This window comes from Corvus hawaiiensis, chromosome 21 (assembly GCF_020740725.1).
Source record: "Corvus hawaiiensis isolate bCorHaw1 chromosome 21, bCorHaw1.pri.cur, whole genome shotgun sequence".
In the NCBI taxonomy this organism is placed as follows: Eukaryota; Metazoa; Chordata; class Aves; order Passeriformes; family Corvidae; genus Corvus; species Corvus hawaiiensis.
In genome coordinates, this window is record NC_063233.1 from 13,023,163 (window position 1) to 13,091,018 (window position 67,856).

The 67,856-nt window shown below is 50.4% G+C and overlaps 7 long non-coding RNA genes across 9 annotated transcripts; all 7 read left to right on the top strand.

Moving 5' to 3' along the window:
* Window positions 1-25,325: 25,325 nt before the first annotated feature.
* On the top strand, window positions 25,326-25,792 carry LOC125336868. The gene is made up of 2 exons (XR_007207869.1): window positions 25,326-25,362; window positions 25,751-25,792. It is a non-coding gene; the product is annotated as an uncharacterized LOC125336868 (long non-coding RNA).
* A 20,684-nt stretch (window positions 25,793-46,476) lies between these two features.
* LOC125336780 lies at window positions 46,477-55,100 on the top strand. 2 transcript variants are annotated; one of them, XR_007207846.1, is made up of 3 exons: window positions 46,477-46,669; window positions 54,691-54,854; window positions 54,999-55,100. It is a non-coding gene; the product is annotated as an uncharacterized LOC125336780 (long non-coding RNA). The 2 variants fall into 2 exon arrangements; XR_007207847.1 differs by lacking the exon at window positions 46,477-46,669 and adding an exon at window positions 48,279-48,320.
* Window positions 55,101-55,228: 128 nt separating this feature from the next.
* Window positions 55,229-55,819, top strand: LOC125336528. Its single transcript, XR_007207789.1, has 4 exons — window positions 55,229-55,284; window positions 55,379-55,502; window positions 55,628-55,707; window positions 55,785-55,819. It is a non-coding gene; the product is annotated as an uncharacterized LOC125336528 (long non-coding RNA).
* Window positions 55,820-56,000: 181 nt separating this feature from the next.
* Window positions 56,001-56,752, top strand: LOC125336530. The gene is made up of 4 exons (XR_007207792.1): window positions 56,001-56,069; window positions 56,436-56,498; window positions 56,576-56,617; window positions 56,712-56,752. It is a non-coding gene; the product is annotated as an uncharacterized LOC125336530 (long non-coding RNA).
* Window positions 56,753-56,859: 107 nt separating this feature from the next.
* LOC125336529 lies at window positions 56,860-58,454 on the top strand. Of its 2 annotated transcripts, none has more exons than XR_007207790.1 (6): window positions 56,860-57,037; window positions 57,111-57,799; window positions 57,872-57,913; window positions 58,008-58,063; window positions 58,247-58,326; window positions 58,408-58,454. It is a non-coding gene; the product is annotated as an uncharacterized LOC125336529 (long non-coding RNA). The 2 variants fall into 2 exon arrangements; XR_007207791.1 differs by having other exon boundaries at window positions 56,860-56,957.
* A 5,027-nt stretch (window positions 58,455-63,481) lies between these two features.
* LOC125336827 lies at window positions 63,482-63,804 on the top strand. Its single transcript, XR_007207858.1, has 3 exons — window positions 63,482-63,523; window positions 63,612-63,655; window positions 63,757-63,804. It is a non-coding gene; the product is annotated as an uncharacterized LOC125336827 (long non-coding RNA).
* Window positions 63,805-63,877: 73 nt separating this feature from the next.
* LOC125336826 lies at window positions 63,878-64,283 on the top strand. The gene is made up of 3 exons (XR_007207857.1): window positions 63,878-63,919; window positions 64,004-64,127; window positions 64,238-64,283. It is a non-coding gene; the product is annotated as an uncharacterized LOC125336826 (long non-coding RNA).
* Window positions 64,284-67,856: the final 3,573 nt, after the last annotated feature.

Consider the following 67,856-nt stretch of genomic DNA (forward strand, 5'->3'; position numbering starts at 1 on the left):
GGCAAGTTGCAAACGTCCCTGCACTCCAATCAACAGCACATCAGGACAAAAAGATTTCCCTCATCTTCCCCTTCCAAGAGAGACTCTTCTTTACACCACACTCCAAGAGCCAGACAAACCTCTTTGGCACAAACAAATCTTTTCCCTCTCGCAGATTCTGCCCACCAACTTGAAACCATCTGGCAAAAACAGAGCTCAAAACAGTGCCAGCTGAGGAAGATCTTGCTGCCTACAACTTCAACTGCACCCCTCAAACTAGCAGCACACACGCTGTTCTCAGCACTTTCTATTCCTCCCCATGCCACCTTAACATCTGCTCCAGCAACACTGGCACTATGTCCTTGCCTTCCCAAGGAAAGGCACTCCGAGTCTCTTGGCCTTGCCTTGCCTTCAGTACCTTGTCGAGTTCTTCTTAAGCTACCCTTGCTCTGCTTCCTTTGCCTACGTCTGCCTTGCCTCGCACTACCTACAACTTGCTGGCTTTGCTTTGCCCTGCCTACCACTCTTGGCCTTGCCTTCCATGCAGGCAAGGCGCTGCAAAGCAAGTGCAGGCAATTGTGGGCAAGTCAAGGGAGAGGTAAGCAAGACCAGAGCAGTGAGGGGAAGGCAAATGGAGTGGTAGGCAAGAGAAGGCCCAGACGTTAGAGGCAAGGCTGGCCGTAGGAAGGAAAGTCCACTGATGGGCAGGCCAGGCAGAAACAGGAAGTGCTTGGCAAGTCAAGGCCCTGGAGGAAAGCAGTAGGCAGGTCAAGGGCGGGGCATGGCCATGCAAAGGAATGCAAGGCTCCAGCGGGCTCCAGAGGGCTAGCAGGGCAAGACAAGGAAACTGTTGTGTTGCCAAGGCAAGGCCAGGCAAGGCAGGTGAGAAGTACATTCAAGGACTGCTGGTACACAAAAGTGGCCAGGACCAAGTGCTTTGTGTGGCCTTGATCCCGCGTGGGTCATGTCTCCTCTGCACCTAAAAGACTTGAGCTACCTGCTTTCCTTTGTATGCAAAAGAACTCTCATTCTGGTCCCCGAGCTCAAGGGCAAAATGTGAATTGCCCTTCCAAGATTCAAGACATGCAAGGATTGCTCCCAGACAAAGGCTGCCCATGGAGATGAGTGTGGCAACATGCGTCCTCCCCTGGTCTTCCTCTCCTGTGATCCTGAAACACCGGAGATGCTTGAGAGCTTTGAGATTCCTAGGAGGAGCAGAAGGGGCAGGGCAAGGCCATGAAATGTCATTGAAAAGGGGTCGGGGATTCCAGGTGGGGGAGGGGTGAGCAAGGTCATGCAAGGCAAGGGAGGGCTTCAAGGGCAGGGCAAGGCAAGTGGTGGCTTTGCGAGGCGAGGCGAGGCAAGGCAATGAGGGTCCTAGAAGGAAAAGGAAAGGTGAGGCCAGACCTAGACGAATGTGAAAGGAAGTCAGGTGGGGGATGGGTGAGCAAGCCAATGCAAGGCAGGGGAGAAAAGGCAGGTTGAGGGAAGGCTACAGAGGGGGCAGCAAGGAAACGCAAGGCATGGGGAAGCATGTGAGGAGTGGGTGCTGCCAGCCAGCCGGCCGGGATGGCAGGGGCGGGGCCACTGCAAGTAGCATGGTGGGGATGTGGAGGGGGGTGTTAGTGTGCGGGAGGTGTGTGTGTGTGTGTGCAGCGGAGTGCAGGGTAAGTGCAGGTGTGCGTGTGCGCATAGGGGGGTTTTGTGCCAGGTGCTGTGCCAGGGGGAGCCGTCCCACCTCCAAGAAGGTGTGGGAGTGAAAGGAGTAACATGGATGTGTCCTTACAAAGAGACCGTGTGAATCCGTCCTTAGACAAGGCTAGGAATTTACTGGTAGGGGAGTAACAGAAGAAAGTGTTAGTTCTAGAAACTGTTACTAATCGACAGAGACTGTTGCTCAGCCAAGGCCGTGTTAAATTCCTGAACCTAGAGCAAGGCAACAAAGACTTAATAGCATTAGGAATAGTTTCGTTTTCTTCCTTTTCCATAGCAAGAGGGGGGTGCATATTAGAGGGGAGCATAGAGTAGGCAGTTCCAGAAGTCTGTAATTCCCGAGTACCTCAGAGGGTGCTGTTGCCAGGAACTTAGCATAAAAAGGGGGCTGCGTCCCGCAATCAGTTGAGACACTCCATGGCAAAAGCCCCATGGCCTCTCCCTGTAGTTGAAGAATGTTCCAGGACTCCTCTGTCTCCTTTTTGGTGGATGAAGAAATTCAGAAAGCAACACTTCTGCCAGAACTCTCCAAGATGCCTCCTTTGCTCCCAGCGACTCCATCACTGCCCGGGAAGCTGTCTTTTCTACCAGAGGAGTTCGAGATACAGTTAAAAGCCGTGTGGCAGAGAAAAAAGACAATAATTGGTTTATAAGGGATGGCAAACAAGAGATACCAGAAGCTTTGGCCCTACCAATATTAAAAGAACTCCGTGAAGAGAGTCCTTGTACTTCCTGAGGATTGGCAGAAGCCTTCCTCATGCTGTATGTTGCTGGGGGTCTTTTTAGACTGGCAAAACGAGCTGTTGAAGGTTGCTTGATCTGTGCTAAAGCAAACAGCCAAGTTACAAAGTAACTTGCCAGGGGAGGGAGGCCTTGGGCTGCATGTCCCTTCCAAAGATGCCAGGTGGATTTTCCTGACATGCCCCAAGTGGGAAGGCTTCATATCTTCTGCTAATGGTATGTCAGCTAGCAAGGTGGCCAGAGGCATTTCCAACTGCTTCAGCAACGACAGGATCAGTTATTAAGGCATCTTTGGAACAAATCATTCCAAGATACAGCATTGTAGAAGCAATAGACTCAGATAGGGGAACTCATTTTACAGGAAAGATCCTTCAAGGGGTTTTGGCTTCTTTAGGAACACAATGGAACCTCCATAGGCCCTGGCACCCCCAGAGCTCGGCTCGGGTAGAAAACAATGAATAGAGAAAGAAACACCTTTTGAAGCTGCTAATAGAAACCAAGATTCCATGGCTAAGGCTTTGGACATCGGCTTTGGCGAGAATGAGAGCCCGACCCAGAAGAGAGATTCCGTTATCCCCCTTTCCGTCGTTGTTATGAATTACCCGGGTAAGTCTCAACCTAGTGGGGGAGTAGAGGTAAGTGATGTATATTTAAAACCATCTGTGGCCAGGATACTGCTTCTTGTGAAACCCCTTCAACAGGAAGCTCAGCTGGCACAAGCCCCACCTTTGGACTTTGCTGCTTGTAACCTCCAACCAGGAGATTGAGTCCTAGTTAAGGAGTAGAAAGAAGCGCCAGTGGCGGTGAAATGGCGTGGCCCATTCCAAGTGTCACTGACGACAGAAACAGCCATCAAGACAGCTGAACACAGGTGGACCCGTCACTCTCGGGTCAAGGTCTCTGAAGCCTCAGAGATTTGCACAGCTCAGCTGGAGGAGAAGGCCGGGAGGCCGTGACTGACACTCTGCAGGAGTGGGCCGGAGCAGTAGCCAGTGCTTCGACATCAGAGGAAGCCCTGCGTGCCGACCCACAGACCATCTGCTGAAATAGTCTCTATGGGCATCCCTCCTCTAGAATCTCCACTCACTGGGGCGCTAATACTTGCAGCCATTGTTTCACGTTAAGTAGTTTCTGTGTCGTCAATTGCCACAGGTGCTGCAGAAGACAACGGGAAAATTAGACTAGCTAATTAGATCACATTATTAAAACATTTTCCTTAATAATTCTACTTTTATATGGTCAGCTAAGTTTAGGCCAGGAGTGGGAGAATCAATTGGCAGCCTTAGGAGAAGAAGTAGCAAAAGTTTTGAACCTTAGCAATTGCTGGCTCTGTGGAGGGCCGGGAGGATCTGAAGAGTGGCCATGGTTGGCTAGCCCAGCTGAACCTAAATGGTGGGTCAATGGGAGGGCCACAATGGCATGGGATTTGGGGCCAAAGAAGGAAGTCCATGGCCACTTCATTCTTCTCCAACAGGCACTTATTGCCTAAACAGGACAGGGCGGGTCTATGTAGGAAAAGGCGTTTGTCAATTGACTTTCTCTCTGGCTTTAAGCAATTGGGTTTGGCCCTCCAATTGCCCTCCTTACAATTGTTCCAAATATCAAAACAATTGCAATCAAATAGCTGTTCAGCTCACTAATGGTAGCTGCGTAAGGTGTTCTTACGAAAAATATTTGGAAGTCTGTAAAGCAATGGGGAGGGACAAGGGGTTTTTTTGACCATCTATTTTTAAGCTGTCCCCACAAAAATTCCACAAGTAGAAGACATGTTGTTTGTGATTATCAGTGGGAATGGCAACACCGGATTGGAACTCAAAGCCTTTTAGTGAGTTCTGCTCCAAATCCAACCAAACAGCTTGCAGATGTAAATGTAGATGGGAACCCTGTGTGGGAGCTTGGAAATGCAAATACTGTGACCCTTATGGTGGGGCAGCTATTGTTGGAGGACCGTTAGGCCCGGGAATCCTGCTGTATTTTGACCCGCCAATTGATGACCAAGGGTAGGAAGGCCCCTTTGCTAATGGAACACGGGCTTTGAAAGGACATTATTGGATTTGTGGCCAACATGCTTAGCTCAGGTTACCTCCAAACTGGTCAGGGATATGGTATATCCCTGGGGTATATTAGATCATTGTTCTTTTTGCTACTACAAATTCAGGGAAATCGCTTAGGAATCAAAATCTGTGAGGATTTAATTAGAGAAAAGCAGTCAGCTGAGGCAGCCTTGGCTGCAGGGAGCACCCCAAAACGGGGAAAAGATGAATGGCCACCAGAACAAGTTACGCAACACGATGGACCAGCCCCTTGGAAACCTAAGGAATTAATCCCAGATGCCTGGGAACCCATTTATCATTTCAATGAGATAATTAGGTTACAAGCTGTCTCGGAAATAATTACCAACCAGCCAGCCACAGCTCTTGACCGTCTTGCTGAGCAACCCACTTCAATGAGGAAAGTGGAATTTTCAACATTGGATGGTATTAGATTATCTGTTAGCAGAAGAAGGAGGAGTTTGTGGGAAATTCAATGACTCGAGCTGCTGTTTGCAAGCAGAGGACAGCGGAAATGTGGTCAAACAAATAACAAAGGAAATAACCTCAGCTCATGGACCTGTCCAAGTGTTGAAAGGATGGTAATGGGACATGTTTTCATGGTTAACTGGCCAGCTATGGGCTAAATGAATACCATTTCTCCTCTTATATGCTATAGCAACTCTAATCTTTTGAGCATGCGTGACACCATGCTGGGTGCAGCTCTTTCAGCAGGTGGTCAAGGGGATGCCGCTAGCAGCCATGCCTACCTGATCCAGAAAGGACTACAAAAGGACAGAAAAGGATGTCACTGCAAATAATAGCAAAAGCCAAGAAGACTCAAGAAGAAAAAATTAAATCAATGGTAATTAAGGTTTGTAAAGACAAATACAGAGCAAATAAAAAGAGGAGGGATTAAAAGGAAGGAGGTGGATGAGTCTTTACAAACAGACCGTGTGAATTGGCCTGTAGACAAGGCTACGAACTTATGGGGAGTGAAGTAACAGAAGAAACTATTAGTTCTCTAGAACTGTTACTAATCATCAGAGACTGTTGATTAATCCAGGGCGTGTTAAATTCCTGAACCTAGAGCAAGGCAACAAAGACTTAATAGAATTCGAAATGGGTTTTTTTTCTTCCTTTTCGATGCCAAAAGGGGGGGTGCATATTAGAGGGGGACTTAGAGTAGGCAGTTCTGGAAATCTGTATCTCCCGAATACCTCAGCCAGTGGGGAAAAGGAAGAGGGTGCTGTGGCCAGGAACTTGACAGCAAAAGGGGGCTGCATCCCGCAACCGTTTGACAGACCCCAGGGGAAAAGCCCCATGGATTCTCCCTGTAGCCGAAGAATGTTGCAGGACTCCTCTGTCTCCTTTTCGGACATAAACCTCAGGCATCGTGCATTAATTTTCCCTAACGGCAGCGACCTGCCGCGTGCTCTCCGTGCTCCTCCCCAGCCCCCTGGCAGGTGTAAAATAGTTCCCGGCGGCTCCCACCGCGCGTTACAGACGGCTGCGCGGTCCCGGGGCTGCCCGCAGTGCTCCCCTGCCCCGCATGGGCTGCCCGCGGGCTGCGGAGCCACCTCGGCACCGGCGCGGCCAGGGCCGGGGCCCTTCTCGACAGCAGCCGAGGGGCTGCGGAGCGGGCGGCTGCGGGACGATCAGCCATTTTATGCCGCGCGGTGCTGCCGCCTCCATCTAGCTCTCCATCGCGCCGCCGGCCGCCCCCCGCCTGGCGCGCTCCCGCTCGGCCGCCCTCGCCCCCCCCCCAGCCTCGCCGGAAGCTCTCCGGCCCGGGCCGTGCCCCGGCTCCGCCTGCGGCTCGGCAGGGCCCGGCCGCACGCGTGCTGCGTGGCTCGGAGCACCCGCGTTGCGCCGCAGGCCACGGGGAAGGCGGAGCGGGGCGGGCCGGCGCCGTGGTGGGAGCGCGAGGAGAGGAGCGCCCGGGCGGGGCGGCGAGTGGCGCGGCGGTGAGCGCTTCTGCTTCCTGTCGCTCGGCGGCCGCCCACGGCAGGTGCCGTGTGACCCCGCGGAGCGGCGGGGCCGGCCGGGCGGTGCGCGGCGAGGCTTTCGGCCAGCGGCGGCCGCAGCGAGAGGCTGCTGGCACTGCCCGTGCCGGTGGAGAGAGCGGGGATCCGAGGCCGGCCTTCCTAGGGTAACGAGGGGCGACCGCCTTTGCCGCGCTGCCCTCCGTGCAGCACGTGGCCGATTCCGGCGAACCCGGGGTCCCCGCAGCGGCGCGGGCGGGAGGGAGTGGGGAGCGCGCTCGGTGCCGTGCTGGCCGCTCCCGCCCAGCGCTGCGCTCCGCCGAGGCGTTTTCCCGCCCGTCCTGGGAAGGACATAAGGGACCCCGAAGTTGGAGCTTAGCTGTCAGGGGGAGCAACTTGCCTCCATTGGCGACCTCTTTTTCCCTCTGATTCAGCTACCTTGTGGTAGGTGCGGTGGTGCTGAAGAAGGGTGGCGGTGTCTTGGCACAGTTGCTGGCATAGGTAGTGCGAGAGCTCCACGCAAGGAGCTTGGAGTGGCATGTGTGAGGGTAGGAGGGTACGGCACCCGTAGCTGAAGGGGAAAAAAGGTCAGGGCATGTCATCAGCCGCAGTCGTGCTAAGTTGTTCATCTTTGCAAACTGCTTGCCAAGTTGTTCCTTTCTTAGGTCATGGGGGGTTGTATCAACCAGAACTGCGTATGGTCAGTATTTGCAGAGAAGGTTCCTTGGACTGTTGTTGAAGTGAGTGTAGCAGTTTCTATGGCATTTTGCAAAAAAAGTGACAGGTCTCTCTGTGTTCCCCAATTCTTAACAAAAATGAAGTTAACAAAGCCCTGAAAAGAGGTTTTGCAAAACTTCAGGGATTTTTTCCTACTAGTACTGTAGAGACAACCATAGTCACCTTGTCTTTCCAAAAGTGAAGGTTACCTATTTTTGTCCAAGAGCATCAAGTGCTTTTGATCAACGTTTATGTGCGTGCATTAGCCTTGTTCTTCCTTGGAGACCTTTTACAATACTCAGATGATCTGTGTAGGCTGCAGAGTGCAGTGGTGAACTTCAAGGCTTCCAGCAGAAGGGAGATGCTGTCCACGTTTTGGATTCTCCTTAGTCTGAACCTTCAGTGTCCAAGAACGCAGCGTTTGGTGCTCGAGGCACCGACTCTGGCGGGCCCCGGGTCAGAGACAGTCCAGCTGCGTTACCTCCACGCGTCGCTGAAGCGACTTGGGGATCAGGAAAAGAGCTGCTTGCTGGGTTAGCTAGCTGGCTTCTTTGCAGAGGGAAAGACGGCAGGAGCCCATGATGTTGGCTCACGTTAGCTCAGAGACAAAGGAAGAGAGAGGCTGGTCAGGTCTGGCTTCTAACAGGTTTAATGCGATAGGATGATGATGAGGTGGGATTGATGGGAATCCGCTCCTCGGAGCCTTGTCCTCAGTTTTATAGGGAATTTGAAAACCCCCTGTAACTATTCCTGAAAAGACCTGCCTTGCTAAATTAGTGCCTTTTAAGTCTTGTGTCCCCAGGATAGAACCAGAAACTCACAAAGATAAGGGCAGTGGATCTACGGGACTTCCGCAGGCCTTCTGGACTGCAGACATCTCTGACCAAAGGCCACAGATGACATGTACCCTGATCCTGCCGAACGCCCGTCCGCCCTGGACTCAGCTTCGAGGTTTGATTGATACTGGTGCTGATGTAACTATCATCTCCTTCTCTGCGTGGCCTCCCTCATGGCCTTTACCCCCAGTGGGATCGGCCATCGTAGGATTAGGAGGAACCACACAGAGCTATTGAAGCGAACGGCCTGTGATGGTGAAGGACTCAGAGGGGCACACAGCTACAATTAGGCCTTATGTTACTACCACTTCCCTTAACCTTTGGGGACGGGATGTGTTGGCAGCCTGGGGCATACGGATTGGGACAAATTTTTAGCAGGGGTCACTGTGCGCAAGGGTGCACAGTATCCTACGCTGCCTTTGCAGTGGTTGATGAACACACCAGTCCGAGTCAGACTCTGCTTAGTTAGTTGAATTAAGGGCTGTTATCATGGCTTTTCAACGATTCTCACAGGAGCCTTTGAATTTGGTTCCTGAAGCCAACTAGCAAAAGCTCGTATACAATGAATCACCTTAGAGTACCACAAAATTCAAAGAATCCTGTTATTCTGAATCGCTTTCTCTCATTGCAATCTGCAGGCAAGAGACAACTGCCCTGGGCAAAAGTCTGGGTGTGGAATTGACTCACTAACCAGCGGGAAGGCCTGCGTGAGCTTATCGTTTGGGGTCGTGGGTATGCTTGCGTTTCTACTGAATCATGCCACAACCGGGCCAGGAGACACTTGAGAGACAGAGTCAGAGAAGTGGGTATTTGCTTTATTCGGCGCGCCGGCTGTGTGGGGATCGCTCCTCCAAACACACACACCCGGTGCTCTCTACAACACAGTATTATGGGCTAAATTATGAATATTCATCACATTTCCTTGGGACAGGTGTGGTTATACAACTTCTTTATCGGAAGTCATTAGCATATGGGCCACACATGCGCTGTGTGTCCTGGTGGTCGCGCTGAGGAAGACCTCTCCTCTTCCTCGGGGGTCTTCTCTGAGGAAGGCCAGTAGTCATCCTCTCATGAACTTTTCACCTTTCTCCCTGGGCATGCGTAGTCCTTTGAGGAATGATTCAGCGGTCTCGGAGATGATCCTTGTCCCCTCTATCTTGACAAGATGAGGGTGAATTTGGCTTCTTAGGCTTTGTAATTAACATCTTCTGTCTGAACTAACATTTGCTGTCTCCTAATAGTTAACTTGTGCTTACACGAGTTAGTTATTGACTGCCCCTTCTTCAATCCCCCCTTTTCTTTGGTTATTTGTAATTCTTTACAAATCTTGCATGTCTTTAAGAACCCTTCTCTATTTTATTTCTAAGTTTATGCTTTTGTCATTGAGCATAAGCATTGCGATTCTAAGTACATAAGATCATACAACAGTAACTACTAATACAAACAGTAAGTAAGAATGCAGTAACACAAATAGCTATTCCAAACAATTGTTTAAGCCAGGATAAGTTGGGTAAGCATGATGTAAGTTTGTTTCATACCTCTTTAAGCCTTCAAGAAGTCTCATCTAAGGTGATTTGATGCAATGTTCACTTTGGAGCAATAATCTTAACAGTTTTCTGGGTATGACTATGAGACCTTTTTATCTTAGCCCACCCATCTGTGCTCATTTTTTTTTCTTGTATCTAATTTAAATCATAATTAGAGTTAGGGCTTGGATCTGAACTCTACTGGCCACTGCCTTTGCTGTTTTGTCTGCCATAGCATTTCCCAGTTCAGGGATAGTGTTACCCTGGGAGTGTCCCTTACAATGCATTATAGCCACTTTGGAAGGTTTTACCACTGCTTCCAGTAACTGCATGATTGCAGTAGCATGCTTGATTTCTTTCTTCTGTATAGCCCTGTGAGCGTGTACCACCCCAAAAGCATACCTTGAATCAGTCCAAATGTTGATAGGTTTTCCTTTGGCTAACGCCAAGGCTCAAGTTAGGGCTGTTATTTCAGCCTTTTGAGCTGATGTCCCCACAGGTAACGGTTTTGCCTCAATGACAGCGTCTGTGGTTGTAACTGCATACCCAGCGAGCCGCTTACCATCCTTGACATAACTGCTTTCATCAGTGAACCAGTTGTCTGCATTTTCTAGCGGAGAGTCCTTTAGGTCCAGGCGGCCGGAGTCAACTGCCTCCATGGTTTCAATGCAGTCATGCTGTACAGGCTCCTCAGCAGCCTTGCCCTGGAGGTAGGCTGCTGGGTTTAAAACGTTGGTTACTTGGCTACTCACATCCTCCGATTCTGCTAGGACAGCTTGGTGTTTGAGAAAGCGAGATGGGCTTAACCAGTGATTTCCTTTCTGTGTGAGCACTGCTGACACTGTGTGAGAGACAAAAACAGTTCTCTGCTGGCCCAGTGTGAACTTGAGGGCTTCCTCTATGTTCAGAGTCCCAGCTGCCACTGCACGTAGGCAGGTGGGCTCTCCTTGGCTGACCACGTCCAGCTGCTTGGAGAAATAAGCCACTGGCCTTTTGTGTGGTCCCAGCTTCTGTGCCAAAAGTTCCAGCACCAGTCCTTGTCTCTCATGTGAGAACAACAGAAAAGGTTTAGTGACATCTGGTATGCCCAATGCTGGAGCTTGCATTAACTCACGTTTCGGAGTTATCAATGCATTATTAGTCTCTGGTGTCCAGCATAGGTAAGTTCCCCCAGTCTCTTTTAGAAAGAGTTGGTATCAAGGTTTCACAATGAGTCCATAGTTGTAAATCTAGAATCTACACCATCCTGTCATTCTCAGAAAAGTTATCAGTTCTTTGGTTGTGGTTGGCCTGGGCATTTGACAAATTGCCTCTTTCCTGTTGTCTCCCGAGGCTCTCTCCCCTCTTGCTAGTTTATACCTTCGATATGTAACATTCTGGAGGACTAGCTGAGCCTTTTCAGGGGAGACTCTATATCCACTTAGTCCCAGAAAATTTAGAAGACTTACAGTCTAGTTCTTGCAGTCTTCACGGGTCCTTGTTGCTATCAGCAGATCATCGACGTACTGTAGAAATGTACCTTCTCTAAGTGGCGGTGTCCAGGCTTCTAGTTCCTTGGCTAATTGATTTCCAAATCTCATGGCTCTTGAATCCTTGTGGCAATACAGTCCATGTAAGTTGGCTTTTTCTCCCTGTTCTGGGGTTTTTCCATTCAAAGGCAAAAATTTCCTGACTGCTTTCAGCTAATGGCAGACAAAAGAGAGCATCTTTTAAATGTTAAACTGAAAATCACACTCAGTCACTTTGTAATTTTGTGAGTAAAGTGTCCTCAGGTCCTGAACTAATCAATCACTTTCATTTGGCTTTCGTACTGGTAGAATTGGGGTACTGCAGGAAGATCTACACTCTCTCAACAACCTCTGATTAATCAATTCAGTAATTATTGGTTCTATTCTTACTCATGGTCCATGCCTTAGTGTATATTGTTTAATTGACCCTGGTTGTGCCCCTTCCAGTAGTTCAATAATCACTGGGGGAGGCCGTTTTGATCTCCCCGGAATTTCAACATCTTCTACTAATGGGATCACTTAATTTGTTCTTTTACTCTCTATGGGTATTTCTCTTTCTTTTATCTAATCTTAGTGGTTTAACTTACACTTTAAAGTCCTAGTCAGGTATCTTCAGGAGGCTTCTTTGGTTGTAGCTTCTTTCTACAGTTTTTGTTATAATAATATTCTTACTCTGCTGTATAATTCTATACATTATGAAGGATTAGTTTTTATGATACAAAACTAACACACAAAACATTTTCATACAAAATGTTCGCATGCAAACATATCTTTACATTAGGGCTATGCTCTGTTTTCCAGGAGCCAGATTATAGCACTCTTGTCATTTAATCTTGACACAAACTGTGGCTTTATTTTTGGTGGGATTAAAAATGAAATGAATTCTCTTTCAAATGTAGGGTTGTTTGTTTTTTGGGGGTTTTTTTTGGTGAATAAATTGCCTTCATCCCATTCTGCACCTACAACTGAGATTGCAGAATGTGCTATAAATAGGAGGGGTGAGGAAAAGTTAAAATATCCTCTTAAGACATATGGCATGAGATTGAACAGCACTTTAGTTTGAGAGCTCGTAGAAGGCTTTTCTATATCCCTCTTGGTTTAGGAAGGGGGATTCAATCATTTCTCATGTAGCATTTGCTTGCGATTTGTCAAGATTTTTTAATTCGCTAATTAGAAAATCCAAACAATTTAGCCAGATTATAATAATTTTGAAGCCTTCTGAGGCAGAACTGGGAAGGTTAGTCCATATTGGTAGGATTTCAAATATGTGTAAATTCTTATACCAACTCTCAGGATAATATTGGTTGAGACAAATGATACATCTAGAAGACCTTAACCACACCATTTTTCAGTAAAAAGACAAAACAAGTTAGACAAAAATTAGACTCAAGAATATGTAGAATGCTTTCACTACTATTTGATCTTTCACTAAGTCACTTGCAATGAAAACACAAACAAATTACAAACATTAACCAACTGACAATGCGAGCAATTATGGTGACACTTTAAATTTCATTGGTTTTCACACAGCTCCATCTCATGTGTTGGTAGATGCCTAGAAAAGAAAAGTGAAAATTTGGCCCACTAGACTGATTATTAAGAAGTAAAACTTTTTGGGGCTAACACAAAGTGATAGTGAAGCAATGATCATCACACATTTAGGTGTGATTTTGCTGCTTGCAGTTTCCTTGCTCTCAAACTGCTTTCTTTATCTTTGATGTCGAGACATTTGACATTCCTAGAAAAGAGAAAAGAAACAATAAAGCAGCTCTGCTTCGCCAGCAAGAGGAAAAGAAGCGATTAAAGATGTGAGTGCTGCGTGGAATCATTTGCATGAGGATACATCTTATCTGCTATGCAGGATAGTTCCCAATAAACCATGCTTCTCCTGACCTTTATTTTTGGATTTCTACCACATAGTACAAGAGTCAAGATTAAAAATCCCAAAATGCTTTGTGGGCAGGGAATGAAAAGTGGGGAGGCACTTTTTTGTTTTCTTCAGCCTGCCTCTTTCTTTTGTTCCCTTCAGAGATCTCACTTCATTTCTGCTGGTTTTTGGAGCACATGTGCTTAGCTCTTCCCAGATCCCCTGGGCTTGTTTTAGCTCTGGGTGTCATGGACACTCTAAATTGTGAGGTTTTTTCCCTCCATCTACCTCTGCTTCTTCAAGTGGTTTACCTTCCTTTACCTGTTGGAGTGATGGATTTTTCTCACCTTTTATTACTTAGTGCTTTTTCTGTATTTCCTTCATTCTCTAAAACCAACTTTTCACTTGCCCTGTGGCTGTTAGATGCCAGTTATGGGAGCATTAATTCTTTCTCTACTGCTTGTCTGAGCTTTCACAAGGAGCTGAGAGCTCTCTCGGGTTAAACTTGACTCGCTTCATCACCTTCCTTGCTGCTGCCTATGTTCTTGGACACTTAAGGGAATAAAGTCTCAGTGCGGAGGTGTGGAGATTGTAGTTGCGAAACTGTGGGTCTTTTTGAGAGACGAGAATGCTGTTCTCAATCTTTTCAAGGATAAACTGACCACCTTGTTTTGGGGCCAAGCGGGCTCAGATCAGCACAGAGGTGCCTGTTGCAGGTACTGAGCTTTGGAGGGCTGGCAGCAGCTTCTTGGGCTGTGTTTGTGTGGTGCTGTAAGGTTTGTGTTGGGTCCCTGGAGCAGTGGGAACAGAGCCCCCGTGAGATGCACATCAGGAAATGCGGGTACAAAGGGCCTGAAATGTGACCAGCTCTGGCATAGTTTCCATAGGACAAAATATTTTTACTGAGATTTTGGACAATTTGAGGCTCTTCCTCTTATCCTTTGCCTGGTGAACATTCCCCCTTTGCAAGAGTGGGGAATCCTGAGCTCACACCATGGAAGTGCCTGATAAATATTTTTTTCTATTTTTCAATGTTTTCATCCCAGCAGGAGTCAGAGAATACGTGATTTTCCCCTCAATTTAAACCCTCAGAAAGGAGGGACAATAGGGCTTTACCCTTCCTTTAAACCTTAGGATGATGAAAATGGGGGAGTTCTGCTCAATTCGAACCCATAACATAGCATTGTCAAAGTTATCTGCTTCCATTTGAACTAGAAAATAATGGAAACTAGGGATTCCCTGTCAAGCAATACCCCTAAGAGCATGGAAAAGGCAGGGTTTTCTTCAATTAGTACCCTTAAAATTGCAGAGGAAGGGGATTCCCCCTCAATTTAAACACAGTCATGAAGAAGGAAGATTGTCCTTTTGTTTAAAGCCCTTTTCTCCTGGTAAACCTCCTTTTTTCTGGGGGCACTGGGTTAGGACTGACGAGGTGAAAGGGGAAAGTTGGACGTTTCCCCCTGAGAGCCCATGTGCTGCCCTGCCTCCTTAGGTGCTGCCCCTAAGGAGAAAATACCCATTTTGGTAGCACAGATCCCATGTTGACAGTATTGCATCTCTGCCCACATAAGACGTCAGAAAACTGGGATTTTGCAATTTGGTATTCTGAAACGGGGCTGTTTTGATTTTTTTGCAACTTGATTTTCTAGTATTTTGAAACTGAATTTTTTTGGTATTTTGGAACTTGGTCCTCTGGTACTTTGAAACTAGATACTCTGGTATTGTAAAACTGGATTGCTGTTGTATTTTGTAACTTGGTATTCCAGTATTAGATGTAATTTCCTCAGGAAAAACACTTGGATCACTGCATCACTTTCTTGTTTTAGGCTCACCAGTCAGCCGGGCTATCCAAGTCCATCCTCCCCAGCGGGGAGAGCGGGAGCACGTCCGGCCATGGAGAATTTCTGGGAGAGCCCGGGAGAAGAAAGAAGGCTCCAGCTTCACAGATCTGTGTCATAACCCATCCTGTCGGCCACTCCTGTTTGATCTTGGTGCATTTGTCCTCTTGGATTCAGCCTGAGCAGCGCTAATTGCTGGGAATGAAGCAGCCTTTGGTACTTCTTTTCCACGAAACCTCTCCATCCTGCCCTTCAATCCTTTTGCAAACACGGGAAAAACCCAAAATTCCGTTTTTCCCCCCCCCCCCCCCTTCACTTTGCCTCCTCTTTTCTTGCAGGCTTTGGGCTATCCAGGCTTGCATGTGGATTAGACACCCTGTAGGCTCAGCTCCAGGTGGGATTGCAGCGGTGTTGGAAGCACCAGGGATTCTCCCAAGGTTTGGTGTGAGGAGCTGCATCTTGGGAGGGGCTGGGATTTTGTGCACTTCTGGGGTTTTTTTTTCCTGTTTGCCTTTTGGGCTGCCTCAGAGAAAAGGCTGAAAACCGAAGAAGCTGAGGGGGGGTTCCCAAATTCCTTTCCAGCCCTTCAGAGGAGGCACAAATCCACGTGCAGCTGAGGAAAGGGATGTGAGGAGAATGGCAATAATGGAGCCTTGGGACTCTGCACTTCATTCTTTTCACGTGTTTGGAGGTGCAGGAAATGCCAAACCCCACAGGAATTCTGTGTCTGTAACATGGGGTGCAACCTCTTGAAACCCAAGTGCTCGGAGTGGGGTTTTCCCAAGGGTAAATCCCAATGTGACATGGCAAGGCTTCAGTGAGGATTTCCAGGCTTGACTGCACAGCTTTTGGGAAAGCTCAGTAGCCAAACAAGATCAGATTTCTGTCGGATTTGGATCAAACGTGGCGTTTAAATCTGGGCCAGCTCAGCTCCCTGGGTGGGAAAGTGCTTGGAGTAGCCGAGAGCTGAGCCGTTGTTGAGAATTCCAAGCGTTGTGTCCTTACGCTCCTTAATACAGCGTTTAAATAATTGATCCTGAATGGAGCCAGTATCAGAGGGATTTGTTAGAGGGGCAGGGATGTTTTTTCACGTGGCAGTGTGTCGGGATAGTCAAGACTCCTTATGTCAGAATTAATTGGTCTTCCTTCTTTTCCCTTTTGTTCTTTCTAGATTGTGGCTGAGTGGGGAGAATATTTGGGATAAAGAAACGAAATGCCCGAGGGAAGCTTCGTGTTCCCGTGGGGATGCTTTAGGCGCGTGCAGCTTCTGAGCTGCACCGAAACTTGAGGCTCCCCCAGAAGCCTTCCGAAGCTGGAAGGGCCGGGGAAGAGAATTCCAGAAGAGGTGTGGGAAGCGCTTTCTGCCAGGTCTGGACAGCACCGAGGTGGGAATGACTTCAAAGTGTTCCTTGTCCCTGTCCTGTTCCCAGCCCAGGACAAAGTTGGTGTTCCCTGAGCGGCTGCGGTTCCCTGGATGTGGCAGGAGGAGGTCTCTGCCGGGGAGTGGGAGAAATGTCCCTGCCCGGTGCCGTGTCCTTGGCGGGCAGAGAGCGCCGATCGTGGCAAGGGGGGTTTGTGAGTGTGGAATCAATCCTAGCTCCTTTTTAAGGGGGTGTTTTAATGAGTCATCAGCAGGGACCGCTTTTAGCCAGCTTTAGTTAAGTTCCTTTTGCACAGGTTTCATGTGGCTTTGATGGTGAAATCAGCAAACCCTGAAGTTTGCCAAATTACCCCTGAAAAGCTTTAATGAACCAATCCTGAGGGAACCGGGGATTGGATATCTGGGATCTTATGGCCCTTTGAGGCCATGTTGGGTTTACCCCTGATATACTGCTGAGGGAAACTCCAAGTTAAGAATAATCCAAATATGAAGCACTTCTCACAAAACTCAGCTTTGCAAAGCTTTATTTGGGCTAAAAAAGAAAAGATGGGAATGCCCTTGGCAGAAAAGCAGCTGTGAGGCACAGCAGGCTTCAAATGCCTGTCAGCAGGCGCTCCAGGAGAAACGGCTGCTGGCTGCGGGCATCCTGGGCTTTCCAGGCAGGTTTTGTAGCGGATTGCAAGGCAGTTTTCCTACCTCTGGGGGGTGGCACCTGCATCCCACTGGAAAGGGAAAATGTGGAGAGAGCGGCAAGCGGGAAGACGGTTGCTGATGTGTGTCCTTGGATTGCAGTTCCTCCCGGTGAGTCTGTGCTGCTGGAAGTTTGAAGGAGATCAGTCTTGGAGTACGTGTGGGTTCAGCCTGTGGGGCTTGGGAGCGACGCTGGACATGAAATTCCAGGGGTGTTCCCCTTGCTGGAGTGAGAAGCAGTGGAAGCACTTTGCTGTCTGCTTCTTCATCGCCTTCGCCTCGGTCCCCTGGGGCTCCAGGTAATCCCCTCTCACCTTTGCTTTTCCAAGGGTCTCTAAATGAGGGCTTGAGCTTTGGTGCAGCTCCCTTTACAGGGAAGATCTGTTCCAGGAAAGGTCTCCTGGTCCGGACCGACGGCGTTGCAGGAAGAGCAGGAAACCCCACAGTTCCTGTGGCTCCCTCATCTGATTTGCCTGCAGGCAGCAAGGATCATTCCCAAGTGTCATCCCCTGGCTCCGTGACTCGGTGAGGTTGTGTTCCCCCAAAGGCCAGGGGCCGCTTTGTGTTGCAGCTCACGAAAAGTCCAGCTCGGTGGTGCTGGGTTTGGTTTTTGTGTGCAATGAAGGCCCTAAAAAATTCCCCTCCTTCACTGGCACAGCCCTGGAGTGGGAGCAGATTCCCCTTATTCCGGAGTTATCCCGCTCCTGCCCTGGATCCCTGCGGTGCCGTGGCAGGTGAGGAGACTGAAAGCTTTCATTAGGAATTGGGCATTATGAGCACTGACATTTACTGTGCTAGAAAGTCCAAGGGACAAATTTGTGCCAATTAATGTCACGCCTTTAACTACGAGGATCAATTGGTGTTACGCTTGTACCAGAGTCTGGTGACAGAGGGGGTTTCCAAAGGAAGTCTTGGTCCATGGAGGCCTGTGCCCAAAGAAAATGCCAAGAGAACTGAGGTATGAAAAACAAAGGTCCTTTATTTATATAAGAGCAGCAACAAAAACGAGCTACAGAACATATTTACATTGTAAGAACCTTTGTAACAACAACGATCTATAGAACGTATTTACAAGAACATATCTATCAAAACTATCTTAAACGTATTTACAGAAGACAAAAAGAAACGCTAAAACGTATATACAGAAGGGTGCCGTCTCTGCCCTGGATCTCCGTCAGTCCTGGAAGAAAAGCAAGTGACACAGTCATTGCAGTCAGGCACAGAGGGCTGTTCCATGTGCCCCCAGGCTGGGACACACTGGCAGAGCGGGACTCTGCTGCCAGCGCTGAGCCTGGCTGGGGCTGGGGGTCAGGCCCCAGGCACTGGCACGGGGCTTGTGTGAGCCAAAGCAAGTGCAGGACAGGCTGGGGATGGTGCTTGTGCTGCCAGAATCCAGCCCACGGGGCACCGTGTCCCTCAGCGGGGCACCCAGCCCAGCCCCAGCCTGGCAGCAGGGCACCCACTCTGCCTGTGGGGAGCACATACCTGTCCTACCGCTGGAGTCCCTCTTCATCCCAGGACCATGTCCTCCTCCTCGTCTTTTCCATCCACATCCATGTCCTCACTGTAGTCTTCCATTTCCACCTCCATCTCTTCCTCCATCTCTTCCTTCGCATCAACCTCCATCTCTTCCTCCATCTCCTCCTTCGCATCCACCTCCATCTCTTCCTCCATCTCTTCCTTCACGTCCACCTCCATCTCTTCCTCTCCAGTCTCTCCTCCATCCACTTCCATCTCCTCCTCTGTATCAGTCTTTATATCCACCTGCATCTCTTTCTCTTCGTCTCTGGAAACCTGCAGATGTAGCAAAACCTCGGAGTGGGATCCCTGTCCCACAGCATCCCCACAGAGGCACTTAGGTGGTGTCCATTTCCATGGAATGGCACCTTACCTTCCTCGGGATGAATGTGAGCATCTGGCAGGGATGAACGGCAAAATCCAGGCACAAGAGACCTTTGGGAACTCTTGGGAGTATCGGAGCAGGGGCCAAGCAGGGTGACGGGTGTGTAGGCACAAGGGCGAATGGTTGTGTTGTCCTCTTTGCTGGATGCTGGGAGCTCCGGTGTGAATGCAGACCGTGACATCACAATTCACAGGAGTCCAGGGTCACCGTGGAGTGGACAACGGGGATCATAGAATGATGGACTCCCTGAGCGGTCTGGCTTGGAAGGGACGCTAAAGATCATCTTGTTCCAACTTGAGCAATCTTCTACCAGAGCACGTTGCTCAGAGTCCTGTTCCCACGTGGCCTTGGATGTTCGCAGGGATGGGGCATCCACATCCTCTGTGCACAGCCTGGGCCAGTGCCTCAGCACTCTCAGTGTGAAAAAGCGGCTTCCTTAGAGCCAACCGAAATCAACCTCCTGCAGTTAAAAGCCATCCCCCTTCTCCTCTTGCCACTGGCCCTATTGAACACCGTCCCCATCTTTCCTATGGGACCCTTCGAGTCCTGCATGGCCACAGCAAAGCCTCTCCAGGGCCTTCTGTTCTCCAGGCTGAACATTCTCAAGCCCACATGGACAGCAGTGACTTAGATCAGCAGAAATCAAAGCTGCAAGGTAGCAAATAGCACCAGGAACTGAGAGAGGGAAGCTTTAGACCCAGGCTTGTCTCGAAATAGACAAAATTAGTAAGAGTGCAGGGGCAGATGGTGGGACACTGGCTCTGTTCTAACTGATGAATATTTTCTTTTTTTCTTCTTCTTTTCTCTCATGCTGACCCAGGTTTTGCTGTTTGAAAGGAAGCTTGGCATAGCATCCATTGTCTTCTCCATTTGTGAAACACCGAGCAGAATCTGAGCAGGCTGATGGCGCAGAGCAAAACCTGCAAATATCTTGATAATCCTGAGCCTGGGGGATGCAGCTAAACCCAGTCCAAAGGAATTTCTGGAAAGTCGAACCTGGTTTACATTTTCTTGAGTTTGGCTGTGCCAGCTTCACCAGACATTTATAAAAAAGCAAACAAAAAACTCCAACCAAAAAAGACAAAAACCCAAACAAACAAACCCACACAAACCAATCAAACAAACAGATAAAAAGCCCCAAATCAAACCCAAAGGAATGAGGAGTTCATAGTACTTGTGAGGATATCACAGCAGGCGAACGGCTGCTTCCCACAGGATCACCATAAAAAGCCACATGGAACAGCTGCTCCGAAAGATACACACCAGGGGCAATAGAAAAAGGGATACATGGCGGCTTTGGGGGTAGCTCCACATTAAGGTGAAGGATGAGCACTCCGTGGTACAGATCCAGCATTCCCCACACTCCAGGCCGCTCTTTGCTCCTGATGAAAGACCCTTGCAGGACCGTGGCCCTTCTCAATGCAGTGTAAATCATTGCCACAGCTCTCAGCTGAGCCACTGGCATTTCCAGAGCGAGATTCAGGCACAATCCTAGTGCCTCGGAGCATCTGTGGAAGATCCTGAACTTCTTCACCCTCAGAAACACAAAGCAGCTCAGGCTTTCCCTGAATTGGGTCTTCAGAGGAGGTTTCCAGTATCTCTGAGATTTGTTCACCGCTCAGCACGTGTGACTTTATGTACAGTGATGCATTTGGGTTCCTTCCTCACCCCTGTGTGCCAGAGAGAAACCACCCACGTGGATGAAGGATAATGTGTACAGGGAAATTTATTCCTGGATTGTCATTTTGCTTCACTGTCACTCAGTTAAACATGGTCCTTATCTAAGAAGGACTTAGAAGAAATGTGTAGGAATTTTGGCTCTGAGAGGAGCAGAAAGCACATTTTCTAAAGCAAATTCCCAGCTGATGCAGCTTCCCTGGCAAAAGAGTGATTCCCATTCATCTTCCTGGGAAGAATGTGAAGACCCATTCAGAGATCACAGGTTCAGCTGGCCTTTGGCTTTGTGTACCTCATTTCACAGGTCCAGTTTCATTAAAAGAGGCTCAAGTTTGCCTTGCAACACAGAAGTGCTGTAGCTATTCCCAGGAGAAAACCAAGAAATGACTGTCCCATGGTGTGGTCACTAGGTTGGTACCCGGGGTAGAAATCCCACCACAGTTGTGGCTCTGTGAGCAAAGAGAGCCAGTGCTTTTTGGGGCTGTAACAGCTGAGAGTGTGGCAGAGCAGTTTTTATATTATTTTTAGAGTCCTGAAAACATTGTTCCCAAAACAATCTTTCTCTCCCATCTTGTGTCATAAATTGTGGAACAGAGAAAATGGAAAGGAGCAGAGGTTTGTTTAAATTGGCTTTTTTGTTGTTGTTTTTTAGTCTTAAAATAGCATCAGCATGATGCATGATACTTTAGAAATTGGATTAGTGACACCTATTTTGTCCCACCAGAGAGGTGGGATTTAAGACTTCCAACAATAGAAACACCAGATGTGCAAGAGCTCGGTTTTCCACCCCTCACAGGCCGGTATCTTGCTGTGCTATTTTAAGCAGCCTCAGCCAGGTATATTAAAATACTGCTCCAAACAACAACAGAATGAAAATGTTCCACCAAATGGGGAAAAATAAGAAAAGTGGGCGGCAGCTGATGTTCATTTTGCAAAGTCAGATGCAAACAATGTTTGCTGGATTCCTTTCCTAGAAAAATGTAGACATTTAATAGAAATCTACCTCTGAGGCTGATAAGTTTGGTATGATTTTAGATCTGGGAGGAGCAAAACAGGTTCTAGAGAAGCTGTGATTGTCGCAGCCTTGGCAGTGTTCAAGGCCAGGTTGGATGGGGCTTGGAGCAAAGTGGTCTAGTGGAATATGTCCTGAGTGTGGTGAGAGTTGGAACAAGACGAGCTTTAAGGTCCCTTCCAACCCAACACATCCTGTGAGTCCATGAAAAGAAACTTTTGGTTTTCCTGAGGTGTTGCCTCGGCAAGGGGAGGTCACAAATACCTCAGGTAGTTTGAAATGCCCTGAGCAGAACCCAGCTGTGCTTTATCACAGGTGCTGAGGGCTTTTCACTTGTATTTTATGGGGGATTTTCACAGGGCAGTGCAAGAGCAGCTGAATGTGTTTGACAGGCAAAGAGGGCCAGTGTGGCAGCAGCTTCATTCAACAGAGCTTTTCCTTCTGTGATCCTGTATAACCTGAGGCACTCTGGGGCTCTTGAACCCGGCAGCTGGGCAAGTTAATCATGATAATAAGTGGTAAATTAACCTGCTCCACTCTCCTTAGCATGGGGGGTGATGAGCATTAGGTAGTTTGGGGAGCATTGCCAAGATGGGAGCTTGTTTTTTGCCAAGGAGAAGGGAGAAAATATTGCTTAGACTAAATAAAGCAGCTCTGCTTCGCCAGCAAGAGGAAAAGAAGCGATTAAAGATGTGAGTGCTGCGTGGAATCATTTGCATGAGGATACATCTTGTCTGCTATGCAGGATAGTTCCCAATAAACCATGCTTCTCCTGACCTTTATTTTTGGATTTCTACCACATAGTACAAGAGCCAAGATTAAAAATCCCAAAATGCTTTGTGGGCAGGGAATGAAAAGTGGGGAGGCACTTTTTTGTTTTCTTCAGCCTGCCTCTTTCTTTTGTTCCCTTCAGAGATCTCACTTCATTTCTGCTGGTTTTTGGAGCACATGTGCTTAGCTCTTCCCAGATCCCCTGGGCTTGTTTTAGCTCTGGGTGTCATGGACACTCTAAATTGTGAGGTTTTTTTCCCTCCATCTACCTCTGCTTCTTCAAGTGGTTTACCTTCCTTTACCTGTTGGAGTGATGGATTTTTCTCACCTTTTATTACTTAGTGCTTTTTCTGTATTTCCTTCATTCTCTAAAACCAACTTTTCACTTGCCCTGTGGCTGTTAGATGCCAGTTATGGGAGCATTAATTCTTTCTCTACTGCTTGTCTGAGCTTTCACAAGGAGCTGAGAGCTCTCTCGGGTTAAACTTGACTCGCTTCATCACCTTCCTTGCTGCTGCCTATGTCCTTGGACACTTAAAGGAATAAAGTCTCAGTGCGGAGGTGTGGAGATTGTAGTTGCGAAACTGTGGGTCTTTTTGAGAGACGAGAATGCTGTTCTCAATCTTTTCAAGGATAAACTGACCACCTTGTTTTGGGGCCAAGCGGGCTCAGATCAGCACAGAGGTGCCTGTTGCAGGTACTGAGCTTTGGAGGGCTGGCAGCAGCTTCTTGGGCTGTGTTTGTGTGGTGCTGTAAGGTTTGTGTTGGGTCCCTGGAGCAGTGGGAACAGAGCCCCCGTGAGATGCACATCAGGAAATGCGGGTACAAAGGGCCTGAAATGTGACCAGCTCTGGCATAGTTTCCATAGGACAAAATATTTTTACTGGGATTTTGGACAATTTGAGGCTCTTCCTCTTATCCTTTGCCTGGTGAACATTCCCCCTTTGCAAGAGTGGGGAATCCTGAGCTCACACCATGGAAGTGCCTGATAAATATTTTTTTCTATTTTTCAATGTTTTCATCCCAGCAGGAGTGTCTCGGTTTTGAAAGACAGGTGTCTGCTAAGGAAGGCAGAGGCCCCCCTTGAAGTGGCAGATATAACCCCTTTTCCCTCCAAGTTATTATATTTTGAAATCAAGAGCCTTTAGGCGAAGATGTGGGAAATAGGAATAACAGTTCTTTACTATATATATATATGTATATAACCAGTCAAACAAAACAACAACAACTATGGCAGTAACAGCAATCACAAACCCAGTCCCAGCCTTCTCGGCTGTCAGGCTATTTCCCCTCGGGTGCAGTTTTGCTCACAGCCGGCAGGGGCGCTGGCGGCTCCCGGTGAGCAGGGCAGGTGCGATGGTTCCCCCGCGGCTGCAGGGGGCGCTCCGGGGCGAGCTCGGGAAACCCGCGGCTCTGGTGCCCTGGGATCCCGGGAAGGATGGAACAAAGGCTTCACAAACCGCTGGGCAGCCGATCCCGGACTCTCAGGAACAGCAGGCTGAAACGGCAGGCTGGAACGGCAGGGACGGACGCAAATCCCGGGTGGCAGGCGAGATGTATCCAGATGGGAGAACCCCACGGAGGCCCAGGCAGGCAGGGCGAGCAGGGCTACAGCGTAGCGAAAGCTCGAAGCAGCAGCGGGGCAGGGCAGCCACAGCCCGGTCTCCAGCAGGGCAGGGAAAGCGGCTTTTGGGGTCCCGGCGTTGTTTCCAGCAGGAAGAAAGAACGGCCAAAAAGAAAGAAGCAGCAGCTCCTTTCTCTGCAGCTTCTCTCTCCGGACGCTCAGAGCGAACTGACCCCACACCCAGGTGTAGACAAAGGAGTAGCCAGGCCCGCCCCACTCCCCTTTTTGTCTTTCTTAAGTACAGCTATTTGTCCCCTAGCAACATGCATATGGGAGAAAATTCCTTTAACAGGAAAAAAAAAACTAAGACTAAACTAAAACCCCAACAAGGAGTCAGAGAATACGTGATTTTCCCCTCAATTTAAAGCCTCAGAAAGGAGGGACAATAGGGCTTTACCCTTCCTTTAAACCTTAGGATGATGAAAATGGGGGAGTTCTGCTCAATTCGAACCCATAACATAGCATTGTCAAAGTTATCTGCTTCTATTTAAACTAGAAAATAATGGAAACTAGGGATTCCCTGTCAAGCAATACCCCTAAGAGCATGGAAAAGGCAGGGTTTTCTTCAATTAGTACCCTTAAAATTGCAGAGGAAGGGGATTCCCCCTCAATTTAAACACAGTCATGAAGAAGGAAGATTGTCCTTTTGTTTAAAGCCCTTTTCTCCTGGTAAACCTCCTTTTTTCTGGGGGCACTGGGTTAGGACTGACGAGGTGAAAGGGGAAAGTTGAACGTTTCCCCCTGAGAGCCCATGTGCTGCCCTGCCTCCTTAGGTGCTGCCCCTAAGGAGAAAATACCCATTTTGGTAGCACAGATCCCATGTTGACAGTATTGCATCTCTGCCCACATAAGACGTCAGAAAACTGGGATTTTGCAATTTGGTATTCTGAAACGGGGCTGTTTTGATTTTTTTGCAACTTGATTTTCTAGTATTTTGAAACTGAATTTTTTTGGTATTTTGGAACTTGGTCCTCTGGTACTTTGAAACTAGATACTCTGGTATTGTAAAACTGGATTGCTGTTGTATTTTGTAACTTGGTATTCCAGTATTAGATGTAATTTCCTCAGGAAAAACACTTGGATCACTGCATCACTTTCTTGTTTTAGGCTCACCAGTCAGCCGGGCTATCCAAGTCCATCCTCCCCAGCGGGGAGAGCGGGAGCACGTCCGGCCATGGAGAATTTCTGGGAGAGCCCGGGAGAAGAAAGAAGGCTCCAGCTTCACAGATCTGTGTCATAACCCATCCTGTCGGCCGCTCCTGTTTGATCCTGGTGCATTTGTCCTCTTGGATTCAGCCTGAGCAGCGCTAATTAATTGCTGGGAATGAAGCAGCCTTTGGTACTTCTTTTCCACGAAACCTCTCCATCCTGCCCTTCAATCCTTTTGCAAACATGGGAAAAACCCAAAACTCCGTTTTTCCCCCCCTCTCCCCTTCACTTTGCCTCCTCTTTTCTCGCAGGCTTTGGGCTATCCAGGCTTGCATGTGGATTAGGCAGAGCACCCTGTAGGCTCAGCTCCAGGTGGGATTGCAGCGGTGTTGGAAGCACCAGGGATTCTCCCAAGGTTTGGTGTGAGGAGCTGCATCTTGGGAGGGGCTGGGATTTTGTGCACTTCTGGGGTTTTTTTTTCTCCTGTTTGCCTTTTGGGCCGCCTCAGAGAAAAAGCTGGAAACCACAGAAAGGGAAGGGGGTTCCCAAATTCCTTTCCAAATCCTCAGAGGAGGCACAAATCCACGTGCAGCTGAGGAAAGAGATGAGAATGGGAATGAGGGGGGTCATGCTGGGTGCCCTCCCCCAGAGGGACCCAAAACTGCCAGAAAATTCACAGGGAGGGGAGAGTGTAGAATACTAAACCCCTCGTTTTTCACTTTTAGGTATATTGATGCCGCATACTAATTTATGTATAGATTAATTTTCAAATACAGCCTCTCTATCTACCCTAACATATACAGCAATATAAGAAGCTGGGAATAGAGATCAGCAGGTTTTGAGAATAACGAGCCGACGTTTTTCTCCAGGAAGGAAAGAAGCAAGTGCCTGGCCCAGGAGCCGAGACGCTCGGGCTGCAGGAGCTGCAGAGCGCCCAGAGGCGGCTTTTCCCTCTGCTCTGTCCCTGCCCCCGGGCTGAGCTGGGCGGCGCTGCTGCCGCCCGGTGCCGGCTGAGCCGAGAGGGCGGCGGCCTCAGTGGCTGCCGAGCGTGGCAAGGGCAAGGAGCGGGAGCGAGCGGGGCGGTGTCTGTCAGCGGAGGGGAGGGGCGAAGGGCGGTTCGGAGCGCCGAGGGACACGGCCGTGCGTGAGCGGGGCCACAGCTATGGAAAGGAGTGGGCGCCGTGCGGGGCGGCGACCGCGAGGAATGACAGCGCGGGGGGCGGCCCGGCGGGGCCGGTTTTGCCGGGCAGCAGAGGCGCGGTCGCAGCGCGACCCGGGGCGGGGAGCACCGGGCGGGCACGGTCGGAATCGAGCCGCCCGCGTGCCGCTCTCAAGGGGGCGGCTCGGAAAGGAAGGCGCAGTTGGGCGCTTTCGGGATGGCGGTAAGTGACGCTTTATTAGCACCTGCCAGGACCTTGACGAGGGCTGGTGCCACTTCCGCCACACTCAAGATGGGGGACGCGATAGGCCCCTTTGAGAGGTGTCCCTGCCGATGCCTGCCGCCGGTCGCGCGGCCGTCGCCCGCCTCCGGTGCCGCTGACCCCACCAGCCGTGTCCTCGCACCGGGAAGCGCCGCGGAAAATCGCGCGGAAAGCGCGGGGCCGGCGTCGGAGTCCGGGCCGGATTCAGGCAGCCGAATAGACGCCCTTGTGAGGAGCGGCGGGGGCCCTTAAGTGTACCACACTAAAGATGGCGGCTCGACCGGAAGTGGCTTCTGCCAGCACCCAAGATGGCGGCGAAGGGCGGAAGTTTTGTCGCAGCCACACTAAAGATGGCGGTCGTGTGCACTGTTTTCTGACCTTCTCAGTATGGCGGCAGGACCCCCCCCCCCCCCTCCCCCCCAAGCTGCATCTATTCGGCTGCCTGAACGCGACGCCGACGCCAGCCCAGCGCTTGCACGCAATTTTCTGAGGCGTTTCCCGCTATGCGGACGCCGACTGTGGGGTCGGCGGCGCCTGGGGGTGGCGGGAGCATTCAGGCAGCGAAATAGACGGAGCGGGGTCCTTCCGGCCGCCATCTTGAGAAGGTCGAATAGCCACTGACCCGATCGCCACATCGGTGCGGTCCCGGTGACTTCCGCCCTTCTTCGCCAGGAGCGGCAATGGCGGGGAGCCCGGGGAGCAGCGCGGCCGGGCCGGGGGCACTGGCGCGGGTGCTCCGGGCTCGGAGGTGAGCGGGGAACGGGGACAGCCCCGAGCGGACGGTGGGGGCTGCGGGGGATCGGTATTCCGGCCCAGGGATGGCTGCCCCGGCCCAGGGATGGGTGTCCAGGCACAGGGATGGGTTCCTGGACTACCTAATAATATTATATAACGATCGTACAAGGAGATCTATCTAAAAAATCCTCCATGGTCATCCTTCTCCCAGCCCCGCTCTGTTTTCAGGGTCTTGGGGGCAGAGTTTGCGTCTGGACAAGGCTGTCGGGCACAGGGTGGGATTCTTGGGGTGCAGGGCCAGGATTTGGACTCGAGGCTCCCTGTGGGTCCCTTGCAGCCCAGGAAATGCTGCGATCCTGTGCCTCTGAGGGTGAAATAAAGGGCACCGGTGGGGTTTGTGCCCGCTGTGTTCACGGCCCCGCCGGCTCAGGGCGGGTTCAAGGCGCAGCTGCCCCGAGCCAGCGGGACCGGCCGGGGCTGCTCGCTCCCGGTGCTGCCGCCTTGTGGGGAGAGCCCGGCACTGCAGCCCGCACAGGCGCTGGCCACGGGATCGGCGTGGAACAGCAGCGCAGGGAGTGCTGAGGCAGCGCAGGGAATGCTGCGGTCCCAGGGAAGGCTGAGGCGTCCCCTGCCCGGGGCACTCGGCAGCAAATCCCTGATGTTGAGCAGAAGAAGGAAAGTTCTGGGTTAGTGGGAGGAGGTTTCTGGAATGGAGCTGGGACAGGTGCTGATCCATGCATGGAATCACGGGGTGGTTTGGCTTGGAAGGGACCACCAAGATCATTTACACTCTGTTTGTTGTCTGGTTCCACAGCAAAGAACATCCAGAACTGCCTCCTCACCCTCACGGACAGCAGGAATGTCTTCCATAGCTCTTGTTTCGGAATGGGAATGGCTGTTGGGAGCTCTGGCAGGACCAGGTAAGAACAGAAATGGGATCATTCTGGCTGCTGCTGGAGGTGGTTTTCTGCTTTCAGGCTGTTCTTCTGATTGATCCTTTCACAGCAGTGTTCTAGGGCACATTTGAGGGTAATTCCAGGAATTTCAAACCAGATAAAAACTGGTGGGGAAAAAATGAGAACCTGATCCATTTCTGGTAATTCCAAGCTTCTCCCACAACACCGTTCCAGGGGAAACCTGATAAAAGGGTAAAGATGCAGAGGAACAAGTGCTGTAAACCCCCCTGGCGCTCTGACAGAGCAAACCTTCCAGTACTCGCAGCAGATCTCTTGGAGAAAGTGTGGGATCACAAGGTTTTGCAGGAAAGCAAAACAGGGGCGGAGATGAGGGACTAGGCTTCCAGTTCTTCCTTTAGCTGAAAGCCTGGGGGAATTGAGAGGGGCCACAAGAACTGTTTGTGTAGGAAAATGGGAGTTTTTTTGGGCTGAATCTGAGTTTTTCTCTGGGGCGTTTTTGAGGGAAAAGCTGAGGTGGTGTTTAGGGGAGAGAATGCACATTTTTGGGGTGGAAAAGGTTTAATCAATATTGTAGAGGAAGTAAAATGTCGGGGGTAAAAGTGGATGCAATCTGGAGGGGACAGAAGGAATATTTTGGAGGCAAAATGGGGAACTGAGTAGTGGACAGATGGGGAACATTTTGGAGGCAACACTTGACAAAGTCTCTGGGGTGGAGAACGAAGACATTGAGGGAAAAATGAGGTGATGAGCAGTGGGCACGTAGGGAAGGTGGTGGGGGTAAATGTTGAGAAAAGCCCCGTGGTATTCAAGAAATCCTTGGAAGCAGGACTGAGGAATTCAGTGGTGGAAAGATAGGGGAATTTTGCGGGGGTGAAACTTCCAAAGATCTAAGAGTTGAGAGTGAGTGTTTTTAGGTAAAAAGGATGTCTTGTTGAAGTTGGGCGTCTGGATTGTGGCATTTCTGGATCACAGGGTGTTTTTCCAGAAAGTAGGAGATAAAGAAGACTCCCAAAGCCTCGGTAGCTGTGTTAAGAAATCCCTCGCAGGGAAGAAAGGTACCTAAACCTCCTAGAAGTAGGGACTAATTAGCACGGGAAGGGGAAAACCCACCCCCAGTGGGAGAGAGCCCGCAGGGTAAGGGAAGAGAAGGATGCCCTTAAGAAGGAGCAGGGAAGGTGAATTTCTCGGTTTGCTAAAATGTATCAAAAAGTTTGGAATCTGGGTCTGTGTGGAGGCTGGGATTTTCTCGGCCATATGCAGAGCCCAGCACTAGGAATAAAGTAATTCCAGGCTTTCCAACGCCAAAAATGCAGTACCAGAGAGTTCTGTTATCCCGAGGACTTGGGGGATATTTGGCAAAAATTTCCGGGGGCCCAGGCTGGACCGAGCTTTTAACGCTCCCCGGATTCACGGGATCGGGGATTCCAGCGTGCCCTGCACGGGTTTTTTCAGGGAAGTCCCAAATCCGTGTGAGCGCGAAGCAGAATCCCCTGGGAGCTGTGAAGGCAACAGGATATTTCTTGGGAATTTTGAAGGATTGGGTGAGTCCTCAGTGTTAGGTTGGAACGAACGCAAATTGTCCGGGAGTTGCTGGTTTAGGGATGGCCGGATCTGGGTTTGGATTTGTGGGCACCGAGTGTTCCTTGTGTCAGCTTTAGGTCTGCATTGGTGGGAATTGTCAGAGAAAAGAGAAGGGAATTGAAATGCGGAGCTCCATTCCCGGAGAAATGATCAGGATGGGAGAGGAAGGGCTGTGGAGCTGCTGGGAGCTCCTGGAGAACGAAAGGATCTGAGGTCTGGAGGCAAAAGCTGTGGAACAAAGCCTGGAAAGGGTGTGGGGTGGGCAGGAGGGGGAGGAGGGCACTGCGGTGGCGGGGGGCGGGAGGAAAGAATCCCTGCTCCGGGAATCCAGCAGGGACCAGGACAGGATCATTTTCCATCCACTGCTCTCAGTGGAATCCTAATAAGGAAGGTCGAAGGAAAGTGATTCGTTTGTTCTTCGGTTTGGAATGAAAGGTGCTCTTGCAGAGGGGAATATTCACCTGTTAAAATTCTGTTGGATACAGGAAAAGAGGGAGGAAGCAAGCAGCTGGGGAATGAACGGGTGGATTTTTGGTGGATACAGGGAAAGACACGGGAAGGGGTTGTTAAGTAAAATGCACCTCACGGGCAGCACCAGGAAAAGCCTCAACTGCCCTTTTTTCCCAAGCTCTGACATTCCAGAGGAGTAAGCAGTGGTCAGCCCATCACTTTCTGTATTCCTTGGGTGCCCAGTGCTTTGTTGGGAAGAGATAATATTTGGAAATGAACAAATCCGGGGATGTAATTCCTGATGGTAAAGCCCCAGAGACCCTGGTTTTGATATCCTTCCAGCACCCAAACGCAACAGAGGGAATCCTGGAGGAGCTGGAAAACGCTGTTGCTCCGTCAGTGGAATTCCTGGGAAATGGAAAGCAGCAGAAGTAGCAAGAACAGAGTTGGAAGCAGGCTCCAGCCGGGTAAGGCAGACACCAAATCCTTTGGAATTAGAAGTGGGCAGGGGTGGGAAGAATTAATTCTTACATTTGTAGCCCATGGATTCCTGAGCAGGATCCTGGCAGGGAAGACTGCAGGGATCAGACTGGGGACTGATCCCAGCTGGGGGCAGCGAGCCTTGGAATTGGCTGAAGGGAAGAAAGAGGGATCCTTTGAGCACGAGGATCAGCTGTCAAATGTGGAGATGGCATCAGACAATTCCTCGGGAGGGTTTAGTTCCTGGGCCAAATCGATCTCCTGCCTTGTGAAGGAGCTCAGAGATGTGGGAAGAGCCCAAGCAACGCAGGGAATGCACTGGCAGATAAAACTGCCGGGGAATGGTGGGGAAAAGCATCGAACAGGGGGCCTCGTTTTGTACAGGAACGGTACAAAAAAATGTCCAAAAGAGCAGGAATGGAATGGGATTTTAGGTATTCCTCGGAGGCCACAATCCAGTGGGAAGGCTGAGAGAAGGCAGCAAAGCCTAAAAAGGCAAATGAGCCAAATCTGCCCAAAGCCTCCAATGGCCACGTTCCCTGGCATTGCTGAGGACTTCAGCCAAGCTCCAGGCAAAAGGTGAGCCCCTATGGAATCCTTTGTGGGAGACCATATCCAGCTGGGACCCTTCCTGGAGAAGGCCATGGGATATGGGTTATCCCAGGTCCAGAGAATATGTCATTTCCTCGGGAAAAACACTTGGATCACTGCATCACTTTCTTGTTTTAGGCTCACCAGTCAGCCGGGCTATCCAAGTCCATCCTCCCCAGCGGGGAGAGCGGGAGCACGTCCGGCCATGGAGAATTTCTGGGAGAGGCCTGGAGAAGAAAGAAGGCTCCAGCTTCACAGATCTGTGTCATAACCCATCCTGTCGGCCGCTCTGTTGCAGTGGGGATCCTGCAACACGCATATATCAAACCAGGAGTCCCGTGGAAAGGAAATATATATGGACAGACAGATTCTTGATAGCTGTTTCAGAGAGATGTTTATTTCTCCAGCCGCATGGCCGGAGCTCTACTGAGGAACTGTTCCAGTCACGGGACCAAGGGTCCTTCTGCCTGCGCAGGGAACACAAACCAACCAATGGGAACGAGGCTGAGCAGGGGCAGGGAAGCCCCGTGTCTGTGCCCTCAGGGCCCCTCTCCCAGGGCTACACGGCAGGGGAGGGACCCCAACACCTCACCCGTTTTATTTTAATAAAAGGAGAATGAAAACAACTGGATAAACATAACAAGAACAGTTTCAAAACAAAACAAGCCACCCTCCTGAGTCTTTAAATGTCCAAACAGATTCTGTGGAACATCTTAGGGCTGACAGAAGGGAGACAGGACTCTCCGGGCATGCTTTGTGGGGAAACTGAGGCAGGAGAGGGTTTAACTTCTTCCCTCCCCCTTTTCATCCCCCACTCGGCATTGGAAAGGGATTTTTGGGGAAACAATTGGCAAAAGCATGGTTTTGTGAGGGAAACCATGGATGAAAAAACGGATTGGGAATACACTGGGGGTAATAGGACATAGGGTAAAAGGGAAAGGTGGGATTAGGAAAGGGAAACTGTAGGGGGGGCTTACGATGGAGATATTGTCTAACATGACTACGATTTTTTGCATATATACTGCCTTTTACAGGAACACCATCAGGCCCAGTGACCTGCGATGCTTGTAACCCTTTTCTCCCTAGTACAATATTAAATTCCACCACCTCTCCATCTCCCAAGCTTGGGATCCATTTTTCAGGGTTATTCTTTTTAATAGCAGTTCTATGCACGAATATGTCTTGCTGGTTGTCACACCTTGTTATAAAACCATAATTTTGCTTAACATTATACCATTTTACTATCCCTAAGGTCTTAGTTACTATGATCTTTTCCTTTTTCCGAGTGGCTGCTGTTTTCTGTCTCGCTGCGTCTTTGCTGTCTCTTTCGGTCGCTCCCGTGTTGGAATTGTCGGGGCTGCTCGTGCCTGCGCGCTCTTCCCGGGGTCGCGTTCGGGGCCGCACGGGCCGGGCCGGGCCGCGCCGCTCAGTTCTCCGTGCGTCGCCTCCTCTGCTCTCAGCTTCGCTGCCGCTGCCAGGCGCTGTACCCACGTCTCGGCCGGGCCCCCGAGCGATGACTCCCCCGCGCCCCGCTCCAGCGCGCGTCTCGGCTGGGCGCGGCTCCGCTCCACCGCCACCGCCGCCAGCCACCGCCCGCGCACTGCCCCTCTCGGTCGGGCGTTCACGGGGCTCGCTCCACCACGCGCTGCGCGGGACCATTCGGGCACCGCCGGGTCCCGCCGCTCCCGCCGTGCCTCGCTCCGCCACCGACACTGCGGCTCGCGTGGCTCCGCCCGCGCGCGGGAACTGCCTCGCTGCTGCTCGCAGAGCGCTCGGTGCACGTGGCCTGGGCCGCACGGTCCCTGCGCCAGGCTTCTCTTCACCAGGACACAGCTGACATTGCTCAACAGTCTCGGTAACTAAATAATATTCACGAAAATATTCTTCCATCGGCATATATTTTGACTCCAGTATTAACTGTGTCCAAACGGTTTTCCAAAAGCCCTTGGTAAGAATTAAATCCCAAGAAACATAGAAAAAGTTCTTAAACAACCATGCCAGGAAGTGTTTCAGTTCTTTTTGAGCTTGAATCAAGCTAAAATTCACAAATCGTTGTTCAAGAATCATTTTAAGTTTAAGATAAATGTCCATATGCGGCTCTGAGAGCCAAGAGTCTTCCCACCGTTCCTCCATAGTTTAGATACGGAATAGCAAAGCAAAACCAAGAAGAGGAATCCAAAGTTTCCAGGGTTTACTCACACAAATCAGTCGCTTAGGGATCGGGGATCGTTCCGCCCGCATTCTCTACCATTTGTTGCAGTGGGGATCCTGCAACACGCATATATCAAACCAGGAGTCCCGTGGAAAGGAAATATATATGGACAGACAGATTCTTGATAGCTGTTTCAGAGAGATGTTTATTTCTCCAGCCGCATGGCCGGAGCTCTACTGAGGAACTGTTCCAGTCACGGGACCAAGGGTCCTTCTGCCCGCGCAGGGAACACAAACCAACCAATGGGAACGAGGCTGAGCAGGGGCAGGGAAGCCCCATGTCTGTGCCCTCAGGGCCCCTCTCCCAGGGCTACATGGCAGGGGAGGGACCCCAACACCGCTCCTGTTTGATCCTGGTGCATTTGTCCTCTTGGATTCAGCCTGAGCAGCGCTAATTGCTGGGAATGAAGCAGCCTTTGGTACTTCTTTTCCACGAAACCTCTCCATCCTGCCCTTCAATCCTTTTGCAAACACGGGAAAAACCCAAAATTCCGTTTTTCCCCACCTCTCCCCTTCACTTTGCGTCCTCTTTTCTCGCAGGCTTTGGGCTATCCAGGCTTGCATGTGGATTAGGCAGAGCACCCTGTAGGCTCAGCTCCAGGTGGGATTGCAGCGGTGTTGGAAGCACCAGGGATTCTCCCAAGGTTTGGTGTGAGGAGCTGCATCTTGGGAGGGGCTGGGATTTTGTGCACTTCTGGGGGTTTTTTTTCCTGTTTGCCTTTTGGGCTGCCTCAGAGAAAAGGCTGAAAACCGAAGAAGCTGAGGGGGGGTTCCCAAATTCCTTTCCAGCCCTTCAGAGGAGGCACAAAGCCACGTGCAGCTGAGGAAAGGGATGTGAGGAGAATGGCAATAATGGAGCCTTGGGACTCTGCACTTCATTCTTTTCACGTGTTTGGAGGTGCAGGAAATGCCAAACCCCACAGGAATTCTGTGTCTGTAACATGGGGTGCAACCTCTTGAAACCCAAGTGCTCGGAGTGGGGTTTTCCCAAGGGTAAATCCCAATGTGACATGGCAAGGCTTCAGTGAGGATTTCCAGGCTTGACTGCACAGCTTTTGGGAAAGCTCAGTAGCCAAACAAGATCAGATTTCTGTCGGATTTGGATCAAACGTGGCGTTTAAATCTGGGCCAGCTCAGCTCCCTGGGTGGGAAAGTGCTTGGAGTAGCCAAGCTGAGCCGTTGTTGAGAATTCCAAGCATTGTGTCCTTACGCTCCTTAATACAGCGTTTAAATAATTGATCCTGAATGGAGCCAGTATCAGAGGGATTTGTTAGAGGGGCAGGGATGTTTTTTCACGTGGCAGTGTGTCGGGATAGTCAAGACTCCTTATGTCAGAATTAATTGGTCTTCCTTCTTTTCCCTTTTGTTCTTTCTAGATTGTGGCTGAGTGGGGAGAATATTTGGGATAAAGAAACGAAATGCCCGAGGGAAGCTTCGTGTTCCCGTGGGGATGCTTTAGGCGCGTGCAGCTTCTGAGCTGCACCGAAATTTGAGGCTCCCCCAGAAGCCTTCCGAAGCTGGAAGGGCCGGGGAAGAGAATTCCAGAAGAGGTGTGGGAAGCGCTTTCTGCCAGGTCTGGACAGCACCGAGGTGGGAATGACTTCAAAGTGTTCCTTGTCCCTGTCCTGTTCCCAGCCCAGGACAAAGTTGGTGTTCCCTGAGCGGCTGCGGTTCCCTGGATGTGGCAGGAGGAGGTCTCTGCCGGGGAGTGGGAGAAATGTCCCTGCCCGGTGCCGTGTCCTTGGCGGGCAGAGAGCGCCGATCGTGGCAAGGGGGGTTTGTGAGTGTGGAATCAATCCTAGCTCCTTTTTAAGGGGGTGTTTTAATGAGTCATCAGCAGGGACCGCTTTTAGCCAGCTTTAGTTAAGTTCCTTTTGCACAGGTTTCATGTGGCTTTGATGGTGAAATCAGCAAACCTTGAAGTTTGCCAAATTACCCCTGAAAAGCTTTAATGAACCAATCCTGAGGGAACCGGGGATTGGATATCTGGGATCTTATGGCCCTTTGAGGCCATGTTGGGTTTACCCCTGATATACTGCCGAGGGAAACTCCAAGTTAAGAATAATCCAAATATGAAGCACTTCTCACAAAACTCAGCTTTGCAAAGCTTTATTTGGGCTAAAAAAGAAAAGATGGGAATGCCCTTGGCAGAAAAGCAGCTGTGAGGCACAGCAGGCTTCAAATGCCTGTCAGCAGGCGCTCCAGGAGAAACGGCTGCTGGCTGCGGGCATCCTGGGCTTTCCAGGCAGGTTTTGTAGCGGATTGCAAGGCAGTTTTCCTGCCTCTGGGGGGTGGCACCTGCATCCCACTGGAAAGGGAAAATGTGGAGAGAGCGGCAAGCGGGAAGACGGTTGCTGATGTGTGTCCTTGGATTGCAGTTCCTCCCGGTGGGTCTGTGCTGCTGGAAGTTTGAAGGAGATCAGCCTTGGAGTACGTGTGGGTTCACCTGTGGGGCTTGGGAGAGACGCTGGACATGAAATTCCAGGGGTGTTCCCCTTGCTGGAGTGAGAAGCAGTGGAAGCACTTTGCTGTCTGCTTCTTCATCGCCTTCACCTCGGTCCCCTGGGGCTCCAGGTAATCCCCTCTCACCTTTGCTTTTCCAAGGGTCTCTAAATGAGGGCTTGAGCTTTGGTGCAGCTCCCTTTACAGGGAAGATCTGTTCCAGGAAAGGTCTCCTGGTCTGGACCGATGGCGTTGCAGGAAGAGCAGGAAACCCCAGAGCTCCTGTGGCTCCCTCATCTGACTTGCCTGCAGGCAGCAAGGATCATTCCCAAATGTCATCCCCTGGCTCCGTGACTCGGTGAGGTTGTGTTCCCCCAAAGGCCAGGGGCCGCTTTGTGTTGCAGCTCACGGAAGTCCAGCTCGGAGGTGCTGGGTTTGGTTTTTGTGTGCAATGAAGGCCCTAAAAAATTCCCCTCCTTCACTGGCACAGCCCTGGAGTGGGAGCAGATTCCCCTTATCCCGGAGTTATCCCACTCCTGCCCTGGATCCCTGCGGTGCCATGTGTTCTTCAAGCTCACAGCACTGCTGGCTCTAAACAAGCAAAACAATCCCTGTTCCATCTCTTCTCTGTCCTTGATGTTCCCAGGCTCTGCATCTCCCTGGCTATTCCCTGTGTGAGTCTTCATCTCCATCCCACCTTATCCCGATCAAGTAAGGGTCTGAGACGTGTTTAGCAGCAAATGCATTCTTGTGAAGAAAGCCACGAGCAAAGAGCATCCAGATGCAGAGAAGTCTTTAGAAAAGCATTCCGGACGTGGAAATGAGGGATGTGTCTTCCTGCATCTCCTGTTGTTTTTCTCTGTCAGGTTTTGGAAGGGTTTTCTCTCAGTGATTTCCTGCGATCCAGGTGCGTCCCTTCCTTTGTCCAAATCCAGTGCCAGAGGATCGAATAACTGACGAGTGGGGTCTGGGATGAAAACGGTTCTCCTAAAATGAGGGAAACAATGCTAGAAGAGAAATGAGCATCCTTTTAATGCCTGGAAAAAAAATGCTGGAAAAGGGCACTTTTTATTTGATATGGTGTCATTCTCCTTTTTTTTCCCTTGGATAAAACTGCACGGTGAGCAATCAGAGCAGAAATATGAAATGCAGGAGTCTTGGATTCCACAGTGGGATTAACTCCCCTTTTCTGCTCTCTTTCAGGACAGGAAAAACCACTGAACTTGCCCCATCTTTGGGACCAAGAGCTTTGGTGTTGGAGTAGGCAAAGCCAGCTAGGGCCCCCCTTGTCCTGCCCATGGTGTGGGTCAGGGACAGGCTCCTCTTCTCCTCTGGGCTGGGATGAACTGCCTAGGGAATGCTCTTTCTGACAGGCCGGTCCTAGCCCCGGCTACTGGAAATGGGCAGAGGTGAAGAGGCAAGTGCCAGAGTTCCTTGGGGATGATGGAATTGTGGTGTTTGGCTGTGCCCAGAGGGGCAGGTTGGGCATTTCTGTGTGTCTGAGGACCGGTTTGGGTGCTGGGGAGCCCGGGGAGCCGAGCTCTCAGTGCATTCCCAGCTCTCCCAGGGGTGGCAGCTGGTGCAGGGCTGGGTGACAGCCTCTGGTCGGGCTCGGGGCAGGCCCTGGCCCCGGCACAGACACGCTGGGGTGGTTTGGGGACGCCTGGGGAGCCGTGGGAGGCAAATGAGGGATGGTGCTGGGCGGAGCGATCGGCCTGCGCTTGTGTCAGCGCAGCCGTGCAGGGCACTGGGATCTGGGTAAAACACCGGCTCTCCTGGCGTTCAGGAAGGCAAGGTCTGTATTTATCCATACATATTTATCCATACCTATTTATCCCTATATTTATCCATATGTTTATCCATGGATTATCCATCTATGTTTATCCATATACATTTATCCATATATTTATCCACGTATTTCCCCCTGTATTTATCCCTATATTTCCCCATGTATTTCCCCATGTATTTTATGAACACTCAAGTGCCATATCCATGTATTTTATGAGCACTTCCAGGGTTGATGACTCCACCACTGCCCTGGGCAGCTGTTCCAGCGCTGGACAACCCTTCTCATGCTGGGCCAGGAGATGGATTCTGGAAATCCAGACTCCGAGGAGCAGGGGATTAAGGCAGTGTACTAGTTTGAAAACAAACCAGTGGGAGACACCAAGTCAGAACAACAATTTAATGGAAATTAAAGAAAAGGGGAAAAAAGGTAAAAGAAAACACTGTCAAACTGACAGAGTCAAGGTACAACCTGACACCCTGTTAGGCAGGGTGGTGGTAGCAGTCTGGTAGAAATGGTGGCTGCAGTCCTCTGAAGCAGTGATCCTGTAGTAAAACAGTCTGCTCTTCCTCAGGAAGTCCAGTGGTGGCTGTGTAGCTCCTGTCCTCTGGAAATCCAGTGGGAAGCCGGTGTCTCTGGTGTTCAGCCTCAGATTATATCCACGATGGGATGCTTGGTTCCTCCCTCTGGGTGGAGCATCTCACAATGGGGTAATGAGTCATGAGGCAAAGTGTTGATTAGGCTCATTAACAGAAGATAGTCCGGAGGGAGTTATCTCTGAGTCAGGCGGCAGGACAATGATGGGCAATTAACAACAGAAAGATAGCCTGGGGGGAGGAGGCAAGGAAACACTGCCCCACCTGATTTCAACAGCTGATGGGGATTGTAATAGAATACACTGCAACCCAGGACAGGCAGCATTGGATTCCTTTATTCTCCCAGAAGGATAAAGGAGATTTATCCCCAGACGAACCAGAGGTGATCACACTGAGGTCATCAGTGGGATTTCTTCCTTACTCCCACAAATACCCACTGGGGTGACAGAGTTCCCTACAAGGGCGGTGTTGGAAGGAGCTGCTGGAATGTTTTGCTGTTCATTGGGATCCACAGGATGTTTGGTGTCTCTCAGAGCTGTTCCAGGCTCTCCACAGATCCAAACACTCCTCACATTTCTCCTCAGAGTAGAGAGGTTTCCCAGAGTGCTGGTTTTTAATTTCAGATGCTGGGATAACGACACGGCTTCAGGAGGCAGGAGACTCATTGTGCTGTGCCTCAGTCCAGGCAGGGACAACCCCCAGCTAATAAAAACCTCTTTAAAGCACAAAAAGTCCCATTAAACTGATATTATAAAGGCTGCAAATTGAAGCAGGCCTCAATCAGAAAGCAGCAGAATTTAATTCCCCCCCCTTGCCCATGTGCATGATGATCTCCTTCCTAATTGCCCATCCACGCTTTTCCCACAGAAGGGCTGTCCCGAGGTTGGAGATGGTTCCAGCTTTATGGAGCTTTGATCTTTATCTGGTTTTACTTTTTACAGAGCACAGAACCCGAGAGTGGCAACTGCTTTCCTCTTGTTCCTCCTGTGGCAGTGAACTGCTCTTCCCAAGGACGGCTGCAGGAATTCTCAGGCAGCAGAACGTATGGAATGCCAGGCACGCTACAGAATTCCAGTGGGAGCAGCAGGAACTTCTGTTCTTTACTGGCAGGGCTGTGCCATGAAGGGGAGCTCAGAGATATCGGTCAGCTCAGGGAATGAGCCTGGCTCATGGTGAGGAAATTCGCTGTGCAGTTACTTTGGGCCCTTTCTCTTCCTTCTTCTCCTTCTCCTTCTCCTTCTCCTTCTCCTTCTCCTTCTCCTCCTTCTCCTTCTCCTTCTCCCTCTCTTCCCAACACCGGTTCCAGACCTCAGTATAATCCATGTTCCCACAGCCTGACCTTGCAGTTTTCCCAGCTTAGCAGCCCCAGCAACACTTGCAGCCTCTCTGTCTGGACTTTGTCTTGCTGAAATCTCCCTTTGTTGATCCTTTGCTGCCTCACCTTTTATCCAGCAATAACGTGCAGTGGGTGGAAGCTTCTCAGAATTCCCTCCCAGTTCCACTGGAAACATTCCCGAGTGGAAGCAGCTGCACTGCCCATCAGCACTTCCCTGCTTTTAGGGGTGGTTGAGGCATGAAAGATGCAACAAATGGAGTTGGCTCCAAGGGGATGAAATGCTCCCCCTGAGGTTGCTCAGAGAGCTGGAGCTGAGGAATCCGGGTGGGAATCACTGCAGGAAAAAGGAAGGAAAAGAGAGCAGAGGAACAGGGATGCAATTCCAACCTCTCCAAGGACTGGCATGGGCACATTCACCATCACCATTTAATCTAGACACGATTTCTTCTTTGCCTCTGGCTGCCAGGAGCAGGATGAGCAGTTTAATGAGTTTAAATAGTGAATAGTTTAATTAGCTGGAAGAGACTGGATCAATAGCTGCTTAAACAAACAACTGGCTCCCTGTTTCCAAGCTTGGATGTAGTTTTGGAAGGTTCCTGGCAATTTGGCAAGGATTAGTGATGCTGAGAATGTGCTTTTTTGTGAGTTTGGGGCTTTTACTCCTGTTCACGTGGCTGCTTTTTCTTGTTGTGTGGAAAACAGGAGGGAAAGAGCAACCACGGGAGGAATTCCACTCTTGCTGCTTCAAGGGATGGATCAGGAAGGGAACAGGCTGCAGGGAATTTGGAGTGCAAACTGAGATCTCTCCGATATTTTCGGCTCAGTCAGTCCATCGGTGCTTGGTGGCTGTTTAGGCCACGTGCAAGGTGAATGATGGTGCACATCGCAGAGCTGCTGGTGGCTCCTTCCCCTGCCCGGCTGTCAGTCACCCTGCAGGGTGCTGGAGCAGCGTGCCAGAGGCCACGGATCCTATGGATCCCATGGATCCCAGGGGCGTGAGCAGGAGCCTGAGCCTGCTGGCCACTCCTTGCTCTCTCTTATCCTGACTTTTCAGCTCTGCAGCGAATCCAGCTCGAGCTTTTCAACCCTTAGAAACCCAGGGAACTTTCACATGTCTGCTCTCAGATCTGGGATTTAAATCCAGCCCTTATCAAAGCACCCCGTGACCAGGCAGGCCCTGAATCCCAGCAGGGATCTGATAAAGAGGGACCTGACATCCTAAAGAAACCCTTTGAAATCCTGCTGGGATTGATTTGTATCCATAATGGAGCCCAGAGCTCTCTGCCAGGGAGAGATGAAGCTGCTCCTTTGCTTTATCATCCTCAGGCCCTTCCCAGCTTCGAGGGAAATTCACTCCCTCTTCAAGCCCCAAAATCATGGAAAAGTTCCTTTGTATCCTTCTCTCTACAGCCCCTACGTGGATTAATCAACTTTTTATTTGATATGGTGTCATTCTCCTTTTTTTTCCCTTGGATAAAACTGCACGGTGAGCAATCAGAGCAGAAATATGAAATGCAGGAGTCTTGGATTCCACAGTGGGATTAACTCCCCTTTTCTGCTCTCTTTCAGGACAGGAAAAACCACTGAACTCGCCCCATCTTTGGGACCAAGAGCTTTGGTGTTGGAGTAGGCAAAGCCAGCTAGGGCCCCCCTTGTCCTGCCCATGGTGTGGGTCAGGGACAGGCTCCTCTTCTCCTCTGGGCTGGGATGAACTGCCTAGGGAATGCTCTTTCTGACAGGCTGGTCCTAGCCCCGGCTACTGGAAATGGGCAGAGGTGAAGAGGCAAGTGCCAGAGTTCCTTGGGGATGATGGAATTGTGGTGTTTGGCTGTGCCCAGAGGGGCAGGTTGGGCATTTCTGTGTGTCTGAGGACCGGTTTGGGTGCTGGGGAGCCCGGGGAGCCGAGCTCTCAGTGCATTCCCAGCTCTCCCAGGGGTGGCAGCTGGTGCAGGGCTGGGTGACAGCCTCTGGTCGGGCTTGGGGCAGGCCCTGACCCCGGCACAGACACGCTGGGGTGGTTTGGGGCCGCTTGGGGAGCCGTGGGAGGCAAATGAGGGATGGTGCTGGGCGGAGGGATCGGCCTGCGCTCGTGTCAGCGCAGCCGTGCAGGGCACTGGGATCTGGGTAAAACACCGGCTCTCCTGGCGTTCAGGGATGCAAGGTCTGAGGGACTGGATTTACTTGGGCCTTTCCAGGACAGCAGGAACAAGAGGAGGTGTGGTGCCAGAGTTGCGTCCCATCCAGTTGCATTTCCCTCTTTCCCATTTCCATTTCCTCCTCAGTGCAGGTGTCCCCTGCAGCCCATGAGCACGGGGCCGGTGACAACTCCCTGTCTGTAGAGGGATTCCTTATGGAACAAGGGCATATGATACCCCTGGAAAGATTGGACAACCCAGGGTTGCTGAGGAAAAGCCCCTGAACAGGCCCCTGACTGCAGGCAGCCCTGAGAGTCCTTGGCAAGGTATACAGCTGCCTGGCTCCCCCCCTCATTAGAGGCCATCTAGAGGGCCTGGGCGTGAATCTTTGCAAAAGTAGATGTAAGTTGGCATAGTTGAACAATAAGGGGAGAATGATGCTTAATCGTATCTGTGTACATGTCATTTATGTGGCCAGCTCTCCGGACTCGGTCCCTAACACCTGTCCTCCTCCTGTCCCCCTGTGCCCCTTTTGTTGGACAAGTCTCAAATGGCAACGCACATTCCCAAAGACTATCTGCTTCCTTAAATCCATGGACCAGCTAGTGCTGTCACTCAACAGCTGAAATGAGCTTTCAGAGCCTAGAAACTAGCAGGAGTGACAAACAAATCGATTTGAATCTGGAAATAGGTGAGTTCCACCCACCCACTGCTGCTGATGCAGAGACTGGGGCTCAGGGCATCTGCGCAGCCCTTCCCTTTGGCACTGATCCTGCACTGGAATGTTGTGTTGTTGCCAAACCGGGCCTCAAACCAGGAGAAGGTAAGCCCTGACCATTTGCCCCTGACCCACCCACAGTGTGTTATCTGGAGCGTGTGCCTCAGCTGGTGTCACTTGAGTTTCACCAGAGTTGCAAGTTGGCTCCTGCTCTGGGCGATTCCGAGTGACCATCACATCAGTTCTGCACTAAGCACCGTTTAGCCAGACCCAGAGATTTGGCCACATAGTGACTTCTGAACAGAAAATCAAAATGCAGGAAAAGTGCCAGGACCACTGACGGGCCTGGGTACAGCACGGTCTTTGTGGGTCACTGTCACTCCAGGCCCTTACAGTCTCTCCTCATCTTTCTTGTAGGCTCCCTTCAGGTGCAGGAGCCATTGCTCACTGGTGTTTTTGACTATTCTCTGCCAAGGAAATGAGTTGAATTTCCTTGTCAAATCTAATAGGCTTTTATACTTGGGCTTCTCTGCTGTGGGATTCATACTTAGAGACTGGTGTTGGTGTCTGGACGCTTCCAGAAGGTGGATGTTATCCCTGGATGTATAAAGAAAACGCCTATCCATCATCTCTCAGGCAATGAGAGCGGTGCAGGTGTCTGGCATGGCAGCCTTTCCACCAGTTCACTGGTTGAGCTGGTGCCAAGGTGAGCCCACTCTCTAAATTTCCCTTGCATGCCTCAAGGCGTGCATCGTAAGATTCGTGCTTGTTGGAAGGACAGGATTGAGCCGGTCTCCTGAGCAGTGAGTGTCAGGCGACGTTCTCTTTGCTGCACGTTGGTGACTCCAGGGGGTTCTGGAGTAATACAGACATGCAGGCTCGAGAAGGCACAAAAGAGTGCTTTCCTTTCAAACACGGGAACTGGTGAAAAAGTGTGGTTTGTCTCTCACTGCCTGCATTCCCTTCAACCCAGCGAGGCCGTATGGAGCTGATGACTTCCTGCCTGTGTTGACATAGGCCCTAGCCCAGTGTGATGAACTGGAGACTGAAATCGAATACATGACAGAGTGGCTGGATCCATCCTTGGTGTATGGAGAAGGTAATGGATTTTTTTTATTTTTACTAGAACCCCATGAAGGACTAGTGAGGGGATGTTCTTCCTCACAGCACAGTTGCTGTCCCTCTTGTTTGAGTAGAAATCCTGTTAAGGGGAGACCTAATGACAGTGATGTTAGTAGTGTAGCAGGACAATGTCCTAATCATTTCCACTGCTGGGTAGCTCGCAGAGCACAAGCCCCAGCAGCCTGAAAATGTGCTGCTGTGCATTGCTTTACGAGCAAATACATTGTTTCTAACCCGTTTTGACTCTGCAGGCAAGGACATCCATTGTGCAGGTGCCCAATGGCCTTAGCCTTTTGTGCCTGAAAAATTTCCTGGGAGTACTTATGGGGCAGCAGCACTCAGCTCACTGTGAGGCACATAATGAGACTTGGGTTAGGTGCTGTGTGAAAACTTCTGGGGGACTCTTTGTACCTTTGGGGAAGTGCTTTGAAAATATTGCTCCCTTTTAATGATCTTTGCTTCTTTCCAATATTTGCTTCTCACCAAGTATTTTTCTGAGCCCTAGGAATGTGTTTCTTGAGGCATTACTTGCATGAGGACTTAAGTCTGCTAGAAGCAAGGAAATCTGCCTCCTTGCTGTTTCCATGGTAGCATTTTTAACAAACAAGTTTTCTGCAAGGCTCTGGTAGGCCCCAGAATCTAAAAAGTTTATGAGAAAGTTTAAAGGTTCTTGCGGCCAAGCCTAGCTGCGTGTTTAGGTATATGTATGTGTTTCCTATTCCTGCTGCATCTTGGCTTTCTGAAGTTGCTGTATCCTCTTGCATGCCATTATGCCTGGGAGAATTCATGCCACGATTCCTCCAATCTGGCACTAGTGTGCTCCTTGCTTGGTGTACAGAGCATCCTTGAGCACATTGTTAGGAATCTTAGCATGGAAAATAATTGAGATGTGAAGCTGGAGATCAGTAACACGCTTGAAAAGCCAAAAGTTTTCCTGGACTATTAAGTCACATTATTATGAATGCCGCAAAGGAAGTCTGTCCATAGGCTGGGCCTGTCTTTGGCACTAGCTCAGCTCTACCGTGCAGAAAAAATTGTGTAGTGCTTTGGGGTTGTGCATTTCAACTGTAATGTATTGTCCAATTTATCTAATGGGTCTCACATGAATTTTGTGTGTCAATCTCGTTGCAAAGCTAAAGGCTGAGAGGGGACACTGTCAGTAATACAGAAAATACTACCCTGTGTACAGAACGCATCTCTGAACGCCTCTGAACAGACTGTGCTGCCTCTTAGCTGGACACTCCCACCCAAATGGCTGACTTGGAAAAGATAAGACAGACAGTGGGTCTCCTGTTGCTGCGGACCGTTACCTCCCGTCGAGACTCTTTTACTTTGTGACCTGCAGCTTCTTTTGTACATTGCAACTCTGTTGTGGCTTTAGTTTGTTCTCTGTTTGTGTAATAAAGGTGGAGTATGCAGGACTGTATACACCATCTCCCGAATGAGTTGGACATTATGGGGAATGCCACAAAGGTGACAGACCAGTTGTTGTTTTAAAAACAAAGGCAACCCTTTGGGATGATTGCAGAGTACAAATCTCACACTCAATTGTTGCTTTATTGCCACTAAGAGCGGTTGCTTTGATGTTGATGAACACCGGTAGATTGTCTTTTACTTTGTTTAAGCAGCCATGTTTATTTCATCCACCTCTGAAGCTTGGGAAGAAGACAAAACACTGTTAGATAATCATTTAAAATAAAGCTGGTGTTCCAAGAGTAGAGGAATAAACACGTGGGAGTAAAGGAGAGACAGGAGTCATTTAAGGAATCGGCTTTCCTCAGCATGAGTGGACCCAGCCGTAGGCACCGCTGTATCATATGGAGCACATGCAACCACTGAATGCGTCTCAGTGGCTGAGAATACACCCTCCTGCGTTTTGCAGGCCAATGAGCTGTTTTCCTTTTGTGTGTAAATATTTTGGCCATAGAATAAAGGGACTTTCTGTATATCCGTGTGTGTGTCTGGGTGCCTCTCTGGATGTATTTATACATCTCAAAGAAAACGGTCTGTACCTGTGACTGAGACCACTCTGAGACGTTCTTCCCTTGCTGTCCTTCACAGGAGGCTATTATTTGACAAGTGCTTATGGAGCACTTTCACTGTTCAAGAACTTCCAGGAAGAACAAACCGCCCTATAGCTCAGCTCAGAGGCCTGAGATACTCTCCGGCAGTGGCACAAATACCTCTGGTTGATGATTTTCAGATAGAGCTTAGGGCTGAAATAAAAACTGGGATGATTGTGTTGTTGTAAATTGCTATTTGAGAGGTATGATTTGTAGCAAATTCCCTTGGTTCTGCCAAACACCTCTGCAAACCTACACTACTGCTTACATGAAAGTTCCTTACCAAACTCCTTCACCACCTCCTGTAAGGAGCCTGAAGCAGCAGACTGATGGATTTCAATCCTAAATCAGGTTCTCTACATTCTTTCTCTGCCCCTTCTCTACAACCCTTTCCTTCAATTTGCTCTTGAAGCCTCCTAGTTTTGTTTAAAACACTGCATCTAAGCAATAATAGAGGTAACAATACATCAAGTCCAGAACTACTGGAATCAGTAGTTCTGATGTTGCAACCTTCTCACAGATAACACAAGCTTCCAAAGAACTCTCTTGGAACAGGGAAAGAAGAGAAAGTACATGGACTTTCAATGCAATACTCGAAAACCAGCAAGAGATTTAGTCTTGTATATCAAATGTCAAAAATCACATGCATAATTACAGAATTTTTTATAGTTAAAGAAGTATTTCAAAACCCAACCCTGACAGTTCACCTGCAACTTGCATCAAATATCTGTTATCCATAGGAAGGAAAGCCCGGTGCCCCAGTGTGTCAGGTGCAGAGGATGAGCTGTCCAGGGAATGAGCAGCAAATCCTTTCTGCACCTGCCCTCACACTGGGACTGGCAACAACCCCGGGTGTGAGCTGTGAGGATGATGAGGGGTCAGAGCAGCCCCAGGTGTGAGCTGTGACGGTGAGGAGAGGGCGGCTCCTGCCGGGGGCTGTTTTAGGAGGGGTTTCCTCAACTCACTTTTGCACGGCGATGCTGGAAGAGAGGCGCTTATGCCGGGCTCCTGGGGGGCGGGGGGTGTCTCTCACGGAAGGACGGTGAGAGCGTCTCCCAGGGTCTGGGGGAGCGCTTGGATGTGGAGCGTTGCTTAAATGAGGTGCCGAGGGATGAACCTTTGTGCCGGGGAGTAGCAGGTGAGCCACGGTGTGGATTTGCAAGGGGGATCTTTCTCCTTTCCCCTTTTTCCTTTTGATTTCATCTTGCCAACCCCTCGACACGCCCGCCCCCCCCCTCCTCCCCCGCCAGTACCTCCAGAAAAAAAAAAAAAGGGGGTTGCGAGGACAAAAGGGGTGTAAATTGCCGGAAGAAATTCCTCTTTCGTTATTGCCTGTGTTTAAACTGGGGGGATGCCCCTTCACTTGTGACTTTAAGGGTATTGATTGAAGGAAAACCTGCCTTTTCTATGGTGTTAGGGTTATCAGTTGATAGGGAGTTCCCACGTTCCACTTTAAATGGAAGGGGAGAGCACGGGTCTTGCCACTTTAGGGGTTTGAATTGCGGGTAACCCCCCCGCATTTTCATCATCCTGAGGTTTACGTTGAGGGGGAAGCCCTGTTGTCCCTGCTTTTTAAGGGTTTTAATTGAGGTAAAAATCGCCGTTTTCCCATTATTTGAAAGATTTAATTTGAGGAAAGCCCGTCTCTTTCTGATATTTCAGGGGATTGAGCTGAAGGGGAGAACCCATTTATTTGCCATTGTATTGGTTTAAATTGTGGTAAACACTGCCCGTTGCCTCAGTTCCAGGGGTTAAATTGAAGGAAACTCCAGCTCTTCCAGCATTTGAAGGGTTTAGATGGGGGCGTGCCGCTGCATTTGAGGGCGCTTTTGCCCGTGCCCCGGCCCCCAATGTCTTGCGCGGGAGCACTCCTGGCCCCTGGGGAGGCCCTTTCTGGCCCCTTCTAAGGAGGAATGGCAGTTTGGGGACTGGGCTGCTGACAGGGACCGACGGAGCCGCCGCGGTCCGAGCCGTGCGGAGCCCAGGCGAGCGCTGTCAGGGCGGGCAGGCGGGAGACGAGGCGCGGAGCCGAGCCGCTCCCTGTCGTCGCGCCCGCTGCGTGCGTTCCGTGCGCGGGGCTCGGGCGCCGCCGGGTCCCCCTCGGCCCGGTGCTGCTCGGCAGGCGCCGGGGGCGGGCGGGGCTCTCCCGGCGCGGGGCCGCCCCCGCCTGCCGGAGGAGCCGCTTCCGTGCCGGGAGCCGCGCTCCGCCCGGGTCCGGGAGCGCGGGGTCGCCCCCGGTCGCCGAGTGCCGCCGGTGCCGTGGGTCGCGTGGCTTTTCCGGTCCCCTCGCACCGTGGAACGGCGCCAGCCCGGCCCGAGTCCCGGCAAGGGACGCTGGGGGACGCTTGTGGCTTGTCCGCTTCAGAGCTTGCTTGCAAAAGTCACTGAAAGGAAGATTGGAAAAAACCCAACCCCGACTTCCCAGGCTTTTTGCCTGGGGACTTTTTTTGGTGTTGCTCTTTAACTGAGCCACGCCTTTAAATACCAACGTGGGTGCCTGCTGGAAGCGGTGTTCCATGTATATTGTACTCTCTCATGAGACCTTCGTGGTGTCATATTTCCATTGCTGTGTTAATCCAGCGGCAGGGGTGGAGATAATTGGAGGTCCAAGCTGACAGTGTGCCGTGCATCTGTTGTTCACTGATCTATTTGTGGTGTGAAAAACGAGGTTCACTCTCCTGTGAGAATTTAAAGGGTTTAATATAAAGACAAAGAGACACATAAAATAAAGCAAAGGGGTAATGGCTGGATGCCTTGGCGCTCTGCCAAGAGCACACCTGATGCTCGAGGTGAGTCCTTTTTATACTATTTTTACTGTCTGTTCTCGATTAATATTCAAACTTTTCCCGGAGCTGTTCTGCATGGCCACTCCTTGGTTCCGCCTTTTTAAAGCATGCGTACTCTTCTGCCTTGCGGTTTTATTTCTTTTGATTCTTGGGGTTGGGCTCGCTAGGTAAGAGTCGATGGTAGGGTGGATCTCTTAATTCTCTAGACAGGGCTGATTGCAGCTTTGGGCCTCTTCGTCTCTCCGGGCAGAGCGGTGATAGCAGCTCTCGGACTCTCCTGGCCGCCCGTTCTTCGGGCGGAGTAGCCTTTGGGCCCTTTTGTTCCCTGGACAAAGTGTTGATTAGCAGCTTCTCGGGCCTCATCCTCTGTTCGCTTGGAGGTTATTTTACTTGGTCACACTTGCTAACATTCTTGCTAAAAAGAGAGAAAACCACATCCACACAGCAAAAAGCATTTCTAACATTATATAATACCTACTTTTATACTTGCGAGAAGCCAGTATTATAGTATGTTTATAACAGTGGTGTTCATTTCATCTGGATGCAGAGTTGGGCTTTTTGGGCAGATGGTCCCCCTCAAACCACAAGGCTTATTTAAACCTTGTACACTATTTTTTGAAGATGCAGGGTGGGTGAGGACTTTTTCTTGTTGCTGTACTAGGGAATGGAATGCAGGAGGTTCCTACAATATTGGCATTGAGGTTGGAATGTTCAAGGATATCAGTGTGACGATTCTCAAGGATGAATCTTGCTCCCGGCAGTCTGTAGCGTGGTAGAGCAGGGCACGACGAAGCAGGGTGTGAGGCACAGGCAGGGTAGGAACAGTGAGGTGCTTCATGCTGGCATCTCGGTTTGGTGTTGCTGATGTTTTCAGAGTAGAAGCAGATTGATTTGGTTCCGGTGCACTGGAACAGGATCCAAACCTTAGAAAGTATTTCTTTGTCCTCAGGCTGAAAAATATTGCTGTGCAGCACTTGTTCCCTTGCACCTTCAGTTCATTGTGGAAAGCATTTATTTTAGTGAGCAAATGTTGTTGTGGCTGGTGCAGTGAAAAGCAGAAGAGTTCTTGGTAAGATCAACTTGGAGAGCTCAAGTGCCAGCCAAAACCTTGCTGTGTTCTGCTGTGATGCCACTGAGGGAGGAAAAGAGTGAGTGTGGAAAGCCCTGAGTGGAGTGGTGGGAAATGGGAGGAGAGGAAGAGTCAGGCTGATATGCAGAAAAGATTCCACTGCTGGAATAAATAGTAAAGTAGGTATGTTTATTCCAGCACTGGAACACATGGGGGAATAGTTCCTCCAAAGTCATGCATGCCGACAGCTGCATTCAGCTTGGTATATATCGGGTTACAAGTTCCATATTCATTAAGTTTCCCAATATGCCTATACCTATTCATTGCCTAGCCTCGCTTTGTATTACAATGAGCCCAAAAGTCACTTATGTCTGCGCTGCACTTGTGCAGCGTTGTCTGGTGGTTGTGGGCAGGGGTCTCCGGAATGAAATAAGGGTCTTCCTCAGATGAAGTAAAGGGTCTTCCTCATCCTGAACTTTTCACCTTGCTTCCATGTGCATGCTCTTTATGTCCCTGGCCCAAGTCTAAACTTCAAGACTGGTTTGAGTTAGGTTAAAAACAGGATCTTTGGTCAAGATTCCTTCCCTTTATCAATAGTCCACTATCTTCTCATCTTGCTTTGGTAGGCACGATAAGTGTTGAGCAAGCTGTATGCATTGCTTTTAACAAAAAACTTCTTAGTAAATCATTTAACCTCTGCTTCCCCATCCCCCCTGATTAAGGGCTAAATATGGATTTAAACTGGGCCAGGTGTTAGTGTAGGAAGAGACATTTAACTGCAATTTATTTGTTTCAGGAGGTGTCTCATCATATAGTCTGCTATTTAACAGTTTCCATGCCAGGTTAATTGTAGTGGAAGACAGCAAATGAAGCCAAGAGACTCAGTTAGGATGTCCCAGGTCCCTGCCAAGCACAGATTACAAAAAACCAAACCCTGGGATTACAAAAATACTAAAAGCTCATCTTAAAAAATACTAAAAAAACAGTCTACCAAAAACTAGGTTCCAAAATACTAGAATAACATTGTTTCAAAATAAGAGAAACCCAAATTTCAAAATACCAGAAAACCAGGTTTCAAAATCTCAGTTTTAAAATACCAGATGACCAAGTTCCAAAATACCAAAGTTACCCTGTTTCAAAATTGCAAACTACCAGGTTCCAAAATACCTTTTTTTTTTCCCATTTCATAATAGCAGAGTCTCAAGTTCCAAAATATCAAAATGACTCTGTTTCAAGATATCAATTTGCAAAATACCAATTTTCAGATGTCTTATACAGGCAGGATTCCCAAACCCACAAGAATGCAACATTGTCAAAATGGGATCTGTGCTACCAAAATGGATATTTTATCCTCTGAAAAGCTTTCTTACAGTGACCATCAACACAGGTATTTATTTTAATTGTACAGCCAGATGCAATAAGACTTTTACTTCAAAAGCAAACACATAGTAGTTTTCTGCTTAGATTGTGTCCACGAGGACCGGCATTTGGGCCGGAGAGCTGCAGTTGGGATCAAAGGATGGAGTCAATCTGCTCCCTGCAGATGCACAAGGAAAGATCGAGTAGCAGGCAGAGGGAGTATTTATAAACAATATCAATATTTCACTGAAATTCAGGGTGGACTGGTGATGGGCGTGCCTGCCAGGATCAGCCATAAACAACCCGGCCAAACCCCCGACCCCTCAAGGGGTGCGTCAAACACTTCAATGGAAACGCAAGTCAGTAATGATTATGGAAGAGAAATTACTGGTAATTGCTTGTGATCTGTGGGGAATTTCCTTGGTAGTTACAAGTCTAGGACATACGGAATTTTGAAGGCAGGATCCCAGTTTTGGCCACGGGCACCCGGACGAGAAGGCCGGGCCTTTTCCACGGAAAGGAAAGCCCCGAAACACCCCGGTGTTTCGGGGGTGGACGATGGCCCGCGCAGGGGAGGGAACAACCGGCAGGACCATTCTCTGCCTCATCCCTGCACTCCAAGATCCAGCAGCCCCAGGTGCGACCAGTGAGAATGAGGAGGGGGCGGCTCTTGCCACAGGCTGCTTTCAGAGGGTTCCCTGGGCACACCTATGCAGGGAGCTGCTGGTCGAGAGGGGCCAACGGAGGCATCTCGAGAGCCCCTCCGGGAACAACGGTCACAGCATCCGGCAGGAGCTGGGAAGTTGGCCGGATGCACCTGGGTACAGAACATCGCTTCAAGAAAATGCCCAGGGAAAAACCTTTGTGCCAAGGGGCGGCACCTGAGCAGGCAGGGGAGCCTGTGAGGTCCCTTTCATCTCATCAGCCCCTCTTCAGAGCCCCCAGTCCCTCCCCAGTGCCCCCAGAAAAGAGAGAGTTATTAGGAGAAAAGGAGCTTAAATTGAGATAATCAGCTTCCTTTTTCCATAATTGTCTGTGTTAAAATTGGGGGGGTATCTGCTTCCCCTGTCATTTTAATGGTCTCATTTGAGGGAAACCCTGCATTTTCCATGCCATCAGGAGTATAAATTGACAGGGAATCCTCACTGTCCATTATTTTCCAGTTTAAATGGAAGGGGAAAACCTCAACAATGCTCTTTTATGCATTTGAATTAAGGGTAGCTTCCCCCTTTTCATTGTCCTAAGGTTTAAATTGAGGGGGAAGCCCAGTTGTCCCTCCTTTTTAAAGGTTTGAATTGAGGAAAAATCCCCCTTTTTCCATCACTGGAGAGATTTAAAGTGAGGAAACCCCTCTTTTCCCAATAGTTTAGGGGATTAAATTGAAGGGGAGAAGCCATTTATTTGCCACCGTATCAGTTTAAGTGGAGGTAACTGGTGCCCATTCCCGCATTGTAAGGAGCTCAATTGAAGGAAGCTCTCCCTTTTTGAGCATTTTAAGGATTTAAATCTGTGTTTCAGGGTGCTCCTACCCGAGCCCCGGTACTGAATGTCATATGGGAGCGAGTCTGGCACAGATGTAACCCTAATGCCACCTGGGAGTGTATTAATTTTTCTTATTTTTATTTTTAATGTATATAGCCCTAATTAGAGATCTCAATGAGAGTTACATCATTCATACAATTACTATTCCTCTCTACCTTAGTCACATGTGGAATACTACTTATTAATCACCAAGGAATATTTATCCAAGTTAGGAACAAATTATCCAAGTTATCTAGCTGTGCTGCCAAAACACAATGTTTTATTTCTTACCGGTTTTCTGCCCTTTTGCTTGATGTTGTTGAAGCAAAAAAGAAAGTGTCATCATTTCCCTGAAGAGTTTTCTTCTCTATTGAGCCTTTTACTCATCTCGAATTTAAGTCAGAGGAGCCAAATGACCACTGCTCCTCCAAGAGCTTTTATACCTTGCGGTATTTGCCTCCTCCCTTTTCCTGGGCATTGTGGGATCGAGAGGCGGGCCCGGCCAGAGCTATATCAACCCCAGCCTTTGGCAAAGGGCTTCATTCCCTCCCTGGGAGTGACTGTGACAAGAGCTTTCCTCTTATTTCAATGAAAGGGATCTTTCAGCTTAGCTTGTTTTCAGTAGGTGCTTTTGGTATCTAAAGCATCAGAGGCCTTAAAGGCACTGTGAAGAAGATAGCATTGAACACAGAGAGTGTATAAGTTCACAATTTTTGGTTGTGCATTCAGGGGTGATAAGGTGCTTTTGCGATTTCTGTTTTTGTTCTTGTATTTTTTTTAGGAGTTGTGTAACTTCCCGCAATTCCAGATTGCGTTGAGTGCGATACTTCAATTTTTTTCAGCAAATGCATTGTGTCCCAAAAGGGATTTGCCCCATGTCAAAGATGATGACTGAGATCGAGGCTTCTAATAGTCAAGGATTGTGACTGGGAGAGGGAGGGGGTGTGCAGGGTATTGGACTAGGGGTTATTGTGGGGAGGTTTTGAAGGCAGCATAGTAGGAAACAGTGTCCATTTGGGGCCCCCTAAAGCTTTTCTACACGTGCAGCAGATGCATTTACGTGCGTCTTACGGCCCACAAACGCATCCACTGCACTCACAGAAATGCCTCGTAACTTTGTCTCTCGCTAATGCAGGTGCCCATCATAATAACAGCCACAGCCTTGACATGGGCTAAAGCCAGAGACTTGAGGACCTAGGCGCACTTAGGAGCGAGCGAGCAGCTGACTTGTTGGGATTTGGCCCATGTGCTCCTAAACTCGTCTATTGATTTTGGCTCTTTTTTTATCCAAGAGGCTACCCGGCAATTGCGGGGCCTTCCAAGATGGCTGAGGCAGATTTATTTCGCGTCCAATGCGGATGCACATCGCGGATCATTTGAAAGATAAGTTGGGTGCCACAACCTGGGGATGGGATGCCAGCAGAGCAGCGGGTTAGAAATTCCTGGGAGAGATGTAAAAATTAGCAGAGGGGAAAGGGGATGCCCTTTAAGGGGCTTCTTTGGACAGCTAAAGAGAGCAGCTCTACTTTTGATTGCAACCGTAGGACATGCAGAGCAGTTCCCCTCAGTCTTGTGCTGTCTAGCATGCTTTTGGGATCCCTTGGATCAGATATCTTTGCCTTTTCCCTTTGAGGGCCTTATTACAAGCATTGGCTGCCATCTCTAGGTTCTTGAATATTTGTACTTTATCGGCATGATGCCAATATAATTTGTTCTTTTACCGGCGGGCTCAGCCACATCTTGGAATCCCATCTTGGAATCGCATCTCAGAAGCGTCGAGTCGGATGCCTTTTGAGGCCTTGTTCCTGGCTCTATTGCCATCCATCCTTTGCAGCCGTGAGCTGTCATGTCCTGGGGCTTCTAAGACTGTAAGGATATGGGGAACATTCTGAATGTAGCATTGTCTCGCAGCCATCTTGATCATCGTGACCAACAGTCCTTCTCACAGGTCATTGTTACAGTTTTTTTCTTCTGCTCCGTAGAGCCTCCACCATCGCCATACCATCAGTCATCTCTTTGGCGTTGTCTCGGTCCTTGCCATTATTCTTCTTCCTGAGAGCTTTTTTTATCATCCTAGTGTCACACTGTTTGTAGTATAATGTGTAGTTTGTGTTTAGCCTGAAACTGCTCTGCCCTGTGGAGTAGACTGGGGGGGTAGGTGGAGTAGAAAGAAGACTTTACGGGGAACTTTTTGCTTTGTTTAGCCACCTGAGCCACACCTCGGATGGAGCAACCGCAGCCAGTTCATGCAAGGTCGGTGGAGGCATGGGAGAAGTACTGCAGTGTCTCGCAGTTTTCTAGTCATTTGTTTTAATGCATGCTGTTTGCGGCTCCTAGATGGTTTGCTTTGAGAAATGAGAACTTGGGGAAGGCGAAGCTTTCCCTGTGTGCCTGAGTGACTTTGACAAATAATTTTTTTTGCAGAGGGATAGGATGTAAACCAGACACAAATGGAGGAGGCCAGAGGAGCACAGCAATGAGGTGGGTTGGCACCTGAAGCCCAAGCTCCAGCCTGACTTTCTTCAATGCTTACCCCGTTGTTTGGCTCTTTGTTTCATTAGAAGATGCGAAGCGCTTGGTACGGCCAGGTACTGGTACCGGGGGCACCATGAGCCAGATGAGTATTGGTGACTGAGATGAGTATTGATTCCAGCACAGAGCTGGATGTTACCGGAGTTTTAATGTGTTAGTAATAAAACTATAAACATCCTTTGTTTTTTTGTGTTTTACAGGTGGTCTGAAGCATTCCAACCGCTGGTCCAATATGACAGAGGCCCTTGCGGAAAGAGGTCACGGTCAAGCGGTTTCAGATGGAAACTAATCCGGCAATGCCATGCTTTCAGACCCTATGTCGGTATATGCCTTTCCGTTTTGTTTTGCCCTGTCTCCCCCGGGAAGGTCCATTGTCATTCAGCTTTTCAGGGGAGGTGTAAACAGTGGCTATGTCACCAGATTGTTCTTTGTCTTAATTTTTAGGAAGTAAAGCCAGGTATCACCAATCAATGTCAAATGAGTGAGGTGAGCAGTGACCGGTGGACAGAACCAGTTGTTATTGCATGGTTGCCACGTTCTGGTGCAGCTCTAAGCATCCGTTGTTGTTTGTATGTTTAAGGTGGTCCACTTTTTTATGCTGAATCGCCTTGCCACCGGCTGATGGACCCGGCTCGCCGCCATCGTGAGCCTGTTGGAAGTATCACGGGACTCTGTGACGGAGCCTTGACCTTTTCCATTTGAAGGTGCCCTCCACGTTGAATTTGGCAATGGCTGAGGATTTGTGGCAAGTTGGGGGAGGGGGGGAGGAGGGGTGAGGGTCCCCTCAAGTTTCAGCCATGCCACGTGGCCTTGTCTCCTCTTATCTCAGGTATGCCCTGTGACGGCGGCGTCAGACTGGGAGTGCGGCCGGAGCATGTGGCCCGAGGGCCCTGGCCATTTTAGGAGATGGTGAGTACAAGAATTGTTGGGTTTTGGCCAGTGTGCCACTAAGTTCACGCCTTGACGTTTGGTTTTCTTTCTTGTAGCCAACTAAGAGACAACAGCCCGGTGACGGCAGGAAATTCCCAGATGGCGAGGCGGCCTTCTTTCACACCTGACCTGGATTCGCATTCCCGGACCTCCGAGAGATAAGTGGAGGGCTACGCCTCACAGAGGGGATGAGAGCGATGTGCCGGGTCAGGACTCGTCGGAAGGATTTTTGAATTAGCTCTGGAGACGGGGATGTCCAAGAAATGGCCACTTTAGGCCACACGATGGGAAAGTCTCACTTTTGATCACAATGCTGAGGCACGTAGGACAGAACAGTCCCGGTGCATGTCGTGTCACTCGTCTATCGTGTGTTCTGCGTCTTTTGGGCTTCTCGCATCGTGTGTCTTTTTCCTTAGCCCTTAGAGGTGACTGGCGGCCTTTCTTCTCACTGGGAGTTTTCTCTCCGTGTTGCACCCCCTTGTTGGTCACGTCCCGTGTCACAGGGGCCAGCGTGGGTTTGGCCCGGAGCTGCTCTGCCCTGCTGCATAGTCTGGCATTATAGGTGCGATAGGGCAAAGCCCGGGGACTTGAAATTTGTTGTGTAGGCTGTAGTTGCCGTCTAGATGGTATTCCTAGATTGACACAAGGTGCCTGTAGCCTTTAAGTTCTCATGCAGCGCTTTGACTTTTGTCATCACTGTCTTTCAGACGCAGATCGATTCTATCTGTGGTGGAGCGCTCCATACTAGGTGAGGGGGTTCGCACAGGAAGGTGAGTTGCCGTTTGTGTTTGCAGGGCAAGCGTAACGCGGTGGCTCTGTTCCACTGTTGTCCTGTCCTCATTTTTAGGAGGTAAAGCCGGATCTCAGCAGTCCATGTCAAGTGAGCGAGGTAAGCAGTGGCCGCTGAAAAGAAAAAGTTGTTCTTGCTTGGGTGCCAAGTTCTGGTGCAGCCCTTAGCATCCATTGTCATTTGTGCGTTTTAGGCGGTCCACTTGCATTACGCCGAACCCCCTCGCAGAACGGCTGACGGACCCGGCTCGCCGCCCTCGTGACCCCTCCGCAAGTATCGCAAAGCTCTGCGATGAAGCCTTGACCTTTTCGACGTGACGGTGCCATCCGGGTAGCCTTCGGCAACGGCCGAGGAGTTGCGGCGAGTCGGGGAGGGAGGGAGGAGCGAGGGTCCACTCGGGTTTCAGCAATGCCACATGGCCTGTCTCCTCGTAGCTCAGGTATAGCCTGCCACGGTGGCGTCAGCCTCGGAGCGCGGCCGAAGCGTGCGGCCCGAGGACCCCGGCCATCTTAGGAGATGGTGAGTACAAGAATTGTAGTGGCCCACGTCCCGCTAAGTTCAGGCCTTGACGTTTGGTTTTTTTTTATCGTAGCCGACTAAGAGACAACAGCCCGATGACGGCAGGAGCTTCCCAGACGGTGAGCGGCCTTCTTTTGCACCTGAGGAGGATTCGCATCCCTGGATGTCCGAGAGATAAGTTGAGGGGATGCAAGCGGGGTGTCGGGTCGGGGCTCGCCGGGAGGGAATATTGAGTCAGCTTCAGAGATGGGGATGTCTAAGAAGGGGCCCCTTTAGGGCCCCTAAAGGGCAAGTCTCCCTTTCGATCACAGCGCTGAGGCGTGCCAGGCAGAGCAGTCCCAGTGCACGTTGTGCAGCTTGTCTATTGTGTGTTCTGTCTCTACTGGGTGTCTCGTGTCTTCTGCTTTAGCCCTTCGATGGGCCTGCGGTCATTCTTCTCACCGAGAGTTTTCTCTCCTCGTTGCTTCCCCGCATTTGTCATCTGCTGTATCACGGGTGCCTGTGTGGGTTTTCTCTGGAGCTGCTCTGCCCTGCTGCACCGTCTGGCATATAGGTGTAATAGGACAGGGCCCAGGGACTTGAAGTTTGTAATGTAGGGTGTAGTTTGACCTCAAGGTGGTATTCCTAGATTGACACAGGATGGCTGGAGCTATTAAGATCCTATGCATCGCTTTGATTTTTGTCATCACTTTCTTTCAGATGCAGACAGATTAAATCCGTGGCAGAGCACCCCACACCGGGTGAGGGGGTTCCCGCAGGAAGGTCAGTCGCCGTTTGTGTTTGCAGGGCAAGTGTAAATGGTGGCTACGTTACAGCATTGTTCTTTATTTTTAGGAGGTCAAGCCGGATCGCAGCAGTCAAAATGAAGTGAGCAAGGTAAGCGGTGAGAGGCGGAAAGAAAAAGTTGTCATTCCTTGGGTGTCAAGTTCTGGTACAGCTCTAAGCATCCGTTGTCATTTGTGTGTTTTAGGTGGTCTGCTTGTATTCTCCGAGCCTCCTTGCTGCCAGACCTGCCTCGCCACCCTTGTGAGCCCTCTGAAAATATTATGGGACTATTCGACCAAGCCTTCACCTTTTCCGTTCGAAGGGTCTTTCTGAGCAGCCTTTGGCAACGGCTGGGGAGTTGCATCGAGTCAGGGAGGGGGAGGAGGAGTGAGGGTCTGCTCAAGTCTCAGCAATGTCGCATCACCTTGTCTCCTCCTAATCCAGGTATACCTTGCAATGACAGTGTCAGTATCGGAGCGTGGCCAAAGCGTACGGCCCGAGGACCCTGGCCCTATTAGGAGACGGTGAGTAGCGGAATTGTCGGGTTTTGGCTGAGGTGCCACTAAGTTCATGCACTGATGTTTGTTCGGTTTTCTTTGTGGCAGTCGACTAAGAGAGAACAGCCCGATGACAGCGGGAGCTTCTCGGATGGTGAGGCGGCCTTCTTTTGTGCCCGAGGCAGACGTCTGAGAGATAAGTCAAGGCTTGTGACCCACAGATGGGCTGACAGCAGAGTGTTGAGTTGGGACTCGCCAGGAGGGATTTTTGAGTCAGATTTGGAGGTGGGGATACCCAAGAAGGGGACCCTTAGGCCAACATAAAGGGAAAATCTTGATCACAATGCCGAGGTGTGCAGGGCAGAGCAGTCCTGGTGCATGTCACTTGTCTATTGTGTGTTCTCTGTCTTTTGGGCATCTCGTGTCACAGGTCTTTTGTCTTAGCCCTCTGAGCTGCTTATTGCAAACGCTGGGCGTTATTCTTAGCATCTCTTCTCTTGGTGTTCCTCAGTGTGGTGCTGATACCATCGATCCTTTGACTCTTGAGCTTGGAACTTCATCAGAATTGCGTCTCTTTAGCAATGTTGAGTCGGGTGTCTTTTCAGGTCTTGTTCTGAGCTGCATCGACAGCTGTGCACCACAATGATCCATTACAGGGGATGAGGACTTGTAAGAATGCGAAGACAGCTAGAGGATTCTGCCCATACAATTCTCGGGCATCCATCTTTGCGGTTCTTGGATTAAGTCTTTCTGTTAGCGTCCTCTTCTGCCAGGGTTCTTGGAGCCTAGTCGGCTCACCGCTGGTCTCGCCTAGGTCATCTCATTCCTCATTCTCTTGGTCCTTGTGCTCATCTAGCCCAGAGTTTTCTCTCCTCGTAGTGTCCTCTTGTTTGTCATCTCCTGTGTCACGGCTGCCTGCTTGGGTTTGTCCCGGAGCTGCTCTGCCCTGCTGCATAGCCTGGTGTATGGATGTAATAGGACAAGGCTCGGGGACTTGAAATTTGTAGTGTAGAGTGTAGTTTGGCCTCTAGGTGGCATTCCTAGATTGACATAGGATGGCTGGAGCTGTTAAGTTCTCATGCAACCCTTTGACTTTTGTCATCACTATCTTTCAGAGGCAGACGGATTAAATCCGTGGCAGAGCGCCTCACACCGGGTGAGGGGGTTCCCGCAGGAAGGTCAGTCACCGTTTGTGTTTGTAGGGCAAGGGTAAATGGTGGCTACGTCACAGCATTGTTCTTTGTCTTTATTTTTAGGAGGAAAAGCCGGATCTCAGCAGTCCGTGTCAAGTGAGCGAGGTAAGCAGTGACGGGTGGAAAGAAAGCGGTTATTGCTCGGGTGCCAAGTTCTGGTGCAGCTCTTAACATCCATTGTCTTTTGTGCGTTTTAGGTGGTCCACTAGTATTACACCGCCCCCCCCCCCCCCCTTGCCGACCGGCCGACGGACCCGGCTCGCCGCCCCCGTGAGCTCTCCGCAAGTATTACGGGACTCTGCGACGAAGCCTTGACCTTTTCCACGTGAAGGCAACGGCCGAGGAGTTGCGGCGAGTCGGGGAGGGAGGGAGGAGCGAGGGTCCACTCGGGTTTCAGCAATGCCACATGGCCTGTCTCCTCGTAGCTCAGGTATAGCCTGCCACGGTGGCGTCAGCCTCGGAGCGCGGCCGAAGCGTGCGGCCCGAGGACCCCGGCCATCTTAGGCGATGGTGAGTACAAGAATTGTAGTGGCCCACGTCCCGCTAAGTTCAGGCCTTGACGTTTGGTTTTTTTTTATCGTAGCCGACTAAGAGACAACAGCCCGATGACGGCAGGAGCTTCCCAGACGGTGAGCGGCCTTCTTTTGCACCTGAGGAGGATTCGCATCCCTGGATGTCCGAGAGATAAGTTGAGGGGATGCAAGCGGGGTGTCGGGTCGGGGCTCGCCGGGAGGGAATATTGAGTCAGCTTCAGAGATGGGGATGTCTAAGAAGGGGCCCCTTTAGGGCCCCTAAAGGGCAAGTCTCCCTTTCGATCACAGCGCTGAGGCGTGCCAGGCAGAGCAGTCCCAGTGCACGTTGTGCAGCTTGTCTATTGTGTGTTCTGTCTCTACTGGGTGTCTCGTGTCTTCTGCTTTAGCCCTTCGATGGGCCTGCGGTCATTCTTCTCACCGAGAGTTTTCTCTCCTCGTTGCTTCCCCGCATTTGTCATCTGCTGTATCACGGGTGCCTGTGTGGGTTTTCTCTGGAGCTGCTCTGCCCTGCTGTACCGTCTGGCATATAGGTGTAATAGGACAAGGCTCGGGGACTTGAAATTTGTAGTGTAGAGTGTAGTTTGGCCTCTAGGTGGCATTCCTAGATTGACACAGGATGGCTGGAGCTGTTAAGTTCTCATGCAACCCTTTGACTTTTGTCATCACTATCTTTCAGAGGCCGATGGATTAAATCCGTGGCAGAGCGCCCCACACCGGGTGAGGGGGTTCCCGCAGGAAGGTCAGTCACCGTTTGTGTTTGTAGAGCAAGGGTAAATGGCGGCTGCGTCACAGCATTGTTCTTTGTCTTTATTTTTAGGAGGAAAAGCCGGATCTCAGCAGTCCATGTCAAGTGAGTGAGGTAAGCAGTGACGGGTGGAAAGAAAGCGGTTATTGCTCGGGTGCCAAGTTCTGGTGCAGCTCTTAACATCCATTGTCTTTTGTGCGTTTTAGGTGGTCCACTAGTATTACACCGCCCCCCCCCCCCCCCCCCCCCCTTGCCGACCGGCCGACGGACCCGGCTCGCCGCCCCCGTGAGCTCTCCGCAAGTATTACGGGACTCTGCGACGAAGCCTTGACCTTTTCCACGTGAAGGCAACGGCCGAGGAGTTGCGGCGAGTCCGGGAGGGAGGGAGGAAGCGCCAGGGTCCGCTCAAGTTTCAGCGATGCCGCATCACTTTGTCTCCTCTTAACCCAGGTATGTGCCGCAATGACAGCGTCAGCCTCGGAGCGCAGCTGAAGCGTGCGACCCCCAAGGAGCCTGGCCCTCTTAGGAGATGGTGAGTAGAGGAACTGTCGGGTTCTGGCTGATGTGCCACTAAGTTCACGCCTTGACGTTTGGTTTTCTTTCTTGTGGCCAACTAAGAGACAACAGCCTGGCAACGGCTGGAACTTCCCAGATGGTGAGGTGGCCTTCTTTCACACCTGATGCAGATTTGCATCCCTGGACAGCCGAGAGGTAAGTCGAGGGCTACGCCTCACAGAGGGGATGAGAGCGATGTGCCGGGTCAGGACTCGTCGGAGGGATTTTTGAATTAGCTCTGGAGGGAGACGGGGATGTCCAAGGAAGGGCCCCTTTAGGCCACGTATAGGGAAAGTCTCATTTTGGATCACAATGCTGAGGCACGTAGGACAGAACAGTCCTGGTGCGTCTTGTGTCGCTCGTCTATCGTGTGTTCTGCGTCTTTTGGGCTTCTCGCGTCGTGTGTCTTTTTCCTTAGCCCTTAGAGGTGTTGGCGGCCATCCTTCCCACTGGGAGTTTCTCTCCGTGTTGCACCCCTTTGTTGGTCATGTCCCGTGTCACAGGGGCCAGCGTGGGTTTGGCCCGGAGCTGCTCTGCCCTGCTGCATAGTCTGGCATTATAGGTGCGATAGGGCAAAGCCTGGGGACTTGAAATTTGTTGTATAGGCTGTAGTTGCCGTCTAGATGGTATTCCTAGATTGACACGAGGTGCCTGTAGCCTTTAAGTTCTCATGCAGCGCTTTGACTTTTGTCATCACTGTCTTTCAGACGCAGATCGATTCTATCTGTGGTGGAGCGCTCCATACTAGGTGAGGGGGTTCGCACAGGAAGGTGAGTTGCCGTTTGTGTTTGCAGGGCAAGTGTAACAGGGTGGCTCTGTTCCACTGTTGTCCTGTCCTCATTTTTAGGAGGTAAAGCCGGATCTCAGCAGTCAATGTCAAGTGAGCGAGGTAAGCAGTGGCCGCTGAAAAGAAAAAGTTGTTCTTGCTTGGGTGCCAAGTTCTGGTGCAGCCCTTAGCATCCATTGTCATTTGTGCGTTTTAGGCGGTCCACTTGCATTACGCCGAACCCCCTCGCAGAACGGCCGACGGACCCAGCTCGCCGCCCTCGTGACCCCTCCGCAAGTATCGCAAAGCTCTGCGATGAAGCCTTGACCTTTTCGACGTGACGGTGCCGTCCGGGTAGCCTTCGGCAACGGCCGAGGAGTTGCGGCGAGTCGGGGAGGGAGGGAGGAGCGAGGGTCCACTCGGGTTTCAGCAATGCCACATGGCCTGTCTCCTCGTAGCTCAGGTATAGCCTGCCACAGTGGTGTCAGCCTCGGAGCGCGGCCGAAGCGTGCGGCCCGAGGACCCCGGCCATCTTAGGAGATGGTGAGTACAAGAATTGTAGTGGCCCACGTCCCGCTAAGTTCAGGCCTTGACGTTTGGTTTTTTTTTATCGTAGCCGACTAAGAGACAACAGCCCGATGACGGCAGGAGCTTCCCAGACGGTGAGCGGCCTTCTTTTGCACCTGAGGAGGATTCGCATCCCTGGATGTCCGAGAGATAAGTTGAGGGGATGCAAGCGGGGTGTCGGGTCGGGGCTCGCCGGGAGGGAATATTGAGTCAGCTTCAGAGATGGGGATGTCTAAGAAGGGGCCCCTTTAGGGCCCCTAAAGGGCAAGTCTCCCTTTCGATCACAGCGCTGAGGCGTGCCAGGCAGAGCAGTCCCAGTGCACGTTGTGCAGCTTGTCTATTGTGTGTTCTGTCTCTACTGGGTGTCTCGTGTCTTCTGCTTTAGCTCTTCGATGTGGCTGCGGTCATTCTTCTCACCGAGAGTTTTCTCTCCTCGTTGCTTCCCCGCATTTGTCATCTGCTGTATCACGGGTGCCTGTGTGGGTTTTCTCTGGAGCTGCTCTGCCCTGCTGCACCGTCTGGCATATAGGTGTAATAGGACAAGGCTCGGGGACTTGAAATTTGTAGTGTAGAGTGTAGTTTGGCCTCTAGGTGGCATTCCTAGATTGACACAGGATGGCTGGAGCTGTTAAGTTCTCATGCAACCCTTTGACTTTTGTCATCACTATCTTTCAGAGGCAGACGGATTAAATCCGTGGCAGAGCGCCCCACACCGGGTGAGGGGGTTCCCGCAGGAAGGTCAGTCACCGTTTGTGTTTGTAGGGCAAGGGTAAATGGTGGCTACGTCACAGCATTGTTCTTTGCCTTTATTTTTAGGTAGTATAGCCGGATATTGATGTTTAAGGTTGATGGAGTGACGTAAAAGGTGACTGGTGGACAGAAGGGGTTGGTATTGCTCCAATATCAATGTCTGGTTCAGCTCTAAGCATCCATTGTTGTTTGTTCCTTTTCAGCGGTCCACTCACAAGATGTCCCGGCCCAGAATGCCAGAGGCCAGGTGGGTGCAAGCTTAAGGTATCGGTGTGGCATACTTCAGTCGGAGTGGGGAGGTTGTGATTTCAGTCTCTCTGCATGTTTTTTTGCTTTGTTTCTTTGCAGGTGCTGCCGCCGCCCTAGGCGTGCCAAGGAACAGAGGCGAGCAGGCAAGTTGGCATTAAGGTGGGGCGACTAATAGGCGGGCGGTATGCGGCAGCGTGCCAAGCTTGTACCTTTTCACTTTGCAGGTCTTCTCCAGGCCACCTCCAGAGTCGGATGATTTGAGGTGCTCTGGGGCAGCAGTGTAGAGGTGCCCTGGGGATTAATCTTCTGGAGGGCGATAGTCACGTTTTCTGTTTTGTTGTCTTAGGTACCATGAGCCGGTGTGGAGCCAAGTTTGGAAACGGTGTAAGAGACAGTCCAAAGATCCCTCATCTGCCTCAGGATCATTGCCGAGGACAGAGACTGAGCACAGGAGTCCTGGCCTGGCTGAGGTGGGATGTCTGCCAAGTGTTGCCTGTGGGTGTGCCCACTGGGAACTGGTACGCATTCCTGAGGAAAATTAGTGCAGGTTGCAATGGACTGTGCCGTTCATGCTTCCCAGGTGGGAAGGACTGCGCTGAAGGGGAAAGGAATGACCTGTCCTGTACACCTGTCTTGTACGTCTGTCCTGTATCCATTTCCCAAAGCAACGGACCCCATAACAACAGCTGTAGGTTTCCCAACCTCTTGGCCAGTTGCCCCTTGTTGCAGTGGGGATCCTGCAACACGCATATATCAAACCAGGAGTCCCGTGGAAAGGAAATATATACGGACAGACAGATTCTTGATAGCTGTTTCAGAGATGTTTATTTCTCCAGCCGCATGGCCGGAGCTCTGCTGAGGAACTGTTCCAGTCACGGGACCAAGGGTCCTTCTGCCCGCGCAGGGAACACAAACCAACCAATGGGAACGAGGCTGAGCAGGGGCAGGGAAGCCCCGTGTCTGTGCCCTCAGGGCCCCTCTCCCAGGGCTACACGGCAGGGGAGGGACCCCAACACCTCACCCGTCTTATTTTAATAAAAGGAGAATGAAAACAACTGGATAAACATAACAAGAACAGTTTCAAAACAAAACAAGCCACCCTCCTGAGTCTTTAAATGTCCAAACAGATTCTGTGGAACATCTTAGGGCTGACAGAAGGGAGACAGAACTCTCTGAGCATGCTTTGTGGGGAAACTGAGGCAGGAGAGGGTTTAACTTCTTCCCTCCCCCTTTTCATCCCCCACTCGGCATTGGAAAGGGATTTTTGGGGAAACAATTGGCAAAAGCATGGTTTTGTGAGGGAAACCATGGATGAAAAAACGGATTGGGAGTACACTGGGGGTAATAGGATATAGGGTAAAAGGGAAAGGTGGGATTAGGAAAGGGAAACTGTAGGGGGGGCTTACAATGGAGATACTGTCTAACATGACTACGATTTTTTGCATATATACTGCCTTTTACAGGAACACCATCAGGCCCAGTGACCTGCGATGCTTGTAACCCTTTTCTCCCTAGTACAATATTAAATTCCACCACCTCTCCATCTCCCAAGCTTGGGATCCATTTTTCAGGGTTATTCTTTTTAATAGCAGTTCTATGCACGAATATGTCTTGCTGGTTGTCACACCTTGTTATAAAACCATAATTTTGCTTAACATTATACCATTTTACTATCCCTAAGGTCTTAGTTACTATGATCTTTTCCTTTTTCCGAGTGGCTGCTGTTTTCTGTCTCGCTGCGTCTTTGCTGTCTCTTTCGGTCGCTCCCGTGTTGGAATTGTCGGGGCTGCTCGTGCCTGCGCGCTCTTCCCGGGGTCGCGTTCGGGGCTGTGCGGGCCGGGCCGGGCCGTGCCGCTCAGTTCTCCGTGCGTCGCCTCCTCTGGTCGCAGCTTCGCTGCCGCTGCCGGGCGCTGCACCCACGTCTCGGCCGGGCCCCTGAGCGACGACTCCCCCGTGTCCTGCTCCAGCGCGCGTCTCGGCTGGGCACGGCTCCGTTCCATCGCCACCGCCGCCAGCCGCCGCCCGCGCGCTGCCCCTCTCGGCTGGGCGTTCCCAGGGCTCGCTCCACCACGCGCTGCATGGGGCCATTCGGGCACCGCCGGGTCCCGCCGCTCCCGCCGCTCCTTGCTCCGCCACCGACACTGCGGCTTGCGTGGCTCCGCCCGCACGCGGGAACTGCCTCGCTGCTGCTCGCAGAGCGCTCGGTGCACGTGGTCTGGGCCGCACGGTCCCTGCGCCAGGCTTCCCTTCACCAGGACACAGCTGACATTGCTCAACAGTCTCGGTAACTAAATAATATTCACGAAAATATTCTTCCATCGGCATATATTTTGACTCCAGTATTAACTGTGTCCAAACGGTTTTCCAAAAGCCCTTGGTAATAATTAAATCCCAAGAAACATAGAAAAAGTTCTTAAACAACCATGCCAGGAAGTGTTTCAGTTCTTTTTGAGCTTGAATCAAGCTAAAATTTACAAATCGTTGTTCAAGAATCATTTTAAGTTTAAGATAAATGTCCATATGCGGCTCTGAGAGCCAAGAGTCTTCCCACGGTTCCTCCATAGTTTAGATATGGAATAGCAAAGCAAAACCAAGAAGAGGAATCCAAAGTTTCCAGGGTTTACTCACACAAATCAGTCGCTTAGGGATCGGGGATCGTTCTGCTCACAAATCTCCACTATTTGTTGCAGTGGGGATACTGCAACACGCATATATCAAACCAGGAGTCCCGTGGAAAGGAAATATATATGGACAGACAGATTCTTGATAGCTGTTTCAGAGATGTTTATTTCTCCAGCCGCATGGCTGGGGCTCTGCCGAGGAACTGTTCCAGTCACGGGACCAAGGGTCCTTCTGCCCGCGCAGGGAACACAAACCAACCAATGGGAACGAGGCTGAGCAGGGGCAGGGAAGCCCCGTGTCTGTGCCCTCAGGGCCCCTCTCCCAGGGCTACATGGCAGGGGAGGGACCCCAACAGCCCCTCACTTCTGAAAAGGACATAAAGGGACTTTCTGAAATAACCGCGTCTGAGATCTCCCCACGGAAAGAAGACGAATCTATTGGCGGAAGACCATGTGGACTTCGTCTCATCTGTTGGTAGCTATTGCCCCCCTCTTTTTCTTCCTCTCTGTGTTTCCTTCTCTCTCTCTCTCTTTCTCTCTTCTATTGCGTTACTGTGTTGTGGGCACTTAATAAAGGTGCACTGTTCTGATTAAAACTGCAATCTCTCGTGTCCTTTTACGCCCTGAGATCGATAAACAAACCATCACGACCCCCACTTATATTAGCGGATTGTGACATTAAACTGGCATCACGGACAGGATTTGACAGACACAAGGGGTTGCAAGGTTGTGTGTAGTCTGTAATAGGGGAAGGACGTTTTGCCCCAGCTGCACCTAGCCCGACACCCCGAAAAGGATGAGCGGTGTCTAGAAAGCAAGGGGGGTGACTCGAATTTCCCGCAAACTGCACATGCCTGGGTGAAAAGCACCCCATCCTCAGTTGAAGGCTCTGTCTTCAGATTTTTCGCAAAAGATCTCTTAGTGTAAAAGGGGGAACTGTTTTAGTGTGTGTGTGTGTGAATTTAGACTGCTTGGTGTAGCAAAGAGACAACCATAAGTAACTTAAGGAGTACCTCCCAAGCAGATTTGGTCTCTTCACCCACCCAGGGAAGCGAAGGGAGACACAGTGAAGCTGTGTGTGTCGCAGTGTGTAATTAACTTTTACCTCCCTGTAGTGGTTTTTATCCCTTCATAAAATGACTGAAAACCCCAGTGCAAAAGTTAAAGCTGCGTTTTATGCTCTGCTAGCAAAACATAATGCCCAGCCCTCTCCGGGAGACGAAGAATGGGCTCAAAATAACTGGTTTAATTTGGATAATGTAACTGATAGAGTGTGTTCTTTACAACGTGAGACTAGATTTAAATTTGGCCAAAATAAAATCATAATCTGCTCCGTTTTAAGAGCATGCCTTGTGGCAGCTATAGATCACCGCTTAAAGCGATGTACGGAGGAGAAAGCAATCATAGATTCCCTTCAAAACCTAGTGGAGATTTTACAGAAACAATTAGATGAAGAGAAGAATAAAAATCATTTGCTAGAGGCTGCTTTAAAACAAGAATACTTTAGGAATTCAAAGAATACTGACTCACCCAAAGAGACAGAGTAAAAGCAAACTCCTCACATTCACCAAATATACC